This window comes from Pyrus communis, chromosome 4 (assembly GCF_963583255.1).
Source record: "Pyrus communis chromosome 4, drPyrComm1.1, whole genome shotgun sequence".
Taxonomy (NCBI): domain Eukaryota; kingdom Viridiplantae; phylum Streptophyta; class Magnoliopsida; order Rosales; family Rosaceae; genus Pyrus; species Pyrus communis.
In genome coordinates, this window is record NC_084806.1 from 19,055,606 (window position 1) to 19,124,619 (window position 69,014).

Genomic DNA, 69,014 nt, shown 5'->3' on the forward strand with positions numbered 1-69,014 from the left:
CAGCCCATCCTTCTCCACAGTCTCTCAAACTTCAAACCAGCATAGATTCGAACTCATATCATCAGCATTATCAATCCCCATGCATGCATGTGTGTTTTCTGTGGAGAGGCACCATGGATCCGCAAGGACACGGAAGATGAATATACGAAGAACACCGCATGCTTGCAGATCTGAGGAGTATGCATGTGGAGACAATGAAGTCATAGATCCATAAACGCACGCAAACTACAGCTGGAGCTTGCCGATTCGAAAGCCAAGGTATAGATCTACACTCACTAATGTTCAGTCTTGACTTTTTTCTTTGGAAACCGGAACATAATGAATTGCAGTCTCAGTAGTTAGAAATAGGCCCTTATGACTGGATTTTGTCTTCAAATTGTTGGTGACCATGTGTTTTTCTTTTGTTTGCATGGTATAAGACTCAGATCCGCTTGTACAAGGCTAAAGTTCCACTTACCACAAAGTTCCACAAATATGAAGGTATGAAACTCATGCACTAATGTGGAAATAACATGTATCCTGGAAACCCTCAAACTTGAATGCTATAATAATGATCTGTTAGATTGTATCTCATATTTAGAATGTGGGTTTACAGATTTGGACAGTCCAGGAAGGCTGAACATCAACTGGAGCTATTGGGACGCCAAAAGAAATTCCCAGATGCACAATTGCTTAGGTATACTCCCGAACTTGCTCCAGTTTCCTTCATTGATTTATGCGTTGAGTAACTGCTATGGTTGATGATAAAGTAGACTCAATGCGGTGCATAATCCAGTACTTGTTTGTGCCTTGTATAGTCTAAGACCCACCTGCATAGTCATATATTTGTGCATCAGATGAACGTAGATAATATAAGAAAAAGATAAAAGTAAGCTATATATATATTTTTTATATTTGCTTTTTTTTCTTTTATTTTTTACAATTATTTTTTTATTTTATATATATATATATATATATATATGTTCTGTTTTGTGTTTTTTTTTATTTTATTGAAATAGTAAATAAATTAACAACTATAAAATGCTTGATTGAATTGCAAAAAAAAAAAAAAAAAAAAAAAAAAAAAAAAGTAGGGATAGAAAATTGGGTTGCCTCTCAACAAGCGCTTTAATTAACGTCCATAGCTAGATGTTGCCGAAAGCTGGTGGTCAGAGCACTGGTTCTTTCAAAGTTGATGACTCGCTTGCACTAAACTTCCTTAGCTTGAGTAGATACTTCTTGACCTTGAGCACACAACTCTGGCCCTTTGTTTTAATGTCCATGTTGCCATTTTGAAAAACCTGCTTAACCATATGGGAGCCTTTCCACCGTGACTCTTGTCTCCCTGGAATTAACTTGAGACTGGAATTCAACAACCACACCTTTTTACCAAGCTGTAGTTTCTTAAAGTTTGGGTTGCCTTGCAACTTTCTATGCTTTCGCTTAATGTTAATCGGCTGGGCATCATGCTGCATACTTCGCTGCTGTGTTTTAGGACTTATGCAATCACGAATTAAATTTGGAGGCTTGATGGAAAGATGGTTAGTTGATGATTTGGTCATAACTTTGGCACTAGGCAAACCATCTAATGCATCAACACACATGCATTCTTGCTTATCACCTGGCTTTGTGGTGGTTTCAAACAATGTAAAAACAACTGTTTGATCTTCAACACGAAATGTTAGTGTTCCAGCTTCAACGTAAATAAGAGTACGGGCTGTTACCATGAAAGGGCGGCCTAAAATGATGGGTGTTTTCGAATCCTCATCCATGTCTAGAACCATAAAATCAGCTGGCAGATATAAATTATCCACCTTTACAATAACGTCTTCAATGACCCCTCTAGGATAGGTAGTTGAATGGTCAGCTAATTGAATAATACTGGAGGTTGGCTTCAGCTTATCTTCACCTAAACGTTTAAAAATAGAATAAGGCATTAAGTTTACACTAGCACCTAAATCAATTAAAGCACTAGTAAAATCACAATTTCCAATGGTGCAAGAGATAGTAAAACTTTATGGATCTTTCTTATTTGGAGGTAATTTATGCAGTAAGACAGCGTTGCACTGTTCTGTTAGCACAATTTTTTCTAACTCAACAAGCTTTCTTTTCTTAGTGCACACATCCTTCAAAAATTTGGCATAGGAATGAATCTTTTTAATGGCTTCTAACAATGGCAAATTAATATGAACTTTAGACAAAGTTTGCATAAAATCTTTTAACTGCTGATCCCTAGCCTTTGGAATCAACCTTTCCGGGTATGGTGTTGGAGGCTCATACACACGTTCAGGAACTTGCACTAGGGCAATGTGATTATGTGAGGTTGGGTCTTGCTGCTATTTTTGTAATTGTTTCTGATGTTTTTGCTGTTGGTTGCACAACTCTAAGTTCGTCATTTGTTTGGTTGTCATAACTCTTCCCTGATCTTAACATCCTGATTGCATAACAATCCTCTGTACCTCTTGGATTTGGAACTGCTTGGCTAGGAAATTTCCCTTTTTCTCTCTTTGTGATGTGGCTTGATAATTGTCCAAATTGTTTTTCCAGATTTTGAATTGAAACTTGTACATTATGCATATTTTGATCATTTTTGTCCATGTACTGATTTGTAGATTGCATAAACATTTAGAGTGTATCCTCCAAAGACCGTTTGGGCTGCACAACTGGCTGTTGTGCAGGATTTTGTTGAAAGGCTGCACCTGTTGGTTTTCTCCCCACTTCATATATTGGGTGATCCCTCCAACCTGGGTAGAATATGGATCATTTATGGCTTTCTGAAAATTGTTAAATGCATTTACTTGTTCTGCCACGTGTTCAGGATAGGCGTCCTTATGTGGGCAGCCCATAAAATCATGATTTGGCATGCTACAAATGCTGCAAACTGCTGCAGTAGGCTGCAGCACAGCAACCTGCTGCATTGATACTATTATTTTCTTTAAAAGCATGTCAAATTTTGAGTCAAAATTTTCAAGTTTTCTCTCCATTTTTTCGATTTGAGCTGATACATATGGAGTTCTAATTGACATATTAAAAACACCTCTGGTTTGTGTCTGGTCTGATGCCCATTGTTGTGTCTTTATAGCCATCTTCTCAAATAACTGAAATGCTTCTTGGGCATTTTTATCTGAAAACGAACCTCCTGATGATGCATTAACATAACTCTTGGTGGTTGGATTTAAACCCTTGTAGAATATTTGCATTCTTGTGTCCCGGTTAATATTGCATTAGGGCACTTTCTGAATAAATCTAAAAATCGATCCTAAGCTTCATGGAAGTCTTCATTAGGCTTATGAGCAAAAGATAGTATTTTAGTTCATATGTCAAGGGTCTTGGATGCTGGATAAAACTTGCTCCAGAATTTTCCACTTAATTGTGCCCAAGAAGTGACGCTCCCAGATAGGAGTGTAAAAAGCCATGTTTTAACCTTGTCTTTTAAAGTGTAGGGAAAAAGACGAAGTTTAATAGACTCTACAGAAAACCTTTTCACCAAAATATTCTTGCAACCCATCAGAAACTTAGTAATATGCATGTTAGGATCGTCATGAGCTAATCCATGAAAAGTCAAAATTTCCAACATGTGATGTCTAATCTCAAAAGTATCGCCTTCATCTTCTAGATAAACAACGCAACTAGGTAATTCATAAGCACGGGCTGCAAGTGTTACTCTCAAAGGTTCCCCAGCTTCAGGCATAGCAAAAGCCATTGTTTCTTTTATGTCTGAAACGCCTAAAAATAGGTGCTGCAGAAAAGTGTCCTTTAGGGAAAGATCAAACACCAAAAAATGTTCTCGTCGCTGCTTTCGTAATGTTCTTTCAGGCTCAGAATCAAATTGAACAAGCTATGCAGATTGTGATCTGGTGCTGACCATGCACAGATTTCAGTAAGCCGAAAAGAAAAAAAAATGAAAGTGAAAATTAAATTTTTTTTTTTTTTGAACGAAAATAATTAATTAAGAATATGATAAAAACAAATTAATTAAAACAATCCCCAGCGTTGTCATCAATTTCTTGATAGGATTTTTACCACCTACAAAAGTAGGGATAAAAACACTTAAAATACTTGCAAGAATACAAGGTAATTATGGTATAAATGCTCATGCAAGATCGTTGTCCCAAAGATTGTTTGACTAATTTGTAATTAAACTAACTCTTAATTAATTATTAAAACAGATTTTATCAAAGATTTAAGATTTATGAATTTAAAAAGATTAGATAAACAATGAAAGAAATCTGAAAGTCTGGAAATAATAACAATAAAGAAGAAAAACATTTTTTTTTTTAATAAAATTAACAATTTAAGGAAATCTAGGGTTTAGCTGTCATCGTCACAATCCTATGCAATTCTATCAATTACTTATGAATTTCCACATACATGTTTTGAAGGTTAGGTTTTTCTAATGCATATTTTCTTGGTGATGTTCAAGCGAAAACGTATATCTAATATGTAATCCACCTGTTATGTTCAGATCAAATATAAACATGCAAGACTCATTAAGTTTCGTGAAAACCCTTTGAAAAACCATGCAACCCTCAAGAGTGTGATGTTCGCCTTAAGTGAACTTACAATTACTAATCACAAGAAACCCTCCTCAATTTCAGGGTGATGTTCCAACAGAAATTGCATCAAATTACTTGTCTAAATACCCTAATGGTGATCAATCATTAAAATATATAAATAGTTTTAATCGCAGTGATTAATAATTCAAAGCAAGCATGCATCTATTCATAAGCAAATTAATAAAATTACATATTCATTCTAAGGTTCATGGCCTAACCCTAGCAAAAGGAATTAGTTACGCATACTCATAATAAAAATCAAAGAAAATATCATTAACTAGAAAAAGAATGAAAACACCTTGTAGGTAAAAATTCTGAAATTCTCCAAAGCTTGCTAAACTCTCTCAATGTTGTGTCCTCCTCAACTAATGGCTAAAAAATCTTATTTATAATACTCCCAATTAAAACCCTCATAGGAAGAGGTTTTCTAAAAACTAGGAAATAAAATAATAAAAGGATAACTAAAAATTACATTCCTATTCCAACTAGGAAATCTGCCCATCAAAGGAGAAGCCACGTTTCTAGACCTTTAGGGCTCCAAAACAGGCCCAAAATGACTTGAATTAAAGATCAGGATCACCTCATCAAGTTGCAAGAACAACCCAAGTCCAAAATTCATCATCTTCCAGCCCAAAAGTCATAAACAAGCTGTGTAGCCCAATCTGCTAGCACTGCACGCTGGTCATAAATTAATTTGCCACGAACAGATGCTTTGGGATAAAATTATGATATATTGACACAAGCTTCTTGACTGACTCACGAACCCATTCCAATTGGAATCACTCAAAAATTCCACCGTTTGATTACTTTATGCTCCGAAAAATCTGCACGTCCTACATTGGAAATACATAACAAAACATCAAAATCTCACCAAAATAATAACTAAAATAGACCAAGAATAGGGAATAATATATAATATCATATCGATTCATCAATTGCACTATCTACGAGACAACTAACTTCCTCACTAGTCATACCTAGAATGAAAAATTAATTTGAATAGGTCACATGCATAAAAGTTCTAAAAACAAATATCAATTCAAAATAATTTCATTTATTCAAGGATGGTAATTAATTAAAACTTAATATCCAAAAACAAATTATCAACAAATAATTCAAACATAAAGGAAAATTGTTCAAAAATCAACAAAGAAAAAAAAAACAAGGGGGGTCGGGCACTAGGTGAAATTCGGTCCCATTGTGCAATTTTAGCTAAAAAAATAGTTTATGTCTAAGATTCTAATCTTCCATAGCGGTGGTAGCCTCTTGAAAGTCAGAAACCTCCATCTTTGTAGTCTTCAATTCGTCCACTTGCACGAAGTTTGATTCAAACTTCTTACAACGAGAATGATATTCAACTATAACCTTCTAGGGAGCTCAACAAACACGGGACCAATGGTCCTTTAACCACAACGATAGCACATATCCACATTCATGGTTTCAGGTGCTTTACCCTTATTCTTGAAGTTCGGGGCCTTGTGAGCAAGGTTTAAGCGCTTATGGGCTTTATTTCCTCCCTTGGATGGGCCTAGACTTTGTTGACCTTCGCGGGATGGCTTATGGCCAGCTGGTTCTGCTTTTTCAGCGAGAAGTAAAACAAAGATCAAATCCGATAACTTAGTGAACTTCTAAGCTTTATATTGTTGCTGCTGGACAATATTAGTAGCAGATAAAGTTGAATAGGTCTTCTTCAGGAGATCCTCTTCGGTCAAAGTTTCATTACAAAACTTGAGAAGTGATTGGATTCAACTAACTTCAGAATTATACTCATTCGCAGACTTAAAGTCTTGGAATCGCAAATGTTGCTAGTCATGTCTTGCTTCAGGCAAGAATAAGTCCCTTTGATGATCAAAACGATCAGCCAAAGCGACCTATAGTGCACGTGGATCTTCCTCAGCAAGGTACTCGATTTGTAAGGCATCATGAATATGTCTTTGGATGAAGATCATAACATTAGTTTTCTTAGCTTCGCTAACTGGATTGTCCGTCTCTTCTTCAATGGTGGGATACAAGTTCTTTGCAGTGAGGTAAAGCTTCACATCTTGGACCCACTTGAGGTACTTCCCTCCAGAGACCTCCAAAGTGGTGAAGTCGAGTTTGTTCAAATTCGACATGTTCCTATCACAAAATAAAGGACAAGATGTGATTAGTGCAATGGAGAAAAAAAAAATCAATCCTTTCACATAGGAGTAGAACATTCATGTTCTAATAGACATGTATTGGTTAATATTTGCAAGAAAAAATTTCAGGTTTTCATGGGTGGTGTTTTTAAGTGAAAAACTTCAGGTTTTCAAACAAGGCATGTTTATAGGAACTTCAGGTTTCAAAATAATTATGAACTTCAAGTTTATATGTTCCTGTAGACAAACGCAAATATATACCCAAAAATATGCAACAAGAAAATATGCTAATAGAACTTTGGGTCTATAATTAGAATTGAATTAATTATTTGGACAATTAATGCCCATAAGAAGGCCTAAGCCCTACGAGTGGGCTGAGCAAATTTGATACATGCAACCAAGCCCAAAAATTGGGTTGGGTTAGTTGAACAGGCCATGGGGGTTCAAGCCCAAGGTAGCAAATGGGCTACTTTGAAAGAAAAAAGTCGGGCCCAAGAAATAGAGGCCTAGATAGGGCACAGACAGTGAACCCAGGGGATAAGGGAAAACGGCTGGGCATAGGTATTGGGCTGCTTCAGGCGAGCCCAACCAGAAAAGAAAAAAAAAAAAAAAAAAAAAAAAAAAACTATTTTTTTTTTCTTTGCGTGGGCCGATCAAACGGTTTTGGGCCAATACAGGGAACCCAAAAAAGGAAATAGGGAATAGGCCGAGAGATGGAGCCCAATAGGGCTCAGGTTGGGTCCAAAAACACCCCAACCGTAGATGGGTGTGTTCACCAGGGAAGAAAAACTGGCGCCACCACTTCAGGCGGCTGTGTTTTGGGACAACAATGCTCGGGGCGAGTCCATGGGTCAACAGAGACCTCAAATATAAACGGAGGTTTTGAAAAAAATCCAATCGTTCTAACAAAACCCTAGAAATTTGAATCGGGTTTATAGAAAAATTCTGATGAATCTCGGTCCAATTTCGTTGTAAGACAACTGCTGGTCGTCAATGACATTAACGAAACATTCAGGGTGGTGGTTGCAGGCCATGCTCTTGGTCGATGTGGACACGAACACCATTAATGGTGTCAGGTTTTTCTAGGTTTTGAAGGTCGGTGCTTCTGGTTCCATGGCTTAATGGTTCTTGGCTAGGCGTGGGGAGCCTAGTGACATAGGGTCAGGGCAGGAGTCGATGGCTCTGGTTGCGATTTGGGGCAACTCAACCTGCAAGCCTGGGCGAGGTCGGGGGTTCGAAGAACCCTAACGGGTGATTCTTGCTTCCTTTTTTTTTTTTTTTTTTTTTTCAATTCAATAGTTTAATGCATGTACATATATTTGATGCAATTCGTGGAAAATATTAAATTCACATATTTCAACAATTATGAATATAATGCATATACGATTTATGTAGAATCTAAAATTCGAAAAACGTAAAGTTAGGTCATACATTATGGTGAATGTTCATGTTATCAGGGCTGCAAAAATATCGAGATAAAAACCGTTGTTTTGAAAAAGCCTAATTGCATGATGATATGGATAAATTGGTTTTATGCATAAAATTTCCTCGTCAAATTCCTAAGTGCAGTGGTAGGAGTGTGCTGATAACATGTTGTAGCCTATTTTATCTGGCAAAGGTAAAAGGACCGGCGACAAGGAGAACAAAGATTGAGAGAGATGTGTTTGTAGAATTGTAAGGGAATGTGTGTGTTATCCTAGTGCCTTTATTTATAGTAGTCAATGAGAGAAGAAATTCCTTCATCCCCAAGGAATACAAGTTAAAATAGGAAAGGATAACTAGAATCAAATCTAATCTAGGATTTACACAATCACACTTTAACTAGGAAAGTTTACAATAGTTTTCAAATTTTAGTTTTAAGTTTTCAATTTTTTGCAAATTATAGGGTCGTTTGATAAGTTTTTACTTTTTATTTTTTGCAAACTAAAAATAAAATAATTATCAACTGAATCTAAATTAAACTGAAAATGAAATAGATATCAAACTGATTTTTCACTATTAACTAGCCACATTAACAATAGGGTAAACTGTGGGTTGACCCCCTAAACTATTACCTTAGTTGAAAGTGACCCCCTAAACTATTTTTTTGGTAAATTAACCCCTTGAACTGTTTAAAATAAGCCAATTAACCCCTTGTCGTTAGATTTTATCCACTATTCCGTCAAATTCAAGGGCAAAATAATCTTTTTATCATCAATTTTTACTTGTTAGTTATAACCATTAATAAAATAATGACACGTGGACAAGGAATAATTCAAAAACTTATAGCATAATAAAAAAACATAAAGAAACCAAACGTTTGCATAACATACAATTTAACATTGTTATTACACATTATTATGTGCCCACATGTCAAAATTTATTGGTGGTTATAAGTGACATGTAATAATTGATGATGAAAAGACTACTTTATCCTTGAATTTGACATAATTGTAGGCGGAATCTACCGACAAGGGGTTCATTGATTTATTTCAAATAGTTCAGGAGATTAATTTATCAAAAAAAATAGTTCAGGAAGGCAATTTTAATTGAACTAATAATTCATAGGTCAAATGACAATTTACCTTAACAAAAACTGTTTAAAATGCTTTTACATGATGTCACCTTCTTCCCACCACGTACCGCGCCAATCCACGCACTTTCCAACCCGCGAGCAAACACCATCCCCTAAGAGCAACTCTAGCGTTGGAGCCCTCCCCCCAAGCTATTCACTATTCGATCCACCTAATGAACAGTAACTGCCCTTAATGAACAGTAATCGCCTTTTGCATCTCCACCGTTACACTACAATAGCTCTGGCAATAGACAATAAAATATTAGTATTTTTTTATTTATAAAATAATTCAAAATAATTTTAATTGTAATTTCAGATAAGATTTTTAATCGTTCTCGTTGCGCCACATGTCATTATCCGAAGTATTATTAAATAATACAAAATAATTTTATTTGTAATTTCGGATAAGATTTTTAATCGTTCTCGTTGCGCCACTTGTCATAAAATCCGAAAAGACAATTACTAGGAATGGATTTTCCGATAAGATTTTTAATCGTTCTCGTTACGCCGTGTGTCATTATCCGAACATACAATTATTGGTGATGGATTTCTGATAAGATTATTAACCAATCGCGTCGCGCTACGTGTCATAATCTGTTTACAATCTTTGAGGATAGATTTCCATTAGATTTTTAATGGATGACGGCATGCCACGTGGCATTATCTACAACCTAATCCTTTTTGAATCCTCCATATAATCCACCATTCATCCTCACAAATCTCACACCAATTTTTTCAAGATCTCTATCATTATTCATAGTTTATGCTTCATTCTTCACAAAAATCTGTATCATTATTCATAGTTTCTGCTTCTTTCTTACAATGCCTTCTTCTTCCTCAAGGATGATGAGGGAACTCGATCAGGAAGAGGAAGAATTGTTTAACCAATCAGAAGGAATGTTCAATCACCAGGTGGCAAAAAATGAGCGGGAAGAGGATGAGGAGAGTAGAAGGAGAGATGACGAAGTAAGAATGGGCAGAGCCTCACATTCCAGTCGAGTCATCCAAGCCGTGGCTCAGATCTGCAGGCCCAATCATTCCGGAAACCTTGATAGAAGAAGGCAACGACGAGGTATAAAACTCTTGGAAGATTATTTTGTCCCTAATAGTGCATTCCCTGATACGTACTTTAGACGTCGTTTTAAAATGGAACGACATTTGTTCAACAAAATCATGATTGTTGTTTGCAACCATGATTCTTACTTTGTGCAAAAGAAAGATACTTTTGGTGCTATGGGTCTCCTTCCTCAGCAAAAAATTACTGCTGCCTTGCGGATGCTTGCATATGGAGCATCTGCAGACCAAGTGGATGAGATAACGAGGATGGGGAAATCAACCATTCTTGAGTCCCTGATGAGGTTTTGCGGAGCAATCAAATCTATCTACACCGCAGAGTACCTCCGGAAACCTATAAACATGGACTTGGAACGGCTTCTGAAGAAGGCCAAGATGCATGGTATTCCTGGGATGATTGGAAGCATTGATTGTATGCACTGGACGTGAAAAAAATTGTCCAAGTGCATGGCAAGGCGCTTATAGGGACAGAAAAGGAGCAAAAAGTATCATTTTGGAGGCGGTGGCATCTTTTGATACATGGATTTGGCACACCTTTTTTGGGGTTCCGGGAGCTCAAAATGACATCAACGTCCTTGCCCAATCCCCAGTGTTCAACGATGTCTTGCAAGGAAAGACACCAAAAGTCACGTATGAGGTCAACGGACGTATGTACAACGGGCTATACTACCTAGCTGACGGCATTTACCTGCGGTGGTCAACATTTGTCAAAATAATGCCACGTCCGCGAAGTGCAAAGGAAAAACACTTTGCAAGCTGTCAAGAGGGGTGCAGGAAGGATGTGGAGCGTTATTTCGGTATCCTCCAAGCTCGCTGGGCAATCGTCCAGGGTGCTGCCAGATTGTTTGATGTAGAGTTGCTTCGATCCATCATGATGACGTGCATCATTCTTCATAACATGATTGTGGAAGATGAGTAAGATTATGAAGCCGTTGATGAATATGAGCCAGACATGATGAACAATTCAAGAACACGTATATATTGTGCTCATGACGCCACCGATGAGCCCGTGCAACATGAGCCGTTACAAAGGGATGGACGTTACAATGAAAGGCTCATTCAACGATATACTGCATTTCAAATGCCAGACATGCATAATGCCCGACAAATTGACTTGATAAAGCACCAGTGGGTATTGAAACAAGCTGAAGATAATTAAGTTCATTTAGTGTGTTTTTTTGAATTTGGTATGTTTATGTTATTTTATTTGGTGTGTTTTATTATTTGGTATGTTTAGGTAATTTTTTTAGTGAGTTTTTTATTATTCGGTATGCTTATGTAATTTTATTTGGCGTGTTTTTATCATTTCAATAAATATTCTCTTAGTATAAATAACTTACCAAATTCATTTGAATAAATATTCAATAAATTGGACACAACATAAAGTACTATATGCAATAAATAATAAATTACAACCCAAAGTGATTGGAAAATTATGGGCTCCGATTACAAAAACTACTCTATTCATCATCACTAAACCAATTTGTGGTGCTAGGATGATCTTCTCTTGTGGTGCTAGGACCATCTTGGCTTGCTCTCGCTTCTCTTGCATGCCTCCTTCACACCATGTCAGCTTTCTCTAACTTCCAAAAAATTTTAGAATTTGGAGACTTCCCTTCTAAAGGCGTGTTCATAATCTCACGATCTCGTTGAGTCCGTTTTTCTTCTCTAACATGTTCCCTTTCTTGCCTAAGTAGCTCTCTTTCTCTCTCAGTAGCCTGAAATTCTCTCTCAATAACTGCAACTTTTGCATCCTCTCTAGCCTTATCAGCCTCATATTTTGCCATTTCCCTCGCCAAAGTCAATTCACCTTGGCGAGTAAGTTCTTCCATGAACTTTGCATAATCATTCTTGGAAGCACTCCTTTTTCTCTTTGAAGCCTTCTTACCTTGAGGCCTAATTGGATAACGGGTCGAACCCGACGCTTGTTCAGGGAGGGGCGTTTCGGGCACTTCTTCTGCATCATCTTCATGAACATGCGAGACATGATCGGGTGTAGAGTGTAGAGGGGTGCTGTTCATGAAAACTTCTGGACCGACAGGCACAACTCTAAATTTAGGGCAATCTTTGACAATATTCCAACATTCCCAATTGTTGAATGATTTATTTTTGCTTTTGGTTTTGGCAGCGTACCAAGCTTGTGCTTGAAGTTCCTACACAATGCGGGAGAAGAAACAATTATAATGAAAATAGGTAACAAATAAATAATACAAACAAATAATTATAATGTAAGTAGGTAACAAATAAATAATACAAACAAATAATTATAATGTAAATTTGGGTATAGTACAAACAAACAAATAATATATTGTTACCTAATCCGAGTAATTTTCCCCACTTCGAATATTGCTACTAGCTTGTGCCAAGGCGTCTCTCCACGTACTAAACGATTGGCTAAGTAATTTCCAACGACTGGACATCGATTCTTTGGTTCTTTTCCCACCAATTTTCTCAAGATAATTGGTATGAATAAGACTTCATATTTCTCGCAACTGCATCTCATTACCCGTAAGCGAACTATGAGTAACTTCAACCCAGCTAGTACACAAAGCAACATCTTCAAGAAGCGACCAATTTGTACCTGCATCACTAGTCATTTTGTTGAAAAAAAAAATGGATTGAAACTTTGAGAGAAAGAAAGGAATGTGATTGAAAGTAGTTGAGAAAATATGAAATTGTGGTGTAAGGTAGATGATAATGAGAAGGTATTTATAGAAAAGTAAAAACAATTTTTTTTTTAAAAATTTTAGATATTTTTTTCGAAGTTTTTACAATTTTTTTACAATATTTTTTTAATTTTTATTCAACTAATTAATCTCTGCCGTTGGATATAAAAAAAATTTTGAATTCCAACACTCCAGATTGTACCACGTGTCACAATGGTAACTTTTCTTTATTTTAAAACTATTTTTTCTTTTATTTATTTATTTATTTATTTATAAAGCATATTAATATCCACCGTTGATCTCAGATCGAACGGTGGATATTAAATAGGATTTTTTTTATTTTTTTTTACCGTTGAGATCGAACGGTCCAAGTTAAAAGCCGTTGAGATCGAACGGACCGTGGGAAGCCACGTGGCTCCCAACGGTAATTGAAAAAGTTACTGATTTTTCTGATTTTTCTAATTTTTCTGATTTTGTGTCGGCGACGCGCCCCCACGCGCGAGTGAGGTGCACGCGCCTGACAGAAAAAAATATAAAAAGGCCTGACACCATGCTGATGTCAGCGCTGGCGTCACATCCACTCGGGCTCTCAGGCTGGCAATTTTTCACGAGCCCGAAGCTCGGGCCTCCACTTCCACTCGGGCTCCTTCACGCTGGAAGCGGTCCACAGATCCTCGGGCCCCTTTTCTCTTGCCTGTCCCCCGAGCACCCACCTACGGTGGAGTTGCTCTAAGTAGTCCTCCACCTTGCATAAATACTCTCTCTCTCTCTCCCTCTCCCTCCCCTAATTACACAGTTCCAAGTTCCAACAGTCCGCCAAATGGCCCGACTCCTCACTCAAACTCTCCATCTCCGTCAATCGCTCCTTCGCCGCCCGCTCCTCCCACCCTCCCTCACCCAAGCTCACCGCGCCCGCTCCTCCCGATCCGGCAAGGCCGAGTTAATCGAGATCGAGCTCGACCCCTCCACCTCGTCGTCGCCAAGTGATTCAGAGAAATTAATGCTCAAGAAACTGGACGACATCGTTCAGACCATCGTCGTCCAGAGGGCCACGCCCGATTGGCTCCCCTTTGTCCCCGGCTCCTCGTTCTGGGTCCCACCTCGACGCGCCCCGTTGAAAGTGACCGACTTGGTTGGCAAATTGGCTGACCAGCTCACGGATGAAGAAACCCTCTCTGTGGCCACTGATCGTGGATGGCCTTGCTCCCAATTTTTTATCAATGGCGGTATGGGCAATTTCTTTTTCTTTGTTTTATGCATGTAGGAAGTGTGTTTAGTTTTTGGTGGAATTGCTGGTTATTATAAGGAATTGAACTGGGTTTTTAGTTCTAAGTATTTGTGTGATTTTTTTTATTTTTGTAGTTGCAAATTGTTATTAATTAGTTTTTGTTTGATGGGGTGGTGGAATTGCTTTTTTTTACAAGGAATCGAAGTGGGTTTTTAGCTTTTGTGTATTAAAAAATGTTTTTAGTTTGTTTTTCTTTTTATCAATTGAAATGGGCTTTTAGTTTTGTTTTGTGGCAATTAATGGGACCTTTTGTGTTTGGATACCTTCAAGGGCTTCAATTGTAGCTTCATTGGTGAACATATTTGGGACATGATGGAGATGCCAAATGTTTCCCGATATCCGTCATGAAATGTCTAATTGATTATGGAAAGTTGACCTGGAAGAAAATGAAATGATATCTATGCTTTTGAATGGATGAGATGAGTGCTGTTTGCTTATTTTATCATCTTCCATGCTAGTTTTAAATGCAAGGGACTAATATATAAACAAATGATTATTTGAGTTTCATGTTTTAGCTCTTAATAAATATTTTGGGTATGATCAGGTACTGGATCTGCAGAAACAAGGGAAGTGGATAAGGAGGCAGAAGGATCAACAGAAATAGAGGTGGAGGTGGAGGTGGAGGTAAAGGTTTTGACTGATTCACAGAAGCCCTCTCGCTGTGAGGATGATTAAGGTTTTCTCATCTCTCTATCAGCCTGTTTGCTTGGGTGAGTTCCCTTACTTATGACAACCACTGATGCTCCTTTGCACGCATATCATGACCAAAATAGTGTTGTCATTGCCCCTTAGGATATGGATTTAACTTATCTCTGTTTAGGTTTAGGCTGTTAGTTTCGACCTTGGTGGTAAACCCGCTTGTTTGTATTGATATTTTGTAAGTAATATCTTCAGCAATTCTGTTTGTGTTCTGTTGCTGTATAGTTTGAAATAATAACACCCAACAACAGAAGGGAATGAAATATTAAATGTTGAGCATGTTGTATATGCATCCACGCAGTCACAACTTTATCCCCCAGATAAATGATCTTTATTTATAGAGTCTTATCGTGTATTCAGGTGTATGATCTTGTGGCTTCTCTCTATCTTCTTTTCTAGTTTTGAATTTCTGTTTCTACGTGCTTTGCTACAACGTTCTGAGTTTGGATGATGGTGTGTGCGTCTGTGAACGGCTCTTTTAAACCTTGCCAAGGTTGAGACTAGACCAAGCTCGCTTGGCTTTGCTAAGTATCTCAAGGCTTCGAGAGAAGAAAATTTTGGGCTGTAAAGAGCCTAGCAAGCTAAGGGAAAACTACACCTATGCCCATCACACTTTGTCTGGTGTCACTTTGCCACCTGAGAAAAACTTCTTTTGTGCCCCCTTGAAATTGAAAAAGTTGCAATTTGAGGCTTACAGTCAGTTTTGTCCTATTTCATATTAGATTTTGTCATATGCCAAGCGCATCACCCTTTTGTGAGGGTACTTCTATGACTCATTATCTTCTCTTTCACCCATCTCGTTTCTTTTCTCTCTGCGCTTTCCTTTCTCTCTTCTTTGTCTCTCGTCTCTGAACAAACACTTGGATTAGATCCAAATCTTTGTTGTGGGTATGAAAGTTGGTTTGCAGAATCTTCCCTCTCTCTCTCTCTCTCTCTCTCTCTCTCTCTCTCTCTCTCTCTCTTTTCGCACCTCAGAAACTTCCCAATAAAATTTAACCCCAAACCGCAAGTTTCCTTTCAAGATCTGCATATGTTTTCTCTATTCTCTCATATCTCTTTTTGATTTAAGGGCTTGCATGTTTCTGCTTTGTTCAGGGATGATGCGCATCAACTCAAAAATTCTTAGTTTATCACTTGCTAGATGAAATTTCCATACATGCGTTTGTCATCATCTTTACAGTTTCAGGTCTTTATTAGAAATGGATTACACTCATGTGTATCAACTGAATAATGGCCCCTGAGTTGGAAATCAGTCATCCTGGTTTATGTATTGTGGACAGAGGATCAATCTTCTACCTTGTGCTTGTGATTCAGAGTATGCAAAGGTGAAGAAGCCATCTTGTAGTTGTTCGGCAGCACCATATTGGACACGCGTGGCCAGACGGGACACAATGGTGTGTTCGGGTTTGGGTTCTGGAGATGATGGAAGTGTCATGAAATTAGCGTTGTAAAATGGAGTGGACGGGATGTTGAAGATTCTTGTTCTCTTGTATAAATAGCATTTATTTTGTGTCGTAGCCAGATTTCATAAAACCAAAATTTTGAACTCTCTGATTAAGTTAGTCTCAGTTCAACTAAAGTCAAACTTATCAATGGTTAAAATTGTTGGTAAGTTTGAGAACTCTACTAATTATTCAGGCCCGCTTAATAGCCATTTCGTTTTTAATTTTTAGTTGTTTCCTTTTTATTAGAAATAAAGAGGAAATACAAAGAAGAAAGAGGAGGGAGGTGGGAAGGATGCGAGAACACAATTTTAAGTAGGTTTTATTTTCTATTTTTTTATTTTCAATTTTTGAACACATGATAAGAGCCTAAATGGCAAGCGGAGTACCAAGGTGCTCAAGCTCAAACAACAATAAAGTCATATCTCACTACGCATTCTAAAAATCTCATTTGGCACTTTAAACTTTCTATAATTAGAAAAAAAAAATACACTTACAAGGAGTGTATAATGAGATTTTGGAGTGTTAATAATAGTTTCATTCTCTAAGAGATGCTATTGTTTTCCAATTTGAATTTAGACCGCACAAGAGAGAGAGAGTGATTAAATTTGAAAAGTAATTAAAATTCAGTAATTGGAAGAGCTTCATCATAGTTTGGTGTTGCTCGAGCTTTTCCCTAACATCATGTTCCTACATAAACACCAAAATCAACGGAGTTCAACGAGGATCGGATACGTAATACGGACTATACTTTGAGCTTCTCTTTTTATCAATCTATACTTCTCACAATTGTATTTTTCTTTCTGATTATAGGAAGTTTAGAGTGCGGAATGAGATTTTTGGAGTGTCAATAACAATTCATTTTTTTTTTTTTTTTTGTCAATATAATCGATAAGTATGTGGCAAGACATGATTTGTTGGTTTTTAATTCTTTAAATGTAACTTTACACTAGGATTAAGTCTTTCAATTATAATTTGTCCACCATGTGACTTTACCATAATCTCTTGAAAAACCTAGCAAAGCTTACACCCAAACCAACCTCTACTCATTCCGGCTGACTTGTCACCTCCTTATTGGCGGAACTACAAAAACTCCACGTCATAAACTCATATTCAATTAACAATAAAGAGAAAATTTCATCCACATCGTCGCCTCGACAGGATCTAATTGTTAGACAGCAAATCGCGAGGGAGTGCGAAGCAGATCAGACTTTCCTTGGAAATGGCGGAAGAACCCAAAACGTTGTCGTCCAGCTTGCAACCTTCTTCTACACCGAATTCCCCCGAAGAAACTCTGAAGAAATCGCAGGTTCATAAATCTCAATCCGAATTTCCCAATTTCTGCAAACAATTTTCAATCCTAGGGTTCTTTCCTTCAATTGAAAAGGAAAAGCATGCAAATTGGTGTTTAAAAGCTTCAATCCAATAAGGGTTTTTGATTTCTTATCCTATTTCGAATTAATGCCGCCTATCAATTTTGGCTTTCCAGCTTTCGTTTTTCCTCTTACTTGATTTCTTCTTTAAGCTATTTATTCAGTGTGTGTGTGTGTGTGTGTGTGTGTGTGTGTGTGTGTGTGTGTCATTGACAAATTGTTTGGATTGCAATTATTTTCTTTGGTAGCTAGGACATTATAAAAATATGTTTCTCGGGGAGGGATGGGGGTTTAGTAAATAGATTGTAGTTAAAAAACTCTGGGTTTTCAACCGAATTATGAAGAAAATTTAAAATGCTGTGGATGGGGGATTTTCTGCTTTTAATGACAATATTCACGGATCACCGTGAACGATTATCATTGTTAGCTTTTTGTTTTTGTTTATTCCCTATGTGCTTAATAGTAAGATTTTTTGGGTTATTGTACGTATAGGAAATTGGAGTTCTTCTGAATTTTTTATTTTTTTTGTTTTGGTATAAATTTGTTGAGATTATGCATTTTTGTCACCGTCATGTTAATTAGTAGAAATAATTTCTTGGTCTTTTCTTGATTGGCCTGTATCGACTTTCGTTCTAACCTTATTTTGTGCTTGCAAGAAAACGGAGCTCTGAGTGTTTTAAACGTGCCTTTCCTTTTGTCGTTGAGTGGTTATGCATAGGCGAGTGAGGAAAATGCACGGACTTCGTAATTCTTATTTATGTTTTATTTTTCTGAACATTAAACAATTGAGTAAACCTTCTCTATTTCAAAAATTCTCTATATCCAAGCTAATTTAGTATTTTAAAGAATGGATGGATGGTGGAAAGATGAAAACACACATTTCCGGAGAGCATCTTATGTTTGTAGTTGAAGGACTGGTATTATGGAGCATAATTCATAGTTGTGGAGGCAGAAACAAGTGTATAATTATATAGCAAGGCAACTATAATTTGTACTGCTATCTAAAAATACATTATCGTGAAAATATGATAACCCTTTGATAATTTGATATCAGTAGTGTGGTTGATGGATAGGGTTTTTTTTAAGCTTTCTCCTCATCCTTTCATAACCTGTTTGTTTTTCCTTTTGAAGATAATCCTTTGGTCACTCATTGAAGCAAATATATCTTTCTTTAATATGTGTTCGATAATTGTACAATAGCCATATCAATGTGGAAGCTTCTTTTTTCTGCATTTTCCATTGAAAAGGAAAAGTAATGCAGACTAATGCTTCTAAAGTTTTTAGTAGTTTAAAGAAATAGTATGTGCATGCTCTTTGTGATGGCATTAATGCGGTGGCTTTGGCTATGTTCCAATTCACTTTTTGACTTCTTTTTCAGGTTCCAGCACTCTCTGGGCTTCCATCTTTCCCAAATGGTGATTTTCTGATGTTACCAGTCATGTATCCTCTTCTTGTTCCTGGGTTAAATCCTTCGCAAGATCAGGAGCAAATGAACCGTGGAGCAGGCATTTATGCTGTTCCTGTTCACCCATTTATGGGCCCAGTTACAGGAGCTCCATTAAACACTCTTATTCCTCTTACCTACAACATACCCACGTAAGTATGTCAATGGTACTCAAGTTAATTTCACCGTGACACAATCTTCTAATTCTAAACCATCATAATGATGTTTAACCATGATTTTAACATAGTAAAAATTCACTTTCCGACCTAGCATGATAGGTTATAGTAAGGAGCCTTATGCTGATTATCCTTATTTTCTTACCATGAATGTATGGGTCCCTCAGAGCTAGAGCAAGTCCAGAGGTTGGCACTGTAGGGGAGCAGCAAGGCCAAGAGGGACAACAACAACAACAACAACAACGTCAACAGCCTGGACCTCAGAGACAAGTTGTTGTTAGGAGATTTCAGATTGCATTTCAGCTTGATGTGTTGCTTATTATAAAGCTTGCAGCTGTAATATTTCTGTTCAACCAAGATGGATCTAGACAAAGGCTGGTTCTCCTTGTGATTTTCGCTTCAATTGTCTATTTGTAAGTAACTGAACTTATAAACATTTTTAATATGAGGAGATTTATGTTATCTCGCTACTAATATAATATGTGACTTTTGTGATTTTTTTTAATTAAGAAAAAAGCTAAAGTTGGGTTCTTCTGTAATTGACTTTCTTTTGACCAAAAATACTATTGGAAATTTCATGGATGGAAGCTGGATTTCGATGATTTGATGATGTTGGATGTTGCAGATATCAAACTGGCTCGCTCACACCATTAGTACGATGGCTTTCTCAAGGCATGCATAGGGCAGCTGTGCCCCCCCATCCGCCCAGGGCTGCCAGGGCCGGGAATGTTCCTCCTAATGCAAGGCAGGGTGTTGACAATGCTGCTTTGGCAGGTAATTTTGTTTGTTGTATGCTGAGTGTGACATGTGCTTTGGATGACACTTTCACATATTGCAGTTCACAATGAAGATGCATATTACTTTCTGGATAACAATTTTGTTTGTCGTATGCTGGTGTTTTCGTATGGAAAGGTGTTTTAAATTAGGTTTAGTTTAGCCTCAACCCTTTCGGAGGGTTGGTGGAGGTGGATATTGGTGGGGCTTTAGACCAAACTTAACAGTAAAAGAAAGCATGAGGGCCTGTTGGATTACCATTTGGTTTTTGCTTTTAATTTTTGTCTTAGTGATAGAGGGGAAATACATAAGGGAAAGGCACACAAAAATGAAAACTAAAAGCCAAAAACCAAAATCTTTTTAAGTTGTTTTCACTTTCAAGATTTTGTTCTCACTTGTTCCTTATTCTTCTACATCTCTCCCACCAACCTTCTTCGCCTCCCACTTCCCCTATGTATTTCTTATCCCAATCACAAAAAGTGAAAACCAAAAACCAAAACCAAAAAGCGAAATGATTACCAAATGAGTCCTAAGATTTTTCTTTTTGGTTACAAGATGGGTTGAACCTAGGATCTATCCTCAATCCCACCTGATGCCACTTGATTTTCGAGGTTCTTGGGTTGGTCATTGAATACGTGGTTGTAATCCTATTTGTTTGACAAGATTGTAGGGCATTCCCTCAAATAATAAAAAATTAAACAAATAAAATATAAATGAAAAATTATATTGTGGACTTTTGTGCATGATGCATCCCTGTAACATCATTGGTAGGCGCACGCATATCTAGTTTGAACTTTGAAGGACTCTACTATTCTTCCTGAATACCGATGAACCATATCACTCTTTGCTGTTTATTTAGGTCATATTTTGCTTATCTTTACTAACAGTACAAAATGTGTCATACAATTTATGGCAGATGGACAGCCTGGGGCTGGGAACGATATTCGGCCTGTAGATGAAGGAAATCCAGCAGCAGAGAATGAGAATGCCCCGGCAGCTGATGGAGCCAATGGTGGTCACCAGTGGTGGGGAATTGTTAAAGAGATTCAGATGATCGTTTTCGGTTTCATCACTTCACTTCTTCCAGGTTTTCATAATATGGATTAGATATTTACGTTATAAGACGCTGGCGAGAATGCCTTTTAAGAGAAGCACAAGTGAGATGTGAGTATAACTTATAATTCTCTCTGTATTTGGTGGTGCTGTATCCCCAATTGGGTGAGGGGTGGGGGTGCTTTTGAGTTTCCCTTCCAACACTTACGGTTTACCTCTCTAGTTGCTTAATCTTTCGTCTGACTAGCAGTCCTCTTGTATTTTGATACATTGAGTTTTACTAATTACATAGTTTCTGTTTCGTGCTCATTGAATTTACTAACGAAATACGCCAATCTGAAACGCAACTACGGGAATGCTGAAGCGAAATATTCTCCCAGCGCTTTCCAACGAATTTTGATACTAACAAATGCCAAAAGAAAGAGGAAATTGTAGCAATGGCCCTTTAACTTTAACTCAATTGGAGTAATGGTTGCTTAACTAAAAATTCATGATCATTGGTCCCTTCACTCATCAAAACGTGTAACTATGTTCTTTTTCGTCACTTCTAAAAAGGAGCAAGGCAGCGTTATATGCCACTACTAGGCTGTAGGGCTTGGCACATAATTCCCTTAAACTTGTTGAACTATCAAATCACTAAAGCATCATCCCAATATGCTGAGTAACCGGATTGTGTAGCAAAATTCATTGACATTGCACTCCTTATAATACATTTGGATTCAAAGGTTATTACAGAAATTCATATGTACACGTCTGTCATAGCGACTGCCAAAACTGGATAGCGTAAGAGAAGAGAAATGAACGAACTGAATTTATTTTGGCACTAAATGAATAGATAAATACAAAACCTATATACAGGTTACAGTAAATAACACACACCTCACATCTCTGACAAAAGGTTGCTGATCTTCCGAAGCTCTGTTAGAGCTGCCATGGCCGTAACTTGTCCTTTGCCGACTAAAGTGTTTTTTGATAAGTTCTCCAACGACCCAACCTGAACACCCTGATCTTGCTGCAAAACAGACTCAATAACCTGCCAGATATGGTTAGTTAAGAATCAATGATGCAGATATAAAAGATGATATGGTTAGTAGTGTCGTTCGGAGCAACTTTTTTTTTTAAACCCTAAAAGTACACTTGGAAGTTGGAACCAACTTAGAAGAAAAACTATGGTCGCATGGAATGTTGTATAACCATTAGTGTCAACAATCAATCCTATAGATTATGTTTAGTTTATGGTTATTGCCCCAATCTAACCCCCTATTACCATTTTTCATTGGCCTCCTCCCTCTTTAACAATCATTTTGTTCATTCCTATATTAGCTAGAACAGAGAATATTATAGCACTTTACTGCCTACAAGAAGCATTAAGTTCGAGGATGAAGAAAAAAACAATTTGTAGTTTACATCCTCGATAAAGCACAACAAGAAATGTACCTGAATATTTTCAATCATAGACTGCCCAAGATTCCTTAAAGTACCCGTCACATGCTGGTCAACAGCTTCTCCATTGTGGCTAACTAAAGAACTGCAGGACCCCTCGGCTACAGAAGAGCTTGTTGCGTTCTGATTACCTTCACAATGGGAAGACTTCGTAGCCTCAATGGCATTGTGTCCTTTCTCGGATGTCTCTTCACCAGCTGCATTCCATCCAAACTTCCAAAGTTTCTGAAATTTACCAGAAAGAAGTTTCCGTTCCTTTCCTGGCACTGAATTTCCGGGAGAATGATTGCTGCATTCAGATGTTTGGGAGACACCCTTTGGATGATCAGAAACCAGAAGAGGTGGCTCCTCTGACACACCCTGCAAATTATCATCATTTTCGTCAAAAGACAAATTTGATGCAACACTACTTTTTTCTGATTCAAGTTCATGACCATTAGCCCCAGTATGAAGACTAGTAGGATCTGACAAAACAGATGAATTTTCTTCACTGGCTGGATCTCCATTCAAACTTCTTTTCTCAGTGGCAGAATTAAGGCCCTTATTGAAACCATCTTCTCTGTTGACCTCTACTTCTGAAGAGAGTTTGTTTTCATGAGAACCCAATGTCTCAATATCTTCTTCTGAGCTGAGTTCTCGAGAAAGGTCTTGCAGCAACCTTCGTCTAACAGAAAACCGGGGGTTATTTTTGCCATTCTCTGATTTTGATGGAGATGGGTCAGATTCTGTTCTGGATAGGCTCAACTTTACTTTTTCTGTCCATCGCTTTTTCTGGCTTGGAACCTGTTTTTTCAAATCATCTTGCCTTATTTCTTCTTCCCTGTGCAGAACTCTCCACTTCTCTTCCCAGTAGCTTTCAGGCACTAGATTTATTGGTGCTTTTGGAGATACGGAATCAACTGAAAGGCTATGACCTCTTACAGTCATTGATTTACTATGTTCATAGGGCCCAAAATATGAAAGTAATGAGGGTGAGCTATTGTTCTTCAAAGCAAGATCCTGCAAAGACTTCGCCTTTTGTATCAGTTTCTTCAAATCTATATTCTCGGGAAAATTTAACAATCTCTGAAGACATGCAGTAGCATTCTCAGTGGCAAGTAGGGAAGATCTCAAATAAAGTAACATTGAAACTGCCATGGCTGATATATATGCTCCTCGAGGTGAAGTAAGGATGGCAAAGCTGGATGCTGCATCATCTTCAGAACCTTTGTATAATTTACCATTATCAGATGCAAATATTTCATCCCAAATTATCAATAGATTTGCAAGTGAAAATTCACGTCCAAATAAAACCCTTAACCAGCGGAGTGCAAAATACTGGGGTTCAACACCAAGCTCAACAAGGTGGCTGTGTAGAGACGAATCAACAAGGGACAGCAAATGATACAACGCAGCAGATGCTTCAATGACAGGAGGTAAATTAGTATGAGAACCAACAGCAGGGGAGGGATAGAAGAATTCTGCCATAGAAACTGATCCATGGGCCCCCCTCATTAGAGCATCAAACATATAGTACGCATCATGTTCCATAAATCTCTCAGAGAAAACAATACCCAGTTCACCTTCAGCACCATAAGCATCACTAAGCATCACAATGGTCTGTATCTCGGGATCAAGCTCATCAAGACTCTTAACATTCAATGCAGTTCCATCTAAGCCATTCTCATCTTCCGTGGAGTCAGGAAACTTTTTGAACTCAAAGTTGTATGTAAGATCACTTTCATGAAATGACAGACCATCAAATTTATCAGTGAAGTGATCTTCATGTAGCTTTCGCACTTGAGATAGCCGCTCCACATCAAAATGAAGAACATACAATAAAGGAGCCAAGAGTTCATGCATTCCTATAGTGAAAACAGAAAAAGCAAAGAAAAACAGTTAAAATCCCAGCATCTTAGGTCACTGAAATTGTAAAATAATATTAAGAAAGCTCTACTTGCTGCCGCAGAAGTCAAAACTCAGAAAAGAAAAGACTGGCTAACTATCTGATTATCAAGAATCTCTCCCTACAAATCTTTCTGAGTATAAATTAAAATAAATAAACCTCAGTGTTAGTCATTTTGTGGAGACCGTTAGTATTTGATTTATTTTCTATCAGGATATGGTGTATAATAACTAAAACATGCATTATGCATTATAATATGAGATTGCAGGACCCATGCCATTCAAGCCTTTATACCAACCTAGCAGGTTCTAAGCGATGTAGTGTGGGAAGTTGTGTAGTGCTACAAGAAACTTCGTAATAAGGAGAAATGCCGCAAGCCTGCAACATTGGTCCACCTATTCCTAATTGCATAACACGGCGAGACAAAGTGCTCTAAATGCCAAGCTCATAAGAATTAATCACTTTGAATATAAAGTAAAGTTAAATCACGAAACCACATTCAAGAGTCCCGCAGATAACCAAATATAAATGTAAAAAGAAAATTAATGCGGCATTGTAGTATACCTTGTCTATAACCACACTCTGGATATCTAAGACACCACAATAACAAGATTCTTCTCAACATGCCTTGGCATCCTGGTGTTTGAAAATAGCTTCCATGTTCTGGGTATAAACGTGATAAATCCTGATCAACCATTTTCTCCAGCTCGGCACTCCGGAAAAAGCGACCCCATGTGCTATCTACAGGTGAGATCATAATGGTGCAAATAGTTGATCATTAGTTGTTTACTTATTTTAGACTGTAATATCTCCAGGGGAAAGTTGTTTCCCTTTACAAAAGACAGTTCACTTTCAAATTCAAATATGTGATAGTTTTGGTCATTTCAACACAATGGGTACATATAGAAAGCTAAAAGTGATAAGTGAAACAAGCATTGCAGAGAAACTAATATAAATCAAGCTCAAGAAAATTGTAGTACAGGGTGCACATTGGCAAAATAACTGGTTAACATGCCCGCGCGCATGTTTATCTGCAGTGTTTCTACAGAGCTCCTACAGTTCACGTATGCGGATCCATAGACTTTACCTGGGTTTTGTGACAGCGGATTGTCTAAGGTCAGATCAGGGAAATTACTCCCATCCTTTTGGGGATGTGGATCAACCAGAAGGCGCCTTCTCAATCCAGCATATCTAAAAATGTACACAAGGTAAACTTAGCACAAGAAAACACAAACAAAAAATTACCATCAAATTGCTTGCAATCCAATATATATGCCCATACTCGGACAAATTCTTGACCTTCAAATTCAGTGACCCAATACAAGCAAAAAAATTCAAGAGGCCACCTTTTGAATCATAAAGATATACTACGTACGTAACAAGGTTTTACTGTTTCCAAGCTCTTAAGCAACACATTACAAAAATCCACGGACCATTAACGCAACCGGGAACCTTATCTTATAAACCCTTTAGAAGTTTTTAATTTTCCAAGATTACCGTTAACACCAACTTATCATATGCCTATGTGTTGATGAGAAAAAAAAATATGATCAATAGGACAATCGTCAGCCAAATACGATTATCCTAGCAAAATCCATGCATAAAATCATTAACTCACAGAAACTTAAAACAACATTGAAGCAAATATATGCAGAAAACCATAAAGAGAAGCCAAAATCACCCTCTTCTACAATCAGCTGTGACCCGACGAAGATCATCAATGGAGGACGAAGAAGACGAAGAAGAAGAAGAGGGCAAAATCCCAAGATTAATACGCCACTGGACGCCTCTAAGCTCCTTGAATCGAGGATTCTCAGCCTCAGATATCTCAGGAACATCAGGGGAGCTCGAAGACGACGATTCGGGCAATGCCTGCTCAATTGGAGCTGGCGACATGGCTGTCTCGCAATTCTCCAAAAACCCAATTGCCAATTGGGCTGAAAACGATCGAAGTGTAAATTAAGGAAAAAATAGGAACGATTTTTGGCACAGTTTCTGGAGATTTGTGGGCAGAAACAGATGAACAGGGGATGAATGGAATTGGGTTTTTTAATGGGCCAATAGATAACTATCAGAATATGAAATTTGGAATAGAAAGATGAAGAAATTGCCAGAGAGAAGAAGAGAGAGAAGGCGTCATGGGAGAAAAAGGGAAGAAGCTACGGAGGACAGGACTTGCTTGTGAGTTGGGAGATGAGAATCAGACTCTTGTATTCAAGAGATAAAGCAATTTTTTAGCATTATTTTTTGCACATTTATTCCTTCAATTCACCAACCCAATCCGGAGAGAGAATAACAAGTTTGTTTCTTGAGAGAGAGAGAGAGAGAGAGAGAGAAGAAAAGGAGAAGTGCTTTATTATTATTATTTTTTTTCAAAGGTTTACTTTATTTATAAAATAACAGATTACAACAGAAAAGGCCCAAAAACGAAATACACACAAACAAAAACATAGATCTCTATAGTAACCCAACAGCCCAAAACATAGTTTTGAGACCGAAACTGAAAGAACACCAAAGCAAACCCTAACAGCTTCCAACCGCTGACACCGCCAACCCGCTTGCTGGACAAAAATCCCCTGCACACATCTGAAATCAAACTAACCAGGGCCTCAAAGTGGGATGAAAACTGAGCCACAATAGGGCCCCAAAACAGAGCCCCAAAATCCTCCACTGAAGAGAAGTGCTTGTTTGACCTCCAACCCTTTCGATTCAATGTTAGGAAGCTGCAGTGGGTTGTCGTCTACTCACTCCTCTTCTATTATTGGATTACAACCAAAAAAAAAAAAATTCTTTTTTTCATTTTTACTTCTCAAATACCTTCTTAATATTAGACCGTCAAATTGAATGAATTGAAAAATATCAAATAACAAAAAAAAAAAAAAAGGTGTATGAAAAGTAAAAAATGATGTGTGAATATCATACATTTAAAATCAATTGTTAAATGTTGGAAGAAAAACTTTATTAGACAATAGCGAATTGATTTTAACAGGTTTTGCTTACACATTACTTATCATCATTTTGATGGTGAGGTGGCAGCAAGCCTGTATAAACTGGAAAAGGGATCCTCTCCGGATCCCTTCCTCATAATCCACCAAATTAGTGAATCCGTACTATTGAAATTTGATCCAACGACTACAAATAAGGCCCCACTTTAAAAGTTATAATAATTTCAGCCGTTGGATCAAATTTCAATAGTATGGATCCACTGATTTGGTGGATTAGGAGAAAGAGATCCGGAGAGAATCTCTTTCTGTATAAACTCTCTTGTGAGCACACCTCGTTCACATTCATCACAAAGGGTCACAAGACAACAAGACAATACAAATACAAGAGACAGTATATAACAACATTTAGACAATAAAGTATTCCTCTATTGGAGAATGTTGAAGTTTCACCATTAAAACAATTAGCAATATGAAGAATATATTAATTTCTTAAAAGTACATGCAAGGTGCCTTATTTCTCAGATGTGAGATTCATACTCTCAACACGCCCCTCATGTGTTGGGAACACAAATTTGATGATATAGAGCACGTGTGGCTATTGGGCTTCACACAAGGGACCAACCTGCTCTAATACTAATGGGCTTCACACAAGAAACCACTTAAACATCTGCAGAAAATTAGGGTTTCCTTCAACCTAAGAGAAGGACATGAATACCCTTGAAAATAATAACAAAGGTATGGGGATATGTAGATGTCACTTTGGAGAACCATAATAGTTGTATGAAATATATTGCAAACTTTATGTAAATGTCACTTTCGAGGACCATAATAGTTGTATGAAATATATTACGAACCTTGGCAATAAAATGTTTAAAGTAATAAAAAATCTCAGATTTGCGTTTCATAGGATAAATCCATAAATAACGGAAAAATCATCCATAAAAACCACATAATAATAAAAACCATTGATATAAGTAATTGGAGACATCCACACATTAGAATGAATAATGTAAAATAATGAACCACAAATATTATTATGAGAATAAAAGGGTAATTGAGTGGACTTCCTAATGGCACTTACAAAATGCTTTGTCAACTTTGACATTCTATATATACTAAAACCCGGTGAAAAACATTGTTCATGAGCAGTGTAATGGTTTAAATGCCCCTTGGTGTGTACTTTGTTTCCCGTGGTCTTACCTGCTTGGTACAGTTAAATGACAAACTTGCCCCAGAGATCCATGCGTCAGTCCACTTCAATACAATGGAAAAGTCAGGGTACTACGTTTGGTTCCAGACTCCTATACACGTGTTGCTCATCGGGAAGGAAAGACGAGCTCTCTCTCAAGCATGCAAGAAGGTTCGTCTCTCTCTCTCTCTCTCTCTGTCTCACCCTTCTCTCGCTCTCAAACCTCAACTTCTCTCTTTCACTTTCTCTCGTTTTTAGTAAGCCGATCAACGATCACCCAAATGCCATCAAAACCATTATGTGTACGCGGAAGCTTGTACACGAAATCCATAGTGATATTTTCCCATTTCCACTCTGGAACGGGAAGCGGCTGCAATAACCCAAACGGCTTCTTCCTTTCCGCCTTAACTTGCTGACAAACAGCACACCTACTCACATACTCAGCTATCTCCCTCTTCATACCCGGCCAAAAATAAAATGGTCGAATGGTATGATACATTTTAGTGGCTCCTGGATGCATGGCGTAAGCCGAGATATGTGCTTCATCGAGAATTTCCTTCTTCAAATCCAAATTATTAGGCACGAACATTCTACCCTCCTGCATTAACATGTCGTCCGATTCACGAACTCTGAGGTCTCTCCTCCTTCCTCGATCTCGAGCTTGGATCAATTCCTGGGTTTCTCGATCAGCTACTTGAGCTTCAAGCACCCGATCAACTAAAATTGGCCTAACTTGAAAATTAGAAAGTAAAGCCACATCTCGGTCTTCTGCTTCCAACCTCACTCCTGTAGAACATAAATCTGCCAGAAGAGGAATACGACTCGCATACAACGCATTAATGCGGCCCTGTGACTTCCTGCTAAGTGCATCAGCAACTACATTTGCACGACCAGGATGATAATCAATCGTGCAATCATAATCACTGAGCAACTCCAACCACCTTCGTTGACGAAGATTAAGATCTTTCTGCGTAAAAAGATATTGAAGACTCTTGTGATCTGTAAAGATCCTACATTTCTCTCCATAAAGATAGTGTCTCCATATCTTCAACGCAAAAATGATAGCTGCTAACTCCAAATCATGTGTAGGGTAATTCAACTCATGGGGTTTCAACTGTCGTGAAGCATAAGCAATCACCCTACGATGCTGCATCAACACACATCCCAGACCATTCAAGGAAGCATCACTATAAACCTCGAAGTCACCACTATCGTCCGGGAGTGCCAAAACAGGTGCATGAGTGAGACAATACTTCAACTGCTGGAAATTCTGCTCACACTTATCATCCCACTCAAATTTAACGTCTTTCCTCGTTAATCTCGTCAGTGGTAAAGCAATCACAGAAAAATCCTTAACAAACCGCCGATAATACCTTGCTAAACCAAGGAAACTCCTCACCTCTGTGACGGTTCGTGGTTGCTCCCAATTCTCCACTGTTGCGACCTTCTGAGGGTCCACCAAAACACCCTGAGCTGAAATGATGTGCCCCAAAAACACAACTTGGTCTAACCAAAACTGGCACTTGCTAAACTTAGCATACAGTTGGTGTTCCCTCAACTTTTTCAACACCAAAGTAAGATGTCAAACATGCTCCGCCTTCGATTTAGAATACACCAGAATGTCGTCGATGAAGACAATAACAAACCTATCCAAATACGGCTGGAACACCCGATTCATCAAATCCATAAAAGCAGCTGGTGCATTCTTCAACCCAAATGGCATAACCAGAAACTCGTAATGACCATAACGAGTCCTGAATGCCGTCTTAGGAACGTCATCCCTACTAATCTTCAGCTGATAATACCCAGACCTCAAGTCAACCTTGGAGAATACACAAGCACCTCGAAGCTGGTCAAACAAGTCATCAATACGTGGCAACGGATAACGGTTTTTAATCGTCACCTGATTCAATTGCCTGTAGTCAATACATAGCCTCAAGGTTCCGTCTTTCTTCCTCACAAACAATACTGGAGCACCCCAAGGTGAAGTACTAGGCTGAATGAAACCCTTATCCACTAATTCCTGCAACTGAACTTTCAATTCCCTTAACTCAGCGGGAGCCATACGATAAGGAGTCAAGGAAATAGGATTAGTACCTGGAAGCAACTCGATAGTAAACTCCATGTCTCGGTCCGGTGGTAAACCAGGTAAATCCTCGGGGAAAACATCGGGAAAGTGCCTGACTACTCTCACATCCTCAACTCTACTAGGAGCGGCTTCATCCAACACCACATGAGCTAGGTACCCCTGGCAACCTTTAGACAACAACCTTTTCGCTCGCAAAGCTGAAATAACACCATGTCTCACCCTACTCTGCTCGCCCACAAAAGTAACCACAGGTAGTCCAGGACAATGAAACGTAACTATTTTCCCGTAACAATTAATATTGGCACGATTGAAATGCAACCAATCTGTGCCCAGAATCACATCAAAGTCAACAATATCTAACGGGATAAGATCAGCTGGCATAACCACATCCTCTACTATCACTGGACATCCTGGGTACACACAATCTACAATACATCTCTCCCCTCTAGGCATAGCGAGCTCTAAATCATACCCTAGAGGTGTGGGGCGAGGTTGCGTCACTTGAGCAAATGTATGAGAAATCACAGAATGTGTAGCACCACAATCAATTAATACTCTAGCAAAATAACCAAGGATATTTAATGTACCCATAATCAAATCCGGATTGTTCTGAGCATCCTGCAGAGAAATATTATGAATACGCCTCTGGGTCTGCTGTCGTCCACCTCGACCTCTGCTCGCCTGGCCACCACGACTCTGAGTGCCACGCCCCTAACTGGGCTGACCAGACTGCCTCGAAGACCCCGCACTACTCGTAACAATCTCTCCCTGTTGAAACTGTCCTCCCTGAAACCATTGAGAACCACTTACTGATGCTGGAGGATACGGCATATAGCTGCCAGGATATGGAGGATAACCACCCTGGGAATACGAGTCCTGGGGATACTGATACTGTCCCGAGGCATAAGGAACAGCATCGCCCTGATAATGGTAGGCACCACCACGACCTGCCTGTCCATAACTACCCAGACCCTGAATCTGCTGAATCGGCGCAGGTGGCGGCAAGAAAACCTGCTGCGGTTTTTGGTGCTGACTCTGGGGACAATTTACAGCCCGATGTCCCATCTGCCCACAAGTAAAGCAACCACTGTTGCCACGCCTACACTCACCAAAATGTCGGTTATTACACCTACGGCAAACTGGGGCCCTGCCTCGACCATCATCACCCTGTCTCTGCCCTCTGGCACCACCAGCAAACCTACCTCCTCGTCCCTGACCAGTGGCACTAAAACCACCGCTAGAAGAGCTAGAACTAGTGTCACCCCTCTTAAAGTTCTGTGTCCTACGAGGTCCGAGCGACGCCTGACCTTTACCCTTATCATCTTTCTTCTGATTGCCATCCTTCTCTTCCTCCTCACTCTCACTCGGTATGTTCTCTGAATCCTCAATCCTCAACAATATCTCATAGAAATCCTGGTAGGTATCACAGTGGGTAGTGGTCGCCATCGAACGCCACTTCTTCTTAGTACCTAGGCGGAAACGACGAAGCATCTCCGCTGGATTACTCGCAACATCTGGATGGCAGTGAGACAGATCGGTGAACCTCCGATAATACTCATTCGCCGTCAACTTCCCCTGTCTCAACTCAGTGAACTCCTGCTTCTTCCGATCAATGTACTCAGGAGGCACAAACCTTCTCCTGAACAATTCCTGGAAAACATCCCAATCAGTCCTCTCAGCTGGAGTCAAACGACGAGATTCCTGCTCCCACCAGGCTGCAGACTCCTTACCCAGAAACCAAGATGTCGTCTCAACCCACCTCTCAACAGGAAGGTTCCCCTGGTTGTGCAACACACGAAAAGTCTTCTCAATATGCTCTAACCATCTCTCTGCACCCTCATGACCCTCACTACCTTCAAACTTATCCAATTTCAAATTGTACATAGTCTCCAGAGGAGTCCTCTGGGGAGGGCAGATCACCGACTAAATGGCTGTAGCAATAACTTCCCCCAGCTGGGCAACATCAGGGAAGCTAGGCTCAGTAGAGCGACGTGGTTCCCGACGAGGCGGCATAATTCTGACAGAAGACACCAAAACCATTAAAATACTCACAAAATACAGGACTGCCAAACCTACGCTCTGATACCAAACTGACACACCCCGATCGAGATCAGGGCATGCTGGCCGTCACGTGGAAGTGACGTAACCATGTGCACAGTGCGGAAGCTAATAAAATAATAATGAAAATCGTAATACGAATAAATAAAAACTAGCATACAACAAATAATAGAAACAAGTGCTAGCGTAAGTGAGACAGAAGTTCAGAGCATAAGCCTAAAGCAGTCCAAATGAAAATGATGCGACAACAGTGCACCCGAAGGTGACCCTACGCTGGTGAATGTCTGTCAGAAATGCCGGAAAGCCCTCTGGGAAACCGCCGAACCTGCTAGTCAACTAAAACCTGGAGGGGCGCAAAACAAAAGCGTGAGTGGGCAAAAACAAAGCTTTTCGAAAACCATTTAACAAATACGTTCTAACCCCTCGCCGTAAAACCTGTATAATTCCCAGAAAATATATATATGTATATATATACCAATCATGCTCAAGAATATGCCATGCCAAAACCTCAAAATGAAATGCAAGTGCTCAGGTGTAAATCATATCGATAACATGTAATCTGGCAGCCGGAGTCACCTAACGTGACCTGTATGGCTGCATCTAGAGCTCAAGTCTCAATCTCACTATCTGAACCTGCACACGAGTCGGAACCACCTAAAGTGGTCTGTACGACAGGCCTGGGTGTAATATATATATACGCTCTAGTGCTACGATCACGTGAAGGCTGGGCGAATAATCGCGGGTCACCTACGAGTCGGAACCACCTAAAGTGGTCTGTACAACAGGACTGTGCACCTAACTTGGATCCAAGCTGAGTGTGTGGTGCGGGAGGTGAACATCACGTGAAAGACTGTGCCCTACTCTGGGCGGGAGCACTAACACCGAGCGTGCAGGTTATGAGCTCTCTAAGCATCTCAAACCACTACTGAATGTAAACGTGAATAACACTTACCTGGCACTTACCTGTGCGTCCACAGCACCAAATATGCATATAAATATGTATACGATTAATAATGCAACTAACGATGCATAACCAACAATAAAATAATGCATGGCATATGGCAATTAACAATTCAAATCAATTTCTGGGAAAATATATGTGTATAGGTATATACGGAAAACCAAAAGCCCACTCACTGGTATGTGGAAGGGTCGTAGCCCCCCTGCCTCGAGTGACCACGCTCGTCCTCGGGATAGGTGTCACCTATATGCGAAACAACTACAAAAACGTCAATTTTAAAACACATAACCAACCTTTAGAAATAACTTCTCATACAATGCTCAAATGGGGTGTATGAATACACCAACGTGATCTACTCAATCTCAGGAACATCCCCATATTTTTAAAATAATTTTTCACCGTCGCACGCGCCCCCACGCGCCGGCCACGCGCAGGCACGTGCCTGGCACACTGACGGCGTCAGTTGACGCCGTTAGGAATATTTCGTTATTCCTAACGGATTTCGTTAACGGCGTCAGGAATATTCCGTCAGACTTGACGGAATATTCCGTCGTCTTCTCCGGCGCCGTCGCCGGCGCCGGAAAATCGGGAAAACTTCAAACTTCGATATCTTCTTCATTTTTCACCCAAATTTCACAAAATTGGTACCAAAATGAAACTTAGAACTAGAGGAACACAATCATACTACTTTCAAGGGCCAAAAACCACGAAATCTCACCTGCAAAAACACCCCAACTCCGGCCAACCTCGAAACTCGTGATCCCGACGTCCAAAACCTTCAAACGAACCACCTTGAGCCTCCTAGGGACCTCACCAAGCTTCCTACAAGCTTGAAATTCCCTAAAACGTGAGAAATCACGTGTGCATGAACAATACTCGAAATTGGACATCGTGGATTCGACGTGAAAACGAAGGTGTTCTTACCTGAAAATGGTATGGTTGGACTCCTACAAGCCTCACGAGTTCGAATAAGGTCTTGGTTTCCTCGATCTGTGGAAGTTTAATGGGTTTTGGGTGTGTGTCCGTACGTACATGGTGAATGGGATGGGAGAAGGGACTCGGGACAGATGCAGGGAAACAGGAGGAAAGGTTGTGGTGTGTGGGAAAAAGTGTGTGGCCTACAACATGCCAACCAAACTCAAAAACAACCAATAAACGTAAAGAAATCGAACTAGGGGCAATTTCGTCCTTTCACACGTACGTTTTTAAATTTCTCGGGATGGGCTGTCACACCCATGATGTGTTATTTAGGGGACTTTGAGTGGAATAATTTTGTGATGGTTGGTAGTTTGAAACATTGATGTTTTTTAGTTATTTGACTACCTTTACATCTCTTTCGTTTAAATACTTGATTGGGAGCTTAATCTTTCTTTTGGTATTTGTTTAGTTTTTTTTTTTTGGTTGTGTTTTGTATCTCATTAACAATAGTAAGCAAGTGAAAGCTATAAGTTATCTATTACCGGTATCCATTTTAAAAAATCATATGTATGATCCTTGGTAGATGTTATTATTTGAGATTTCTTATTATTTAATCTGCATATTTGTGATTTCGTAAATTGATAAAATTGATATTTTGATTCTCCAACTTTGTAACTGAATGAAAATGGTTTCAACTCTGCGATTTGCCAGCTTTTAATCCAACAAGAAAGATGAAGGTTCATGCCTGTTGAGTGTGGAGGAGTTAAAGTAGGTGAGTTCGAAAAATGTACGAATGCAGGAATGTAAGTAAGATTAATCTTTTTCACATGCACATCATCTTTTGTATATAGATTGTATCAATCAAATCTTTCGTATATAAAGATTTTTTTGGCATTTTCTGTCATACAATCTTTTATATCTTTGAAACAAATTTTTCACACAATTTGTGATCCCGCAGCAACGTGTGGGCAAAACTATCTAGTTGGAACGTAAACTAGAACAAATAGGAGACATGACGGGTGACGATGGATGACCAAGATGTTGGTGCCATATTGTGGAAGAGACGGCATAAGCTTGAGGAACAATAGAGATGGAGGAAGACAGAGTTAAAGGATAAAGGCCATCTTTACAGGGTCCTGAAAAAGTAATACCCTGGTGGGTAAGTCATAAATTTGATAAAAATGAGGCGCAAAAACAAAGAAGACTAAATTATCTTGGGTTAAACGAGCAATAGATAGAAGATTTTTACACAGATCAAGAGGAAAAAAGGCATTGGCAAGGTGGAAATTAGAAGAACGAAGACAAACAGGGATGTTACCGGTAGGGGTAATGTTTATATTATTGCCATTAGCCAAACATACATTAGAAGGACCTGCATAGGGCTGCATATAAGGAACCAAAGACGACTGACCCGTCATGTGATGGGTGACACCAGTGTCGGGATACCAAATTAGTTCAGGTTGCTGTGCAAACTTGGCTCCAGCGAAGGGTTGGGCCTGATTCAGGTCCACTGTAGCGATGCGGGCAAGTCTGCTGGGTGTGTTAGGAGGTGTTACAATTATAATGCCATTGTGAACCGAGAAGACCTGTTGGAACTTTGTGTTTATTTTAAAAACCTAGTTATCGTTTTAATCAGAAACGTATCTCTCCTATTTTTATGGATGACCACTTCTTTTCTACCAAGTAGATTTTGTTTTGAAGACAAAAGAAAAGACCTAATCTTTCTCAACTAGGTGATCACTTCCAGATTTTTTGGCATGATTCTAAGGCCACAGTTTCCTCAACTTCTTCAACGTTAAACTTTGGTTCTTCTATTATAAATATGAGGGTCTTTCATTAGTCGAATAAGAAGCAAAAAAAAAAAAAAAAAAAAAAAAAAAGAAAGAAGAAGAAGAAAGAAAAAAAAAAAAGGTCTAAACAAGCTATAAACACTAAGCATTCTGAGTATCTATAGGGTGTTAGTATTCAGATCTTCCACGGTGCAAGGGAGGGTCTAGACAGAAGGATTATGGGCTGTTTTATCTTGGGGACGACGTGGTGGGGTGAACTACTTGCACATGTTGGGCAAAGCTGCAAAACGTCTTAAAGAAAGCGACCTTGTCCGTGACTCAACCGAAGACAGTTCTCCATTCTTTTGTTCTTCGTTCTTTGGTAATATTAATGTTCTTATTTTATATTGCAGCAACAAGACCAGGGGTAGCTTGAGGCCTGGGGGCACGTCAAGTGGGCTGAGGCTGCTGTGGCAAGAAGGTTGGCCAAAAAGCGGCAACGGGCTGTGGACTAAGCTAAAGTGGCTGATAGTACTAGATTGGGCAAGCAACAAGATAAGGTTGCAACTAATGAGGTTGTTGCTGGGCAGATTGCTGCCAATGTCTTTGACCACCACCGCAAGAATTTGGGCCACGCCAGCCACCACCACGACTTCCTCCATCACGGTTGCTGCCACCACCACGACCACTAGCTGACCGAGAGTAGGAAAAAGACGATGGATTGACCATGATGAGGGCTTAACGTTGTGAATTTCGGAAGTTCTTTTGGGATTTTGCTGCTTAAAGATGAGAATTTTGGAACATAACTCGATGAAGGAGGGAAGAGCACCATTGATTAGTGTTTTGGTAAGCATCTTATAATCAGGTCCAAGGCCATGAATAGTCCACATAACAAGATCTTTATAAAAAATAAAAAAAAAAATAGGTGCACCGATTTCAGCAAGTTGATCAACAGTTTGACTTCTTGGATATAGACATCAGTGGTCTTCAAGCGTTTGGATAAATCCAAGAGTAGCTTCATTACAATAAAGGTCTAAGAAAAGAGAGTATGAAGACAATCCTATAAAGCCTTGGATGTATCAGAACCAACAGTGAGATGAAGTAAGGATTCAGAGATCGTACTCATGAGATAGATAATCACCAGTTGATCATGTCGGTACCAACGAAGGTACTCAGGATTAGGGACTTGAGTAGGAGGGAAAGGATCAACTTCTATCCAGCATAATAACTACCAAAGCTTTGTGTTCCACAAAATGTAGCAAATTAGGATAGCATATTTGTTATGATTGAAAAACCCATGCTCGTTCTCTCTCCATGCTTTCTACTCTGTGTTCAATACTAATGATTAGGACCAATACTGAAAACTTAGACCAACCGGTTGGTTTAGTGAATTTTCAACTTTTATTGGAATCTAAATATTTTTCAGTTAAAATATTCATAAAAATAAATTATGATAATCTACATAAATTTTATTTTAAAAAAAAAGTTACCGAAATAAAATTTAGCCTAAATTCATTTTTTAATATTCTTAAGCTAGAATTTTAACCCAAAACTATTGGAGTAGAAAAATTATTTATAGGTAAAAACCTAATTTTTTGGATTAAAAATTTTAGGTTTTAACCCCAATGATTAGAGATGATTAAGAGAGATAAGAGAGAAAATAAGAGAAGAAAAGAAAAGAAATTGGGCCAAAGTAAGTAACATGGCCCAAATAAAATATTAATCAATAAGTAAAGAAAATGACCATCTTAAAAAAAACTCCACTTATAGTATAATTAATCAACTAAAAATAGTTATAAAGCTCAAACAAATTAATCATAATATTTAACAAATAGTTATTAAATAAATATTTTTCAGAATCAAGTCTTCACACATATTCTTAAGTCTCAACACACAGTCACAAAGGGCTAATGATTTATTTCATGTGATATAAAATAGCACTCAAATTAAACTCTCTTATTGACAATTGTAGCAAAGATGTAAATAGAGATCGTTTTAGGCCGGGGATTAGGAGGGATTGCTAATCTACTTAAAACTGATTTAAAAACACAAAACTAGGCTTAAAACACTTAACTAGACTCAAAGAACTCAAAACAAACTAAAGAGACTCAAAACAGCACAAAATAGTCAAATAGACTCAAACTAAACACTAAGGGTTGATTTGGACGAAAATTGATTTTAACTTGACTCAAAACACTTAAAAACACAAGTTTGGACAGATTCTAACTAATTTGACACAACAAAGTAAAGGGGATTGAGTTTTTGACAAATTTAAAACTTAAACAAACAAATTGTAGAAACAAGTAAAGGGATACGAATTTGGGTGAATTGATGGGTGATTGGCTAGCTAGAGGGTTCTTCTCCACACATGACACACTTGCATACAAATTGATTTTCAGTTGCTTTTCCAATAAACCATGAACCTCAACGTCCCAGATTAACCGTGAACAACACTAATTAATCCTCAGATTTTCCTTAAGTCATTGAATTGGATGGACAACGCATTGGCAACCAAATTATTCTTCAATAATTCCCTACATGAGCAGCATAATAGAGATACAATCAAAGATCATTAAGCTTTGTGAAAATCATAAGCATTGACAAGGCATTCGTAACTATGAACAACATGATACTCTTGCCAGAAATTTACTTAACACGATTGTGACTAGTAACCTCGACTACTTATGAATATAAGTTCATAACAATTAGGTGAAACTCCCTTATATTCTAACATCAAATTCATGCATGCAAACTAAGTAGGCCTCCTTAATCAACATACAAAAATAAGTTCTGAATCAAACAGTTAAGCAAATTGCATTCACGATTTATGAAATCACAACTAGAAGTAATCAATTCATATTGCAAATATGTTCATGGCTTTGAATTCTCCTCTAGCTAAAACGAGTTTAGCTCCTCATTTTCACAATTAAACAAAGAAAACTTAAATTAAACATTGAAAACAAAAGTTTGAATATACCTAGAAACGCTCCAACAATCCAATAAGTCTTGAATGGCAGGTACGACTCCAAGCTATCCTCTCCTTCCTTGCAAAGCTAGGGCACAAGGGTGGTTGTGGTTGAAATTGGGTTATTGTGTATTATGGATGGGTTGTGTTGAAATTGTGGTGAATGATGGCTGAATGGTTGTATGGTTGGTTGGGGATTTGCGGCAGAAACATATCTATATAAAGGAAGAAAAGGCAAGGCATTAATTAAATGTTTTGGGAAAGATTTGGACTCCAAATCCTCAAGGAAAAAGGCTAATTAAATCAGAATCCAAGAGGAAAAGGGAAAGAAAGGGTGCGGCAGATCCTAGAGAGAAAGGGAAAGGGATTTGCTGCAAGGAAATGGGTATTCTAGAAGGGAAAAAGTGCGACATCCCTCTTAGAATAGGATTAGGCCTTCTAGAACATATATTTAAGTGTCATAAATTAATTAGGGATCCTCTTGGCAGCTGGAACATAAGTAGGAAAAGATTAGGATTGACTAAGTCAAAATAAGGTAGTTTGACTCATGTCTCCTTCTTTGTAGCTGATTCCTTGTCTTCCAAGTCTTGAATTAATTTCTTCAACTCTTTAGCATATTCCTAGCCCTTCTTGAACTTCAATTTCGTCAATCCATCTTGCTCTATGCATGTGTTATCCATTCCAAGCCCAAAACTGCTCTAAAATGCTCCAAAATGCCATTTCTTGCCTCTTTAGCCCTTTGGTCCTACAAACACACGAAATGGCCTACAAACACACGAAAATAACTTAAATTACTATAATAAATAGAAACTAACTCACTAAATGTAAGAAAATAGGCTAACAAAGTCACATAAATATGTTTCTATCATTATGCAACAAAAAGCAATGGACTTGGATAAACTGGATCCACGACATAAAATAAAATAAAAAAATTAAAGTCTCACAAGGGATACAAATTAAGAAATGACGACTGAAGGAAATGTATCCGACACCTTGGTAATGAAACACTCTATCACTTCTACCACTGCTGCAGTTGCCACCGCAACACCACTACACCACTACACACATGTTAAGGTGATTTTACCTAACCTAGCCATTAGTTTGCTAATTGTACTCCCCAATTCGAAGTGGGAAATGCATCAATCAAGCAATATGATTAGACTTTGAGATAAATAGAAACCTTATAGAGAAGAGCTCACCAATAACAAAGCCGATGGCAGGGGTTGGACTTGAAACGGCCCTAAAATGTTGGATCTTATCTAATGTTAAATATAATTAAACCCAAAATCTTATTGTGCTTTATTTTACTGAAAATTTGATATTACCCCTTGAAACTATATTTTCCTCTACTAAAACCCATCTCCTTTTGTTTTCTTGAATAAAGCTCATTGACTAACCTTCAATTAAACAAATTCTTTAATTAAGTTTGACTTTTCAAATTGTGTATTTTTTGAATGCCTAAACTACCCCTATTAATACTTGGATGAGGTTTTTGGATCAGTTACTTGTTATATCCATTTAATTAATTTCATATATTTTACAAAATAATTCATGCCATTCATTGTATATTCAATGTATTAACTTTCAAATTGTTATAACGTGCTAATTGAAAAATAATAATACTAATTTCATAATTTTGTGCATTACATATATAAGTTAATTTACCTACCAACACAACAATAAACCTAAAACAGCTACGGCTAATATTCCAATCCCTAATACACAAAACAAAAGCTATATGTTCCGCACAATTCTTACCTACAAAATAGTCTAATTTACCTATTACATCAAACCAAAATTTAAAGGGTCTAGTTTACTTTCAAAATGGTCTAATTTACCTACATGATTTATGTGCATTAGATTAAAAGTTTATTTAATTGCCTACAAGCACAAACCCACAACATTCGAACATCATCTAATATCACTAATTTTTTTTTTTTTTTTGGAATAGGTAAATTAATTTAAATGTAGGTAAATTAGTATAATATTAATAAGTAGGTAAATTAATTTAAATGTAGGTAAATTAGTATAATATTTTATAAGTAGGTAAATTAATTTAAATGTTGGTAAATTAGTATAATATTTATATGTAGGTAATTACATGATTCAAAATGCAGGTTTATTAGTATAATATTTTATAAGTAGGTAAATTAATTTGTATGTAAGTAATTACATAATTCAAACAATATTATTTTTTCCGTACAAGATCGTCTTTCTCTTTTAAATTTGGTAAATTAATTTATATATGTTGCTAATATTTATGATACAAGAAAGGTAAAATATCCATATGGATTTAATTGCTCATCATAATTAGGATGAGTAATAACATTTATTGACCAAATTAGGATTCTATGGCATAAGTTGTAATTGTATTGTAATAGTTGGTCATATATTTGTCTACATGGTAGGCTATTTGAAATTTGGGTTTTATTTGAATGTTTAAATTTAGATGGGTTTTTATTTGGAAAATATGAGTTTCAAGGGTCTATATCTAAAGAACCCTTGTTTACGAAGGTTTGCTGCATTGGTGATGGAAATAAATTTGTTGCAATGAATTACAATTCATAAACAAACGTTTCCTGATGTGGTAAAATGGTTTTACCAAGTCTTCTTCCTTATAGGTAATAGATCATCTATTATATATAATATGGACTGAATTTGTTTCCTTCATAAACAATTTCTGAAATTCTTTTTCTATTCCTCTCATAATTTCAGTCAACGATGCTAAGCAAAATGAAAACAAGCCCATCAGATTAAGTCAGTCCAATCCTACTCATTGTTCCTTATTGTAGATAGTGTTGTAAGTACATTTTCCACATGTATGTAAATAGTATGGCATATCATATATACATTTAAAACTTTCTACATGTTTTGTACAGTTTGAAAACCCGCAGCACCACACAGACACTCTTGCTAGTTACATCCTATAGCCATATATATCAAATTTCAGAAAGCATACCACCGCAAAATCACTACTTTTACCTTTCCAGATGCAACCCTAGTAATCATAATTTACAACTTCATGTTTTTCTCTAAGGACTTATGGGCCTCCCTTGCATTTTGAGGTTCATCACTATGAAATTTGCTCTGAAAATATCCAATGCCAGGGGTCTTGGGCACATCTTTTAAATCCTGGTTGTTGATATATTTCTTATGGTATTATATTAAACAATTAATTGTCAAAGACTCAAAATACAAGATAAAATTATTACAATAAAATAAAATATCAACATACCTGGAAATCTTGATCACTATTTATAGGGGATTCCTTATTGTGAGATTCACACCTCAAACTTCTAATCATGTGTGACTTTGATGCATTGTTAATCTGATTAGCCAAAATGATACTCATCATCAAAACAAAATATCAGAATCACCAATATGTAAAAATATTGTTGAATTCAATTTAAAGTACCTATAAACTCGCAATTTCGATATGCGACATAGCCTCATGCAGTACTTGCAGGTCCCACTTCACAAATTTGAGTGCTAAATATGTCTCCCTCTTACAAGTTTAATCAACGAAATTTTTTCTCACAACCAAAACTATTGACACAAAATATTTTGTAAGTGAACTAAAAAGCATATAGAATGATTTGTAAACCCAACACACAACATAGGATACATACCGGCAACAGAACAACACATCTGGATACATGTGATGGTTTTCCGCAATTCTTGACTAGTGTTTTTTCAAACAATTCGATGTTGCTTTTCCCCAATTGTAGTCTTCCATTATTCGAACATCTTGACACTGCGAAGTTATGTTCCAAGAGATGATACTACAACTATTACAAAATAATAATGCAATACAAAAGAAGCAAACGCATTAGGCATACAAATCCTCGCGATTGTTGTGTTTTTCCTTTTTACTACATTAATCATGGCATATTCAATATTTTGCCCAGTACCTTTTTCAACTACTTTAAAATTTCTTTTAATGAAACCTTCCTCACTTTTTGAACACCGTTCATTAAGATTGATATCCCGACCAAGGGCAATCTAAGCAACTCCTCAAAATCGGACCCTGTGAAAATTTCACACCTATCACCAAATTTGAATTCGGTTGTCTCAGCATTGAAATAATTAATTATTCTAATTATATCTACATAAGTCTTACTACACATAACTTCGCGCATCATAAGCCTTGAAAAGACCCCAAAATGGTGTTCCCTTTATAATTTTTCGATGTTCATCCTGAATTTTCAATTTCAAACCATTAAAAACATTCAAAAAGGAACAAATGCAGCTAGGTAATGCATTTTTCCAAACGGTTTCCTGTTGACTTCCATTTACAAATCTGCAATGAAAATAACAAAACAACCATTTACAAATCTGCAATGAAAATAACAAAACAAGCGACAACATATCAAGCAGTGTGTGAAACCTCGTTCCTAAATTTCACTATTTTAAACTACGTATTTGTATTAATGAGATTTTATATTATTTTTGGGAATTTATATTAATTTTATTAAATTTAGAGTTTAATTAAACTAATTACGAAGTTTGAATTTTGTTCAGTAATCGTTAAAAATCCGTAGAGCTTACGAGGTCACACTAAGTATAAATGGATAGAGCTCTATCCTAGGAGCGCGTAGGCGAAAACTATTCGCGAATCGGAGTTGAAACCAAGAAATTAGAGACGATTTAGTTGTTTAAAAAAATAAATAAAAATTAGAAGATGCCAGATGGCAGCGGGAGAGAGGGAGAAAATGAGAGATGCGGGAGAGAAAAGGAGGGAGAGTGACCAATCAGGGGGAAGGAAAAGGAGAGAAGGGAGAGAGGATACCCTTGACCAGCACGACCTGTTTTCCTAAAAGTAGCAATACTAGAGACCTAGTAGAGCCTAATGGGCCTATCGTAGCTAGCGAGTTATCCCAGGTGATGTGCACCTCAATTTACATGCAAGTGGGACCTTATTGTGTTATACATGTTTATTAAACTTCTAGATGATACGAATAAATTGTACAATTGCTAGTATAGATATGCGAGTGTAGACATGTAAACTTCGTTGCATACAAATGATGCATCACAAAGCTCCACTTGGCATATGACTCATCACAAATAGACAAGTCATCAAAGACATGTGGCACCAATCAACCAAAGGAAGTACAAAACCTTCCCAAAAGTTGGCAAAACGGAAAAAATCTCCTTAAAATCGGCAAAGGGCCCAAATTGCTCCCAAAACCAGAAAGAAAGCTAAAGCATCATCACAAAACAAGCAAGAATTAAAGATTGCTCACAAAATAGGCAACAAGCATTATAGATTTTGGCCAAGCAAGGGAAAGTGGCTGAAATTAAGATAGAAAACATGCCTAAATTCTCCAATGGACGAATCAAGACACAAATCAAAGCCAAATCCATATAAGGGCAAGCTTTGAGAAGTCTATAAATACGAGGTCCTCAGACAAGCATAAAGGTCATCAATTTTTTACATTCAAAGGCTGAAATTCTCACATTGAGAAGAACTTCTGCCAAATCTTCGATTCAAGATCAAGTCACCAAAACCCTTGAATCAACAAAATCCCACATGAACATCACCTTTGTCACAAATCATACGCAAACCTAGAAGTGAAGACTATCCACGCATTGTTTCAAGCTCAAAACTTGAAACAATCGTTCAATTGTTCGTCCAAGATCAAATCATCGCAATCCTTGGATCAACAACTTACGCATCTACTTCAAATTTAAAGACTAAATCAAAGGAAAATTGTAAACATAGATTGTAATGATAAAAGCATATTTATGCAACTTTGTTATCTTATTTCTTTGCATTTACTTCGTTAATTTCCATTTATTTTGGTAATATATGTTATTTTCATATTATTGTAGGTCTAGTTGGTAAAGATGACAATAAATAGTCAAATGGAGCAATTTGGAGCAGTTTTGGACTTGGATTGGATAGCATGCGTGGATAGCATTTGGGTTGGACGTTTTTGGTGTTTAAATGGTGTTAGACATGTGCTAAACTCTGGAGAAATTAAAGTTGAGGCTTGGAAGACAAAGAATTAACAAGAAAAAGGAATCCTAGTGGGAGGAGCATTATTTTATCCTATCTTATCCAAACCTTATCCTATTTTATCTTATGTCCAGCAACAAGAAGCAATCCTAATCATATTCCAACACTTTCTACCTGATTTTTAGAGTCCTAAAATAACTCAAAAATGCCAAAACCCTTTCCTCCTTGGATTTAGCCATTTTCCCATATATATATATGAACTTCCTGCAACGATTTAGAGGGTGCCATGCCTACCATTCATCCATTGAAGTTGCTGGAATGTTCAGTGTTCTTTCTATCTTTGTTTTAAGTTTCAATGTTTATTTTAGATTGCTTTCCAGTTATGATGAACATGTGTAACTAAGTTTCTTTTTAGCTAGAGGAGGATTAGAAGCCATGATCATATATTTTTTATAAATTGATTACATCCAGTTATTGTTTCGTAAAACATGAATGCGATTTACTTATCTGCTTTTTAGAAAACTTATTCTTGTATGTTTATTAAGGATGCATACTTAGTTTGCATGTAGGGATTTGAAGCTAGAATATAAGGGAATTTCACCTAATCGTTATGAACTTATATTTGCAAATAGTAAAAGTCACTAGTCATGATTGAGTTAAGTAAATTCTTGGTAGGAGTATCATGCTTTTCATAGTTACGAATGCCTTGTCAATGCTTATGATTTTCACAAAACTTAATGATCTTTCAGATGTATCTCTATCATGCTTTTCATAGTTAGGGAACTTGAGAAGAATAATTTGGTTGCGTCATTGAGTCCAATTGAATGAACTTAGGAAAATCTGAGAGTTAATTAGTGATGTTCACAATTAATTTGGGGCATTGTCATTCATGGTTTATAGGAAGAATAACTGGAAATCAATTTGTATGCGTATGTTTCATGTGTGGAGAAGAATCATCTAACTAGCCTTTCACCTATATCTCGTACAAGACCAAATTTGTTTGCTGCAATTCACTTTATTTTTGTTAAAATTCGTCCAAAATCTCCCCCCCCCCCATTGTTTTGTTTTTAGTTTAACTTAGTCTTCAGTTTTATAAGTTTAATTTGTGTTGATTAGCATCCCTTCTAATCCCCATAATAAAACGATCCTTATTTGCTCATATTACAATTGTCTAAATTATAGGGTTTAATTTGTGTGCTGGTTTTTAACACATCATGTAACCCTACAAATTCATCAATACAAATCTACTTTGTAAACGTATTCTTGTTTCATTTGTTTCAGAATTTTCGTGTTTACAGCCGAGCCTAGAATCTTATTAGAAGTATTATGTAGAACTTATATGTTGGTATGACAAGATAGTTAGTGGTCGTGAGAAGACAATATCGTAGGTGCTTACGTTGTACATCATAGGGGTTGAGGTAAAGGTAGGTTATGTGTTGATCTAACTGCACCATATAGCAGTGGTACATGGATGGTCTTGCTTAGCATATCCGCGATAGGGGACCATACATATTTCAAGGGTGATCATGTTGGTATATCTGTAATACCCTGAAAATTTAAATATATAAATTAGATATTCATAATTATGAATATGTGGAGAAAATAAAAAATCAATCGATTTATGGTTATGAAAACTTAATCAAGAAATTTTAAAATTTTGTTACGGGAAATTATTATAATTTACGTCGTAAAATTTATCGATAAATGAAAAAGACAAAAATGGCCCTATTGTATTAAACCGGATTCTTCATGGACATATTTGATCCTTTAATGATTTTTCAAATTTCTTTATATATTTGGGTAGTACTCATCGATATGAACGCGTGGGCGCAAACAGAATGTAATTTGGAGCTATAATGAATAAATTAGAGACGTTTTAGTTGGAAAAAAAAAAGAAAAAGAAAGAAGAAGCTGCCAATCGCAGTAGGAGAGAGGGGAAAAGAGAGAGTTACAGGAGAGAAAAGGAGAGGGCATGACAATCAGGAAGGGAGGAAAGGAAGGGAATGGAGGGAGAAGAGGAATAGGGAACCGGATTCTCTTTTGACCCGCCGACCTGTCCCGGCCGTATCTCCCTCATCTGACTTCGATTTTGGGTGATCTTGGTGTCCATGGAAAGCTCTCAGCGAGCCCAACGTCCCTGTGGTGTTAGATTTCTAAATTTCTAACCCAGTTTTACAAATCAAAGCCACAAAGTTCCAGTTTGTCAAGCTGGTTTCACCTTTTTTCGGTGATTCTGACAATGATTACCGTCAATTCCCATCACTAATAGACTTCCTCAATCCTAAAAGAAAGGCCTAAGCATTGGTTATAGCGTTGGAGTTCGTTTTGGTGTTGAATCAAGAACACCCATTTCTAAGGTTTTCGATGGTGCGAGGCCAATTTCGGGTGCTTCCTGACCGAATTGAACTTTGGTCCAAGTATGAAAGTTGTTCCCCTTATTGTGTTCTACAAGACTGTAAAATTTGGTAAGTTTTAGAATTCGTCGGAAAATTGGGTTTCCGTTCGCCAGAAACTGCAACCTGCGGCGGCGTGTGACCGGTCGGCCGATGCTGCCTTTTTACGCAGATTTCGATATTCTAAATTTGTTTTGGGTATCCATTTGATGTGTTTAAATTGCTAAATATGATATTGAATATTTGCTCCACTTGAATATTTTTGGAAATGGATTAAAAATGAAAGGTGAACTATGAATGGCTTGATCCCTATTGAGGGTACGTAGGTAGTCTAACAAGAAGTTAGATGTAGCCATAAAATAACTAAGATAAATCTTTTATTGAAAATTTGTCTACGAAAAGGAATTGGGTGATTAGTTTAAAAATAAATCTTAGGGTTTAATTTCTTTGGGCCTACCATAGTAATTATCTTTCGAATTAAGAAATTAGTTTGTTACAAATGGTATCAGAGCAAATGATCCTACTTTACAATGTGAGATAATATTGATAGTTGTAGATGTGAATTGTGAATCGTATTGATATTGCATTATTTCCTAAGTTCTTGACTAATGATGAATTTATGTGAAATGCCTATATTGTGAATCACTATGAAGTGAATTGAATTGAGTAGGAGTAAAAAATTTTAAAATGTCATATTTTATGTATAGCTTTAAGAATGAGCATTTGGTTTAAAGTTCCGGATTAATCTTGAATGGAGTTGATATTATGTTATGTGTTATGAAAAATTTGAATGTTAAGATGATTGTGAAATTGAGACAAGTAGATGGAAAAGTCATATTATACTTGTGGAATTGAGAAATATTGATTTGGGCGGAAATGACCTGAGGATGATGAATTGGGCGGAAAAGGCCCGTGAATGTTGACTTGGGTGAAAAGGCTCGTAGATATCGATTTGGACGTAATAGCCCGTGGAATGGGAGGAATGTCTGATTGGGAAAAATGGCATGTGGATGTGTAATGTGAAAATTAACTTGACACACAAATCAAACCCTAATGTTGACAATTGTAGTAAATATGTAAGTAAGGATTGTTCTAGATTGGGGATTAACTAGGGATGCTAATCAATACAAATAAGACTTAAAAACACTAAATTAGACTCAAAACAGACTCAAAACACTCAAAATAGCAGTAAACAATAAAAAAGACTCAATTCTAGACCTAACAAGTGATTTTGACAAAAATAAGACTGAACTTGACTCAAAAGACTAAAAGAAAACAGATTTTGACTCAATTAACAAGACTCAATGAAAAGGGGATTGTTTTTGACAAATTTAAAACTTAAAACTTAAAACAGAAACTTTGCATAAAACATTTTATAAAAACGAATTTGGTGAATTCAAAAGGGTGAAAGGTTGGTTCGTCTCCACACATGACATATGCATACAAACCAATTTCCAGTTATTATTCCTTTAGACTATGAATGACAATGCCCCAAATTAACCGTGAAAAGCACAAATTAACTTTCAAATTTTCCTTAACTCATTGAATTGGATGGAATACGCATCACAACCAAATTATTCTTATCAAGTTCCCTAACTATGAAAAGCATGATAGAAAGACATATCAAAGGTCATTAAGTTCTTTGAAAACCATAAGCATTAACGAGGAACTTATAACTATGAAAAACATGATACTCATACCAAAGGTCATCATAATTGAAAACCAAATTAAAATAAACATTGAACTAAAACTAAGGATAGAAAGAACCCAGAAGCACTCCATACTCCAATGGCAGTCACGGCACTTCCTTGGATGGTGGCAAGCACAACACAAGTCCTTTTCTCCTTCCTTCCTTGCTGCGGCACTAGGCTGATTTAGGTGTATATGGTGTGAATTATGGTGTTTGCTGGCTGAATGAACGAATGAATGAGTGAATGAATGGATGGATGGGTGTGGCACAACCTTAAAATATATATATATATATGATGCACGGCAAACCATAGGGAAATCAAATTAGGGTTTGGTAGAAATCAGGTGGGAAAGGACTAGGGTGCACCAAAATCTGAAGGGAAAAGGATTGCTCAATTCTCTAAGGAAAATGATTATAGGTTCTAGAGCTTCTAGAAGAAGGAGATGCGCCACCTTTCTAGGGATTCTAGAAACAATGTGTTTTGTGGCAGAAATTGGGACTTCTAGAAGGGATAAAGGGGAAGGGTGTGACACCCTTTTAGGAGCAGATAAGACTTCTAGAAATTAGGTATTTAGGTCCCCTTGCAGCTAGAAATAAGGTAGAACAAGATTATTTTAGGATAAGGTTTGGATAAGATAAGATTGTTTGGATAATGTTTCATGTTTCTTGCTCTTTCCTTATCTTCTTTGTCTTGAACTTGTTTCTCCAGATTTGTAGCATGTTCCTAACCTCTTTTGACTTCAAATTCGTCCATCCACCTTACTCCATATGCAAACTATCCATTCCATGCCCAAAACTGCTCCAAATAGCTCCAAAATGCACTTTCTTGCTTCCTTCGCCATTAAGACCTACAAACACACGAAAATAGCTTAAATCACTATAATAAATTGAAACTAACTATGTAAATGCAAGAAAACAAGCTAACTAAGTATCATAAATATGCTCCTATCAAATTCCCCCACACTTAGCTTTTGCTAGTCCTTGAGCAAAACAAAGAAAACAAAACATAACCTAGACCTTCCAACAATCACCTCAGGTATTTCCAATGCAACATGACATGTTAAAAATCACTACTCCCACAAATTTTAGTTATCCCTACCCTCGAGCATATATTAACCGTAGTAACCACTCACTAGCTCGCATTTAATCAATTAAAACAATATTTTTAATGCAGTAACATGCCTTAGAGAATCCCTCAATTCCTCACCAGATATACTCTCTATTTTCACATAGATTTTCTGACTACACTCCCTACACTAGGTATATGTGAGAAGATTGATGTAAACATGTAGACTAATACTCACATATGTATAATCAAAGAAGGCACTTTCTGGAATTATTAACATGTATATGATCTTATGAATGGAATGCCACTACTTAGACGCAAGAACCAGGGATACCATATGCTCATACCAATTTTAAACTCCGCATATTGAAACACATAACAATCAAGATAGAAGTCAAAGGGTTGTAATGAGGCTAAGGTATTGGCTAACAAAGAAAGGTAAGGATAAACAAAAGTTCTTAAAGAAATAGTAAGCAAAGTAATGAAATAAACACTTAGAATTCGCTTTTGAATGCAAAAATCAACTTTGAACACAAAGGGAAACTTCACACAACACTTAGGGCCAGATTCAAACTTTTGGACCCTTTCTTCAACAACCAATACTTGCGAGTTCATTCTCACTTATTTCTCAACTCTTTTTCTTTCTTTTCTCAACTTTTTCTTCTTTTTTTTCGTTTTTTTTTTTTTTTGTGCCCTTTTCTTTTTCATTGGCACATAAATCATACATCCTCCTAGATTTCCACGAAAAACACCTTCCCCAACACTTATTTTTCTGCCAATTGTAGATCAAAAGGAATTCCCTTTAAGTCATGCTCCACTATTCTTTAAGAACAAGGGTATGGATATTCCTATTCTAGGTTAGGTAAGGATAATGTGGTTAATAAAGAAAATTAGGTTAAGTAAGGCTCAAAGGGGTTAAACCTACAATACATATGCAAAGGGTAAGGCTTTTTGGCTCTGGTTTAACTAAACAACTTCATCTTGTTTTATGTTATGCACTCAATTTTATGCTTTGAATGAAATGGGCATGAGTTCTAGTATTTGGAACTATAGTGATGAAAGGCATTCTAAGTAGCAACGAAGCAAAGAAATAATGAGATCATGCAACGACTTTAGAAAACAAAAACATCACAGATTAATAACTCTCCAAACAAAGTATAGGCTCAAGTCTCTTAGGGTTGTAGCGTTAGATTGAGTTTCTTCCTTCAAGCATGTTACAAAAACTGATTTATTTTCTTTTTGTGATTACATGTGAATTCGTAAATGTCAACTACAACTAAGCATAAACCAAATAGAATATCAAACTTCCACCCATGTTTGTAACTTTCTTTAATAGTCATGCAATTAAAAACCAATTCCTCATCATTGTGTTGGAAGGTATCCTAAGACACAAATAAACACACAAAAACGACTTTTTTTGGGTTTTTTAAACATTCTTTTTTTATTTTATTTTTTTCAAATTTTCGGATTTTCTGTTTAAGACACATTAAAACACCTCAAAACACACTAAAAACACTTAAAAACAGTGAGTAACAACATTAGAAGTGATAGGTGATAAAATCCCCTGAAAATCATGCAAAAACATTTGTTTACCCCCTTACACTTAAACCAAACATTGTCCTCAATGTTTTAAGCATAGACTCACAAACAAACAAACAAACAAATAACACAACTAACAAACATGACAATCATGGCAAAGTAAAAGCAATAAAGAGTAGGTTTAGGAACGCAAATCTAGTTGTGGAGTGTTAGAGATTCCTAGGTTTTCTTTATTGGCGTGGGTTGCCTCCCAAGAAGCGCTTGCTTTAATGTCTTCCAGCAGGACGATACCTCATTTTAAGCTTCATTCGAGTCCATGGCCTGGAGTGGTATATCCTCCACAACATGGTCCTCAAAGTGCTCATAGTATGGCTTCAAACGATGTCCATTCACTTTGAAATCCTTTCCGGTCTTTAAACTTTGAATTTGGACTGCACCATAAGGAAAGACATTAGTAATAACAAAAGGACTAATCCATTTAGAACGTAACTTACCTGGAAACAATCGAAGACAAGAATTGAAAAGTAACACTTTCTGCCCTATAGAGAACGTCTTGCTACGAATCATCTTGTCATGGAAAGCCTTTGTTTTCTCTTTGTAAATGTGAGCGTTCTCATAAGCCTCATTCCTTATCTTCTCAAGCTCATTCAATTGAAGCTTCCTATGAATTCCAGCAGCATCTATGTCCATATTGAATATTTTTACTGCCCAATGTGCTTTGTGCTCCAATTCAACAGGAAGATGACATGGTTTCCCATAGATGAGCCGAAATGGGGACATCCCAATTGGTGTTTTGTAGGCTGTACGATACGCCCACAATGCATCATTCAAACGTAAGCTCCAATCTTTTCGGTTTGGCCCAACGGTCTTCTCCAAAATCTGTTTGATTTCCTGATTAGAAACTTCGGCTTGCCCACTTGTTTGAGGATGATAAGGTGTTGCCACCTTATGCGTGACGTTATACTTTTTGAGCAGCGCCTCAATGGTTCGATTACAAAAATGGGAACCCCCATCACTTATAAGAACCTTTGGCATTCCAAATCTTGCAAATATGTTAGTTTTCACAAAATCTGCAACCATTTTAGAATCATTGGTACGGATGGCTTTTGCTTCCACCCATTTCGAAACATAATCAACCACAAGTAAAATATAAACAAACCCATGAGATGAAGGAAAAGGACCCATAAAATCAATACCCCAAACATCAAAAATTTTGACAACAAAGATGGGATTTTGCGGCATTTGGTCATTTGCACCTATATTGCCCGTTCTTTGACAACGATCACAAGTCACACAAAAAGTTCTAGCATCCTTAAATATAGTAGGCCAATAAAATCCACATTCTAAAACTTTATGTGTTATTCTTTGAGTGCCAAAATGACCCCCACATGCATTGGTATGACAGAAAGTTAAAATTGAATTAAACTTCGATTCATGCACACACCTACATAGAATTTGATCAGGGAAATATTTTCATAAATATAGGTCATCCTATACATAAAAACGAGCCTCTTTCTTAAGTTTATCACGTTGGTGCTTATTTAGAGTGCTTGGAACTTGTTTAGACACCAAATAATTCACTAAATCGGCATACCATGGCACGCTTACCTCGATGGATAGCAGCTGATCATCTGGGAATGTCTCTGGGATAGGCACAACATCCTCTTCATGTACCATACGGCTCAAGTGGTCAGCCACCATGTTTTCACTTCCTTTCTTGTCTCGGATTTTGATATTGAACTCTTGGAGAAGAAGCATCCAACGAATAAGCCTTGGTTTGGCCTCCTTCTTCGTAAGTAAGTACTTCAACTCTGCATGATCAGAGTAGATTATAACTTGAGTGCCAAGTAAATAAGAACAAAACTTATCTAAAGCAAAAACAACAGCAAGAAGTTCTTTTTCCGTTATGGAGTAGTTCAATTGAGCATCATTTAAGGTCCGAGATGCATAATAGATGACATGTGGCTGCTTGTTCTTCCTTTGGCCTAAAACAGCTCCTAATGCATAATTTGAGGCATCACACATAAGCTCAAAAGGAAGACTCGAATCTGGTGGAACTATGATAGGGGCCGAAGTGAGCATCTCCTTGAGGTGTTTGAAGGCCTTCTCACATGCTTCATCGAACACAAATGGCACATCCTTTTGGAGAAGTCGGCATAGGGGTTGGAAAATCTTAGAAAAATCTTTGATGAATTGTCTATAAAATCTTGCATGTCCAAGAAAAAAAGGAATCTCTCTCACCGAAGTAGAAGAGGGTAAGTAGCGTACAAGATCTATTTTTGATTTATCAACCTCAATACCCTTGGCCTAAACAATGTGCCCTAAAACTATGCCTTGTTTTACCATGAAATGACATTTTTCCCAATTTAAAACAAGGTTAGTTTCAATGCATCGTTTCAAGATTAAAGTGACATTATGTAAACAATCATCAAACGAATCACCAAAAACACTAAAATCATCCATGAAAACTTCAATAATCTTCTCCACAAAATCTGAAAAAAGATACTTACCATGCATCTTTGAAAGGTGGCTGGTGCATTACATAAACCAAATGGCATTCGATGATAAGCAAAAGTACCAAATGGACAAGTAAAAGTAGTATTTTCTTGATCATCTGGAGCTATAACAATTTGATTATATCCTGAATAACCATCAAGAAAACAATAAAAAGAATGATCGGCTAACCTTTCAAGCATTTGATCAATGAACGGCAAAGGGAAGTGATCTTTCCTTGTGGTGGCGTGAGCTTCCTATAATCAATACAAACTCTCCAACCTGTTTGGATACGGGTTAGTACAAGCTCATTCTCAGCATTCTTCACCACTGTAACTCCCGATTTCTTTGGAACAACTTGAACCGGCGAAACCCAATGGCTATCCGAGATAGGATAAATCACTCCACAATTGAGAAGCTTGATAATTTCCTACTTCACAACTTCGATCATTGGAGGGTTAAGTCGGCGTTGAGCCTCTCGAGTTGGTTTAGCCCCTCTAGAAGTATGCGATGCATGCAAGTTATAGGGCTAATACCCCTAATGTCGGCCAAGGTTCATCCTATGGCTGTTTTGTGCTCTTTCAACACCCGAATCAGTTTTTCTTCCTCTAATGTTGTGAGTGTTGAAGAGACTATGACCGGCAACATTTCTTTGTCTCCCAAATAGACGTACGTCAAATGACTTAGCAATGGTTTAAGTTCAAGAATCGGGGCCTAAATCACTAAAGGTAACAACTTATTAGTAGAAACGGGAATTGAAATTGGGATTGGAGACTTACTAGGATGTTGTGGCAATGCCCCTAGGGCAGCCACCATCTCGCCAATTTCATCACTAGGCACGGCCATATTGGGTTCTAGGCCCAATCTCTCGGTAATTGTTGTTTCAAGGGGATCTTTGTCCAGCGAATCTAGATAATCCTGCACCAACGAATCAAACACATCAATAGAAAAACAAGAATGATCATCTTTAGGATATTTAATAGCTTCAGAAATATTAAAATCAATAATCTCGCCATCAAATTCCATCGTTAAAGTCCCTTTGAACATATAGATCTCGGTGCGAGCTGTTTTCAAGAAAGGTCTCCCAAGGAGGATTGGCAATGGGGTAGAATGGGCTGAATCTTCCATGTCAAGCATGTAAAAGTCCGCTGGAAATATCAAATTGTTAACCTGCACTAAAACATCTTCCAAAACTCCTTTCGTATATGCATAAGAACGATCGGCCAATTGAATAATCACACCATCTTTTTTAAGCTCTCCTAAGTTCATAGATGCATAAATTGAGTAAGGCATGACATTAATTGAAGCTCCTAAGTCTAACATAGCATGTTCAAACTTAGTATTGCCAATAACATAAGGAATTGTAAAACTACCCGGATCTTTGCATTTAGGTGGTAATTCCTTTGTAGTATTGCAGAAACATTCTCACTTACCTGGACCACTTTCTTGTTCGAAATCCTCTTCCTTGTTGTGCAAAGCTCTTTCAAGAATTTGGCATACTTAGGAACTTGCTCGATTGTATCAAGGAGCGGGATATTGACTTGAACTTTCCTAAAGGTTTTCAGAATGTCTTTCTCATTCTCTTCTTTCTTTGATTGCCTAAACCTGCTAGGAAATGGCACATTTAGTGGAATAGAACTAGAAAAATTTGAATTTGGACTTACCTTGGTGGTTTGGGACAGTTTTGGGGCCTTAGGGAGCTGCGGCAAGGATTGGTCTTCCCTTGCCGTGGCCCTTGCTTCCTGTTCTTCTTCTTGCAGCAGCTTTTCCTCCTCGTTAAGGCCTTGTTTGGATGGTTTTAGGTGATTTCCAAGCTCCTTGCCACTTCTCAACGTAATGGCCTTGGCAGTTTCAAAGCCTCATTTTGGATTCACAACGATTGAACTAGGAAGTTTGCCTTGTTCTCGAAACTGCCCAACGAACTCTGAAATCTGCCCCATTTTTTTCTCCAATTCATCCACATTTTTGGCTTGATTTTGTATTGCTTGGGTTTGATTTTGGACTCCCTACGCCAAAGTGGTTAATAATTGAACAATTTGATCATTATCCATGGACGAACCTATTTTTGGTTGGGCAGATTATGGTTGGTTTTGAATTGGTGTGTATGGCCTTGGAAACATCTCAGGGGGTGGTGGACGAAATCCTCCTTGTTGTTGAGTTTTTTGAGGCTCCCTCCACTTCATATTTGGATGATCTCACCACCTCGGATTGTAAGTGTTGGCGTATGGATCATGCCTAGGTTGATTTTGGCCTTGATAACCCATGACATTGGCAGATTCCCATCCTCCATTCTCAATCAATTGAGGGCATTGCTCAGATGGATGTCCTTGCATGGTGCACACGCCACATATACTAGTTTTTTGTACTTTGAATCCATCAATAACCTGTGACACAAGAGTAGTGAGATTAGCTAATTGAGATTGAATTTCAGAAATTGCACTTACCTTATTAACTTGTTGTTGCCGTGGGGGGTCTCTTTGTCCAACTCCCTCGTATTGTTGTGCATTCAAGGCTTGATTTGCAATTAAGATCTTGGCAGCCACTGGTGTTTTGTCAACCAAAGCACCCCCTGCTAAGGCATCTAGCATTTGTCTCTCAATTGGAAGGAATCCCTCGTAGAAATATTGAATTAAAAGTTCTTCCTTCATTTGATGTTGAGGGCACAATGTAACTAAAGTCTTGAAATGCTCATAATACGCTGGAAATGATTCTTCTTGGCTTTGTTGAATGCCACTAATTCTCTTCCTCAAGAGAATGACTCTCGAAGTTGGGAAAAACTTCTCTAAGAATGTTTTCTTCATGCTTTCCCAAGAAGTGATGGTTCCAGTTGCCAATTCATAGAGCCAATTCTTAGCCTTTTCTAAAAGAGAGAATGGAAAGGTTTTCATCTTCAAAATGTTCCCATCGACATTGATGGGTGTCATGCTTGAACATACCACTTTAAACTCCTTAAGATGCTTGTTTGGATAGCCCATGGTATTTGGGAATATGATGCAGCAAGCTTGACTTCGATTCGAACTCATCGGTCTTGCCTTAAGCCACTCTAGGATATTGAATGCATAAACGCACAACATTGTCCAACCCCAAGGCTGAAAGTTCCTTGATTCTTTAATTATCTGCAGCCATGGCTTGTTCTTTCTCTTCCACTTCTTCTTCTTCATATTCGGCTTCAAAACTAGGTGGACTAGGTTCTGGATGCCTCATCTTTCTTCTCAATGTTCATTCAAAATCGTCGTCAAAGTCCAATATATGCTCATGAAAGGTTGAGAAGTACAAGTCATAACCTAGTACCTAAAACAAAGCAAACAAAATAAAATAAAATCAGAATACAAAACAAAACAGAAACAGACACAAAAGAAAAAAGAAAAAAAAAAAACACACGGCACTAACTAGGGGAAGATTAGCAATTTTGCTAATCCCCGGCAACGGCGCCAAAACTTGATGTGAAAATTAACTTAACACACAAATTAAACCCTAATGTTGACAATTGCAGTCAATATGTAAGTAGGGATCATTCTGGACCAGAGATTAACTAGGGATGCTAATCAACACAAATGAGACTCAAAAACACCAAATTAGACTCTATAGACTCAAAATAGACTCAAAACACTCAAAACAGCAGTAAACAATAAAAAAGACTCAATTCTAGACCTAACTAGTGATTTTGATGAAAATAAGACTAAACTTGACTCAAAAGACTAAAAGAAAACAAATTTTGACTCAACTAACAAGACTCAATAGAAAAGGGATTGTTTTTGACGAATTTAAAACTTAAAACAGAAACCTTGCATAAAACACTTTATAAAAATGAATTTAGTGAATTAAAAAGAGTGAAGGCTAGTTAGAGGGTCCTTCCCCACACATGACATATGCATACAAACCAATTTCCAGTTATTATTCCTTTAGACAATGAATGACAATGCTCCAAATTAACCGTGAAAAGCACAAATTAACTTTCAGATTTTCCTTAACTCATTGAATTGGATGGAATACGCATCGCAACCAAATTATCCTTATCAAGTTCCCTAACTGTGAAAAGCATGATAGAAAGACATATCAAAGATCATTAAGTTCTTTGAAAACCATAAGCATTGACGAGGCACTCATAACTATGAAAAGCATGATACTCATACCAAGGATTTACTTAACACAATCATGACTAGTGACTTCCACTACTTGTGAATATAAGTTCATAACGATTAGGTGAAACTCCCTTATAATCTAGCATCAAATTCATGCATGCAAATTAAGTGTCGACCCTCAATCAACATACATAAACAAGTTTTGATAACTCAGATAAGCAAATCACATTCAAGACTCAAGAAACAATAACTGGATGTAATCAATTCATATAAAACATATAATCATGGCTTCGAATTCACCTCCAACTATAAAGAAATTAGTTCCTCATGTTCATCATAATTGAAAACCAAATTAAAATAAACATTGAGCTAAAACTAAGGCTAGAAAGAACCCAGAAGCACTCCACACTCCAATGGCAGGCACGGTACTCCCTTGGATGGTGGCAAGCACGACACAAGCCCTCTTCTCCTTCCTTCCTTGCTATGGCACTAGGGTGATTTAGATGTATATGGTGTGAATTATGGTGTTTGATGGCTGAATGAACGAATGGATGAGTGAATGAATGGATAGATGGGTGCGGCACAAGCTTAAAAAAAATATATATATATATATATATGATGCACGGCAAACCCTAGGGAAATCAGATTAGGGTTTGGTAGAAATCAGGTGGGAAAAGGGCTAGGGTGCACCAAAATCTGAAGGGAAAATGATTGCTCAATTCTCTAAGGAAAAGGATTACAGGTTCTAGAGCTTCTAGAAGAGGGAGAGGCGCCACCTTTCTAGGGATTCTAGAAACAATGTGTTTTGTGGCAGAAATTGGGACTTCTAGAAGGGATAAAGGGGAAGGGTGCGGCACCCTTTTAGGAGCAGATAAGACTTCTAGAAATCAGGTATTTAGGTCCCTTGTAGCTAGAAATAAGGTAGAACAAGATTAGGTTAGGATAAGGTTTGGATAAGATAAGGTTGTTTGGATGATGTTCCATGTTTCTTGCTTTTTCCTTATCTTGTTTATCTTGAACTTGTTTCTCTAGATTTGTAGCATGTTCCTAGCCTCTTTTGACTTCAAATTCGTCCATCCACCTTGCTCCATATGCAAACTATCCATTCCATGCCCAAAACTGCTCCAAATAACTCCAAAATGCACTTTCTTGCTTCATTTGCCATTAAGACCTACAAACACACGAAAATAGCTTAAATCACTATAATAAATTGAAACTAACTATGTAAATGCAAGAAAACAAGCTAACTAAGTTACATAAATATGCTTCTATCAATGTGGATTTGGGCAGAATGACCCATAGAATGTGGAAAAGTGGTTGAACGGGCATAAAGACCCAATGTTTCTGGGAGAAAAGCTCCATGTGTGGGCTGTGAGAATGAGTTATCAATGGGATCTGTGGGAAGGTATAATTGTCGGGTATATTACGATTATTTCCGGACTACTAATCACTTGTTGGAACATAAAGAAAATCATGGTAAAATCTTTGTTTGACCTATGATGATTATGCTTAGGAATTCTTTATATTTGTATGGCCAATGATAATGATGGACAAAAGTTTTAATATTTATGAAAGTCATGGTGGTTGATCGAATGGGAATGAAATTATAAATTGTGGTTATGGTTTGAGCATTATAATTGGAATGGTAAAAAGACCATGAAGATTTTTTTTTCATTTATTATTGGTGGACATGAATGAAAATATGGAATGAGATTTTGAGTTTGTTTAAGTTTGTTTAATATAAATGTTTTCCTAGTTGAGTTTTTTCATTTGATGAAAAGAATTGATGAGGAAAGTGTAACGTATTCTCATGGCTTTGTGATTAATAAGTTTTAGTTTTGTTGGCCAATAGAGTTCTAATATATTTAAATTTCTCTTCCTTGGTTGATGAAATGTGAATAGTACTTTGGAAGTGCGAGTCACTCATTTATTTGATCTTTGGTTGCACTTTGAAGCAATTTAAAAGACAATCGATTGAAAGAAAGATTTGACAAAAAAAAAAAAAAAAAAAAAAAAAACAACAACAACAAAAATCAAAAAACAAATTCTAATGTTTGGTATTGCCCGTGAGTGCGGTTAGAAATTTTGAGGTAGAATCGTTGTAACGGCGATGTATAGCTAATGATGGTATGTGGTTTACCAATGATTGTGGTTATTATGCTAGTATTTATCTAGCCAATGGTAGATGTGGTTTGATATTCTGGTATTTATTTAGCCAATGAGAATTATGGCTTGATGTTTGATATTATTTTTGCCAATGTGTATGGCTAGAAATTCTGATATTTATTTTGCCAATGAATGTGGCTAGGAATCTGAGAATGTGGGTGAGAATCACGATTATTATTCGTTGGTTGCTTATTTTTGGAGCCTAAATAAAATCGTAGACTGAGATTATGATTTTATTCACCATTAAATGAATGGTGGGAATAGTTCTAATTCCTTTTTATAACTCGATGGTTGAAATCCCGGGGACGAGATTTATTTTAACGAGGGGTGAATGTAATACCTTGAAAATTTAAGTATACGAATTAGATATTCATAATTATGAATATGTGGAGAAAATCGAAAATCAATCGATTTATGGTTATGAAAATTTAATTGATAAATTTTAAAATTTTGTTACATGAAATTATTATAATTTACATCATAAAATTTATCAATAAGTGGAAAAGACGAAAATGACCCTATTGTATTAAATGGGATTCTTTGTGGATATATTTGATCCTTTCATGATTTTTCAGATTTCTTTACATATTTGGGTAGTACTCGTTGATACGAACGCGTGGGCCCAAACAGAATGTAATTTGGAATTCTAACGAATAAATTAGAGACGTTTTAGTTGTAAAAAAAAAAAAAAAAAAAAAAAAAAGACAGAAGAAGTTGCCAGATGGCAGCAGGAGAGAGGGCAAAAGAGAAAGTTGCGAGAGAGAAAAGGAGAGGAGATGGCCAATCAGGAAGGGAGGAAATGAGGGGAAATGAAGGAGAAGAGGAATAGGGAACCGGAATCCCTTTTGACCCGCTGACCCGACCCAGCTGTGTCTCCTTCATCCGACTTCTGTTTTGGGTGATCTTGGTGTTCATGGAAAGCTCTCGATGAGCCCAATGTCTATGTGGTGTTAGATTTCTAAATTTCTAACCCAATTTTACAAATCGAAGCCACAAAGTTCCGGTTTGTCCAACGGGTTTCACCCTTTTCCGGTGATTCCAACAAAAATTACCCTCGATCACCACTACCAATTGACTCCCCTCAATCCCAAGAGAAAGGCCCAAGCATTGGTTATAGCATTGGAGTTCGTTTTGGCGTTGAATCAAGAACACCCATTTCTAGGGTTTTCGATGGTGTGAGGCCAATTTCAGGTGCTTCCTGGCCAAATTGAACTTTAGCCCAGGTATTAAACTTGTTCCCCTCATTGATCTGTAACTTCCTGTAAACTTTGGTAATTTTTAGAGTTAGTCCGAAAAACTAGATTTTCGGCAGGTCGAGGCAATTTCCAATGTCTTCCCGGCCGAATTGGACTTCGACGCAGGTATGAAAGTTGTTCCCCTTATTGTGTTCTATAAGTTTGTAAAATTTGGTAATTTTTGAAATTCGTTAGAAAATTGGAACGGAAACTACCACCAACGGTGGTGTGTGGCTAGTGGGCCGATGCTACCTCTTTACGCAGATTTTGATATTCTGAATTCGTTTTTGGGTATCCATTTGATGTGTTTAAATTTCTAAATATGGTATTGAATATTTTAGGAGATGGATTAAAAATGAAAGGTGAACTACGAATGACTTGATCCCTATTGAGGGTACGTAGACAATCTAACAAGAAGTTAGATGCAACCATAAAATAACTGAGATTAATCTTTTATTGAAAATTTGTCTAAGAAAGGAATTGGGTGATTATTTTAAAAATAAATCTTAGGGTTTAATTTCTTTGGGCCTACCATAGTGATTATCTTCCGAATTAAGAAATTGGGTCGTTACAATATCTATGATGGGTGATCACTGCCTGAACGCTTAGATTATGCCTATGGTTCTGCTTGGTATATCCACAATGGGGGACCGTACGCATTTTAGGAGTGATCATGCTTGGTATATCCGTGATGGATGATCATTACCTAGAGTTAGGATGTGGTCCTACTTGATATATCTGCGATGGGGGACCATATGTATTTTAGGGGTGATCATGCTTGGTATATCCGCGATGGGCGATCATTGCATGCACACTTAGATTATGCCTATGGTTCTACTTGGTATATCCGCAATGGAGGACCATACGCATTCTACGGGTGATCATGCTTGGTATATCAGTGATGGGTGATCACTGCTTGCCTAAGTTTATGAGGATTAGTTGTACTTGGTACATTTCGATAGGCTACCATATTTTAGTTGGATTCCGTTAAGTTGTCCGGAATCCCTAATCTTGTTTATTTCCATAAAATTAGTCTTGAACCCTAGATTGAAGTGAATGAGAATTACTCACAGAAGACATTGTGTTTATAAATTAGATTTATCATGTTATTACTTGGAATCTAGGTAGGGAATTATGTAGAATTCCTTGATTAAATTTCATGAATTGATATGTGATCTTGTTGATTGATTAACGTAGTTAAATGTCAATATCATGCATCTTTGATTCATGGAATTGATTAATTGGAGTGATTGTGGAATAATGTTGAATATGATTGTTATTATTATGATCAGATTAGTTGACCAATATGGCTAGAGAATAATATTGTGCTTCGTTGGTTCTTTAATATGCTACATGATATGGATTGTGGTATTATGTTGAAATATAGTGATTTATATGATGGATGAAATGGAAATCTTGAATGTCATGTGGGTTCGTTATGTAGCTTGAATTGAATAATTCACGCGTGTCAAGTCCCAATAATTGATAAAGGAATGCTATGCCTCTCACCCGAACTCGCTTAACTTCGGAGTTCCGATGGAATCCAAAGACAGTGAGCTCCCAAAAGGCCTCGTGCTATATGGAGGTGGGCATGTACATATAAGGCACATCACCCCCTCTCCGTTTATTCAAGAAAATGCAATAAAATCCAATTAAGGATTCTCCAAAGATAATTCTTAGATATTATTTATTTAATAATATCTTTATGGATTATTCTCAAGCATTTTTATGATATTTCAACATCTTAAAAATACTTTCCTAATCTAACAGATGATACACTCTGGCCAATTAGAAGCTGACTACATATGTGGCCAGCCTAGCTCCTATAAATACCCCACCACTAATTCATTTTCTTCTAAGTTGATATTACGCAATTCAATCCTAAATTACTCAATTTTTTACAGCGCTTCGGACTTTGGATCGAAAGTTCATTGGTTAAACTCCCTCTCTAGGCACGTGGCTTTGATCAGTAACGTAGATGTCTCTTTGTTTTGTTGATACAATTTCGTCAAATCCTAAAGCGGTGAAATTTTTACACCACAGTGATCATGTTCTTGACCCATCGAATCCAAAAAGGTAATAAAAAGCAGCAGAAAGTTAGATTATTAGGATGATTTTGGTTTTCATCTACCATGCACCCAAAAGTCCATGAACTTTTTTGAGTGTTTGAAACACTGATTGACAATAAAAGAATAACCCTCGTCCCCTTGTGTAGCTGAAAAGTGAGCGAGTCATTTCACCCATCCATCCATGTATGAGTTTTCCTATTACTGGCACATTGTTTTATGGAAAACAACTTACATGAATGAATTAAAATCTTTATGTCATCGCTTCATAATCTTCCAATTTAATAATTAGTGCTTTGAATTCTAATCTCCCATGATACCACTTTTTTACTTTATCAGACAACCAGCATCAACTTGGTAAATCTAAAGGAGATTAGACGCGTTTTCTTCTTTTTCTTTTCTTAATCCTTTACAATTTCATTTTTGCTTTCATCTGACCCAAAACCATCACCGTCCTTCATCCAAAACCTCCTCTAAGTTCCTATCCATGAGATAACTTTTAATTGATTAAGAAGAAATAAAAAGATAAACTAATGATGATTATGGTATGGTATTAACGTGATTTACTCAATCAGAGTTACGTTCACAGGTAGCTAGAAATTTTCACTAGTACAAGAAGTAGATGACCAACTACAAGCATTCTTCACACACTCATTCACTCAAATGAGAGTTGTGGCTATTTCAAGCCTATAAGTGACTCCGCCCTTCTCTAGTTGCTTGTGAAATAACCCTAGTCTATTCGAAGTGGGGTTCTAACTATTAAAACCACTGGCTATTATATTAAAATAAGACAAGTCAATTACATTAAAATCATCTAAGTAACAAGAAAAAAGCTTTGGATACAGAAGGTCTATCGTCACAACACTCTAATTAACTTGGCTAAACTCAAATTTACCCGCATAGCAGTTACAATTTATTACAAAAAAAAATGTTAAACAAAACAACAAAACGAAGTCACCATGGAGCTACATATTAAGCCTCAAACTTAAATTTTGCACAATTGAGAGGTTTACATCATACATGAGAAGAAATTGAAGTTATATAAAAACGACTTCAACTCCACATGAATTCCAATATCGAAACAAAAGAACGTGAATAAAGAAGGAAAATTAACAAAACAGAAAGTGCCCATACGATCACATGCACCGAATTCGTGTAAGGCACTGTTTGGATTTGGATGGCCGAAGGATAATAAACTAGCTAACAACTGCTCTTGGATTAAGCTATCTGCAATGTGATTGAATAATTGGATTTATTTTGGGGCCACTGAAACGGTGTTATAGTCGAATGCCATGTGATACACAAAGCTTGTAAGGATAAGTTTGGTGGGGCAACACTCACATGTTCTCGGATACAAATGACCCTCAACAAAACTCCTTTGTCCAATATGGAATACTAGAATTTTAATCAAGGGGAGGATAATGTCGCTTTGTGAATAATATATATGAAGTGTATAAATTTTATAATGCACAGACTTTTTAAGTTGTAACATTGTTAGTTCTATTTGGAATTATATCAAACTCAGGGGAAGTATCTCGAAGTATATCGCTTGATCTTGATGTACTCTTTTTCCGTACCATTAGAAGCATTTTTCCCTTTGGATTTTTACCACATAATAAGGTTTTAATGAGGCACCAATTGTGAGTTGGTCATACCCTTGTGTACGTCCCGTAGACTTTTAATTTGACTTTACACTTTCTTATGTACTTTTCCTTAGATTATGGGTCCGTCTCGAGCTTTATCATAGAGCCTGGGTTTTTGTAATACTTAGTTCCATATGCAAGTTGTTTTGTCTGAGACTAGTGTATTCCCAGATCAATGCTGGCGAGTCGACTTCCTCAACTCTACCTGATGACAAATCTACTTGAGTACTTACGCACTCAAAGGGGAGTGTTATAGATATTATATTAAAATGTGATTGTGTAAATACTAGATAGATTTGGTTATTAGTTATTCGTTCCCTATATGATTGTATTTACTTATTAGAGAACAAGTAATTCCTCTCCTCTTTACCACTATAAATAAATGCATTGTGTAAGAGAAATAACAACACACAAAGAAATCCCTACACTTTCTCACCTCCCTCTCATTACCGCACCCTTCTACTCCTTGTCAGTAACTAGGCCACAACACCAATATCTTTTTAGCTGTCACCGTTTTCCTTTTTTTTTTTTTTCTTTTTTTTTTCCTGAAATTTTATTTTATTTTTCGTATTGTTTTTATTATAGAATAATATTCAAAAGTGAGATGATATTCAGACATTTTTTAGTTAACCTGTTTTATTTCTGATATTAGTTTTTTAATAAAAATTGGGTTAAAAATAATAAATAGCATGAATGAAAAATGTTGTAGGGGAGGGGCAAAGATAAAAATCGGATTCCCCTGTTGAATTGTAGTGGTTGGATGACCCGTCGCATCATAATTGATATACTTTAGTCTTTTACTCCTTGTGATGATGCAGGACCATGACCAGAAGATTGCTCGAAAATCATATTACCACTACGTGATTTGGAAAAGGACACCCCTCCAAAGTTCAAAATCATTTTCACTTAAGGACCCATTACTATAATTTACTTTGGAAATAGAAAACAAACCAAAAAGACAGTCATCGGATGCTGGTGGATTCATCTGATCACGGTGCCGAGGATCAAATCGTTGGGAAGGGAACGGGAACAAACACAGCGGTGGGCGATAACAAACAGCAGGAACGGTCCGGTGGTCTGGCGTCTCTGTTTTAGATTATATCTTTTCTTAAGAATGACAAACAAAAACCAAACTAGAAAATGAAAGAATTCCACAGATAGAAACTGGAAGTAACAAATAAACGAGACAGGCAAACTAGTACCAAACAGAAACAGATTAAATCTTGAATGATCAAACCTGCTATGATATCAAGTTGAAAATCAAAAGTACGAACAAAATACTAAACTATGAATGGTACTTTATTAATTGAAACAAAAAAGAACACAACAAGCTGGCCAAGATGGCAACATAATCTGTAAGATTATATTGTGACTAACTTATTTCTCAAACTGTATTATAAGTTATATTTATAGAGACCTAAATCTAAGAAACCCAAATACCAAATAATGCCCTAATACAAAATCAAATCAACTCTCTAATTAAAGCAACTAGCCACCATTTTAAACAAAATTTTGACCCCATTTTAAGCACTCGGGAGTTTTTAGTCATTAAGGTATAGTTTGTACTTTCATATTAACTTTTGGTTATAATTATCATAAACTTAGAAGAGTAGCTATACTTTTATTTGAGGTCCAAATTTTATTTATTTTTCATTATTTCCCATATCCATAGAGACCTGAACCTAAGAAACCCAAATACCAAATATACCCTAATACAAAATCAAAACAACTCTCTAAATAAAATCTCTAAGTAAACTAATAAATTCCAACAAATAAGCAACTAGCCACCATTTTAAACAAAAATTTGGACCCAATATAGAATTATAAGCAAAATTTTGTCCCCATTTTAAGCAATGAGGAAGATTTTAGTCAATAAGGGTGTGTTTGTTTCACCTTCTTAAGTGGGATTGGACTGGCTAGGATTATTGTCTCATGTTTGATATGCTTGGGGACTAACTTAAATGAGACTAGCCCGAACTCGTGTGGACTTCGGGCCTCGTTAGGTCGTCCAAATTAGTCCGACGTTAAACCATGGGATTGCTAAGAACTCATTCCTCACAACATTGTCTCATTCGCCGTTCCTCATCTCTCTGTCTCTCCCTCTCCCTCTCTCTCTACTTTCGCATCCTGTCTTTGCTTTCATTCTCTCACTAATGCTTGCGTCCTTTCCCTCTCTCCTTGCCCCAAACCCAGATCACGTCCTCTCCCTCTCTCTCCTCGTCTTGCTAGATGCCGAGCCGAACTGCACGATGCAACCTATATGCCAAGCCGATATGCACGACCCAACCTAGATCACGTCTTCTCCCTCTCTTTCCTCGTCCTACTCGAATCAGTGTGTCGTTGGGTATACAAGGAATGCAATTGCGATTTCGATTGAAATTGAGTTTCTGATTGTTTGTGTTTTGGGAGCTTTATCGATTCAAATGGAGGAGAAAGATGTGGTTGCAAGTAGTGGAATTTGTATGGAGTTCGGACAAAAAAAAGGAGAGGGAAGAGAGGTTTCAGGCAGGAAAAAGAAATAGAAAAAGAAAAAAAAGAGAATTAATTTTATTATTTTTATTATCCTACTTCTAATCCGATACTGCACCAAACGCTTCACTAAGTTAGTCCTGCTTAGTCTAGTCCAAGCCAGTCCAGCTTAATCCCTGAAGCTAGTCCAGTCCAAGATAGTCTGGTGCAACAAACGCACCCTAAATATATATTAGTACTTTCATAAACCTAGAAGGTGACTATAATTTTATATGAGGTCTAAATATTGGTTTTTTTTTTTTTCAAATTTCCCATATTTATAGAGACCTAACCTAAGAAACCCAAATACTAAATATACCCTAAATCGAATCAACTATCTAATTAAATTCCTAAATAAACTAATAATTTCCAACAAATGAGCAACTAGATTGAAGTTCAATGATATTTTTTGACTTGTAAATAAAAGATTTTAAGTACATGATTGGCTAAGACATTTAATATTTATATTGAATTTGACATCTAATTAATAACATTTAATACTTGTGTTGAGTTCGCTACCTAATTATGGCTTACTCAATGACCTGTTTTGTGACTCATCTTAATTCTCCATTCCCTTACGATGCGTTTGTATGTGGAAATTAATTCATGAGAAACACTTTTCTGTGCCTTTTCTTAGGGTGTGGGAACTAGATTTACCTATTACGATGTTTGGTAAAAATGGAAAAGTAAATATGAAATCAAAGGACAAATTAGTATTTTTATTTTTTAATAGGGATAAATTTGAAAAAGAAAA

The 69,014-nt window shown here is 37.2% G+C and overlaps 4 protein-coding genes across 6 annotated transcripts; 2 read left to right on the forward strand and 2 right to left on the reverse strand.

The window, feature by feature from the left end:
- The first annotated feature begins 13,736 nt into the window (after positions 1-13,736).
- On the forward strand, positions 13,737-16,507 carry LOC137731889 (uncharacterized). 3 transcript variants are annotated; one of them, XM_068471138.1, is made up of 3 exons: positions 13,737-14,175; positions 14,782-14,947; positions 16,217-16,507. In XM_068471138.1, exons 1-2 carry the CDS (start codon positions 13,770-13,772, stop codon positions 14,910-14,912), a joined length of 537 nt encoding a protein of 178 aa, XP_068327239.1. In that variant the 5' UTR covers positions 13,737-13,769; the 3' UTR covers positions 14,913-14,947; positions 16,217-16,507. The 3 variants fall into 3 exon arrangements, with proteins under 3 accessions (XP_068327239.1, XP_068327238.1, XP_068327237.1); XM_068471137.1 differs by having other exon boundaries at positions 16,251-16,507; XM_068471136.1 differs by lacking the exon at positions 16,217-16,507 and having other exon boundaries at positions 14,782-15,291.
- A 1,022-nt stretch (positions 16,508-17,529) lies between these two features.
- On the forward strand, positions 17,530-21,507 carry LOC137730871 (uncharacterized). The gene is made up of 5 exons (XM_068469863.1): positions 17,530-17,687; positions 19,130-19,347; positions 19,539-19,784; positions 19,997-20,145; positions 21,062-21,507. The coding sequence occupies exons 1-5, from the start codon at positions 17,601-17,603 to the stop codon at positions 21,250-21,252; spliced, it is 891 nt and encodes a 296-aa protein (XP_068325964.1). The 5' UTR covers positions 17,530-17,600; the 3' UTR covers positions 21,253-21,507.
- A 361-nt stretch (positions 21,508-21,868) lies between these two features.
- Positions 21,869-26,856, reverse strand: LOC137730870 (uncharacterized). The gene is made up of 5 exons (XM_068469862.1): positions 26,208-26,856; positions 25,614-25,717; positions 25,091-25,267; positions 22,636-24,485; positions 21,869-22,231 (listed from the first exon to the last, which is right to left on the reverse strand). The coding sequence occupies exons 1-5, from the start codon at positions 26,420-26,422 to the stop codon at positions 22,079-22,081; spliced, it is 2,499 nt and encodes an 832-aa protein (XP_068325963.1). The 5' UTR covers positions 26,423-26,856; the 3' UTR covers positions 21,869-22,078.
- Positions 26,857-28,114: 1,258 nt separating this feature from the next.
- On the reverse strand, positions 28,115-32,633 carry LOC137732816 (uncharacterized). The gene is made up of 7 exons (XM_068472082.1): positions 31,475-32,633; positions 30,758-31,024; positions 30,249-30,355; positions 30,060-30,128; positions 29,289-29,627; positions 28,672-28,725; positions 28,115-28,165 (listed from the first exon to the last, which is right to left on the reverse strand). The coding sequence occupies exons 1-7, from the start codon at positions 32,631-32,633 to the stop codon at positions 28,115-28,117; spliced, it is 2,046 nt and encodes a 681-aa protein (XP_068328183.1).
- Positions 32,634-69,014: the final 36,381 nt, after the last annotated feature.

Excerpts from the sequence above, each read along its gene's own strand:
- LOC137731889 (XM_068471138.1), top strand. The coding sequence starts at position 13,770 with ATGGCCCGACTCCTCACTCAAACTCTCCATCTCCGTCAATCGCTCCTT. Across the intron at positions 14,176-14,781 it reads CCAATTTTTTATCAATGGCG|GTACTGGATCTGCAGAAACA; the intron begins GTATGGGCAATT and ends GGGTATGATCAG.
- LOC137730871 (XM_068469863.1), top strand. The coding sequence starts at position 17,601 with ATGGCGGAAGAACCCAAAACGTTGTCGTCCAGCTTGCAACCTTCTTCT. Across the intron at positions 17,688-19,129 it reads AAACTCTGAAGAAATCGCAG|GTTCCAGCACTCTCTGGGCT; the intron begins GTTCATAAATCT and ends CTTCTTTTTCAG. Across the intron at positions 19,348-19,538 it reads CTTACCTACAACATACCCAC|AGCTAGAGCAAGTCCAGAGG; the intron begins GTAAGTATGTCA and ends TGGGTCCCTCAG.
- LOC137730870 (XM_068469862.1), bottom strand. The coding sequence starts at position 26,422 with ATGTCGCCAGCTCCAATTGAGCAGGCATTGCCCGAATCGTCGTCTTCG. Across the intron at positions 24,486-25,090 it reads AGAGTGTGGTTATAGACAAG|GAATGCATGAACTCTTGGCT; the intron begins GTATACTACAAT and ends TTTTCACTATAG. Across the intron at positions 22,232-22,635 it reads CTATGATTGAAAATATTCAG|GTTATTGAGTCTGTTTTGCA; the intron begins GTACATTTCTTG and ends CATATCTGGCAG.
- LOC137732816 (XM_068472082.1), bottom strand. The coding sequence starts at position 32,633 with ATGTACAATTTGAAATTGGATAAGTTTGAAGGTAGTGAGGGTCATGAG. Across the intron at positions 29,628-30,059 it reads AACCACGAACCGTCACAGAG|AAAGATCTTAATCTTCGTCA; the intron begins GTGAGGAGTTTC and ends CTTTTTACGCAG. Across the intron at positions 28,166-28,671 it reads CATTTAACTGTACCAAGCAG|GTTGAAGGAAACCCTAATTT; the intron begins GTAAGACCACGG and ends TCCTTCTCTTAG.